Source organism: Lygodium microphyllum, chromosome 11, assembly GCF_053477565.2.
Source record: "Lygodium microphyllum isolate KBCC chromosome 11, Lygodium_microphyllum_v1.1.10, whole genome shotgun sequence".
In the NCBI taxonomy this organism is placed as follows: Eukaryota; Viridiplantae; Streptophyta; class Polypodiopsida; order Schizaeales; family Lygodiaceae; genus Lygodium; species Lygodium microphyllum.
Genome location: NC_141145.1, coordinates 141080059 through 141152147, shown reverse-complemented (window position 1 = coordinate 141152147; position 72089 = coordinate 141080059). Strand labels below are relative to the sequence as shown.

The 72089-nt window shown below is 38.8% G+C and overlaps 1 protein-coding gene across 2 annotated transcripts; it reads right to left on the bottom strand.

The window, feature by feature from the left end:
* Positions 1 to 29186: 29186 nt before the first annotated feature.
* Positions 29187 to 56210, bottom strand: LOC148029448 (cytochrome c oxidase subunit 6b-2-like). Of its 2 annotated transcripts, none has more exons than XM_087688263.1 (5): positions 56081 to 56210; positions 55909 to 55955; positions 29881 to 29972; positions 29717 to 29798; positions 29187 to 29629 (listed from the first exon to the last, which is right to left on the bottom strand). In XM_087688263.1, the coding sequence occupies exons 2-5, from the start codon at positions 55936 to 55938 to the stop codon at positions 29576 to 29578; spliced, it is 258 nt and encodes an 85-aa protein (XP_087544389.1). In that variant the 5' UTR covers positions 55939 to 55955; positions 56081 to 56210; the 3' UTR covers positions 29187 to 29575. The 2 variants fall into 2 exon arrangements, with proteins under 2 accessions (XP_087544389.1, XP_087544390.1); XM_087688264.1 differs by having other exon boundaries at positions 56058 to 56141.
* Positions 56211 to 72089: the final 15879 nt, after the last annotated feature.

Here is a 72089-nt window from a genome sequence, read left to right as displayed (position 1 = left end):
GCAAGATCCAATCTGAATGCCTTCCTATGAATATCTACATTCTCAAGCTTGAGGACAAATGTGTAGGCTGCCTTTAGAATATTCAGGGTAGCATACCTCCAGAGTATGGTTGCTACCAATCGCAAGATCCAATCTAAATGCACTTAACATAGAATTTCAGAAGACTGTTATTGATCATAAGATCCAATATGAATGCCTTTCTATGAATATCTGCATTCTCAAGCTCGAGGACAAATGTTTATAATCAACTTCAAAATATTCAGGGTAGCATACACATAAGCAAAGGCTGTAAATTTACCTACTAGTACATGTCTCTGCACCTTCAAAGGAACTTACAATTGGTTCTTGCATAACACAAGGAGCAACAAATTAAAGCAATACCCGATATGATAGGTTGTTGTGTCTTCTCATCTTGATCCTCCCACTTCTTTAGATTTAGGCAAATATGGTCACTACTACAGGGTTGGGTGCTGCTCTAAGTGCTATGGATGGAGGGTGGCTCGGTGCTGGTGTTGACATGGGCAGAGGCATAGCTCAATAGTAGTTGATAGAAGGGGTGGAAGGGACCTATTGGATGTCCAAGTGGACTGTTTACAGGCAAGCACTAGCATTGGTGAAGGCCATTGGGTTGCTACGGCACCTCTGCAATCTTGATGTCCGATAAGCCATACACAACAATGACTACTTCCATTGCATGAATACAGCTCCTACAACATCCTAGCCTACGAGTTTGAGCATGGGGTCTGGAGCAATGTCCAGGCATCCTTGTGCTAGTTCTTGTAATATTTATGCAGCAACTTTTGCATCTGGGTAAATTCATATCTCTGCTTAAAATCTTCATAGACAACAATTGTTGCTTTAATCATTCCTCAAAAGTGTAATGTGCAATGGTCTAGCCCTTGATACTTTGGCTTGTTCTCTTAATGGTTAGCATGGTTTTTGTCTATGTACTTTCATACTTTAGGGAGTTTTGTTTGCTTAAATATATCAGCTGCTAAAATTTATGAAGCTGCTACTTACAAGAACTATTTTTTTAGGTGACACTGTGCAATGCCAGGTCAGGATAGAGCCTTGATCTGTACGTTGGCTCCAGTTGCCGTCATTTGTCAAAATTTTCCAGAAGCTGTAGCCCACTAATGAATTGATTCTTATGTCCTAATGTGTGTAGCCATTTGTCCTCGAGCTTTGAGGACAAATGTGTATAGCCATCTTCGGAATATTCTTGTCTCAAAAGCTAAATCTACACATGAGCAAAGGTTGCAAGACATGCGGTGTTGGTAGTATATGTACCTCTCTCTCTCTCTCTTGTCAAGCACAAGTTGTCAAGCCACAGATCCTCCTTCTCATGATCGTAGAGCAACCCGCTTGTCCACACGTGCGTAGACAACAAGGAAGCTACTATAGTTGTGGGATCCATTTTTGCAAGGTTCATTAGATGGTTCCTCCTGTTGCACATTTGTGATGGTTTCGATTAATGATTCTTCATCTTGCACATTCATCGCTCATGTTCCTCATGTTGCACATTCGTTGCTCATTAATGATTCCTTATGATGTGCTTCTACTAATTCACTCCATTCTTACCTTGCGGACCTTGTGACCTTGCAACTCTACAAACCCAAGAGCCTCGGACCAACAAAAAAAAAGGGGGTGGGAGCGGGAGCCTCCCTATTGTCTGTGTACTTGAGGCTGATTAAGACATGGACCTGTGAGAGGAATCATCTTCCCCTTGCATCATCATCAAACTTCATGTTGATTAAGCCATAGACCTAGGGCTGATCAAGGCATAGACCCTTACATCATCATCAAACCTTGCATATTTATATGCCACTTTTACTTCCTCCCTTATCAACATCTGCAATATTTCAATCTTCTTGTTGAGATCTAACAACACATGTAGAAGGATGTCTTATTATTAATAAATTGGACGTTTTTATATAATTGTGTAGAGACATGGCTACTTCACTTTGCTATCCATCTTTTGATTCTCCTTTTGATGATGTGTTGTCTATCTATAACATGTAAGATAACAAAGAAATCAGTCACTCCATCTTCTATATACTTTAAGAATGTAGTCCGTAGTGCATACAGAAAAGTATACTTTAAGAATGTCGTCCACATAATTTTTGAGCTACGGAGAAGAAAGCAATGTGATTGTCCTTCCTACCAAGTATTGCAACTAGTCACCATTAGGGTTTGCTAGCATGTAGGTAGGTGTGCATGTCACCATCACATTGCTGACATGTTTGCTAGAGGAACATGTGCACTAAATAGTTGAGATCTCCATGCTAGATTGCATATAATGATGATGTGTAGTATATAGATTAGTGGAAAAATGTGTCCACTATCAAATGGGCATACAATTAGGAGCCAATTCTAATGCTACAAGTGCCCCATGGTTTGCACAGGAGCTTGCTATATTTTAGAGGTCATTGCTAAGTAGTTGAGATATCTATGCTTTATAGCACATATTAGTTTAATATAGCACTTGACATGGGTAGACACTTGGGACACATTCTATACCATTATAAGTGCCCCATGTTTGTTAAGGGCTCTGCTAAATGCTAAAGATAATTGCTTTATAGCTAAGATCTCAATGCTACATAGTAGAAGTTAGCACTATATAGCACAAAGTCTATTTATGATATAGTGGAAAAAGAGCTTACGAGTATTGAATAATAGCAAGACTTGACTAATGTCCCATTTTGGCATAGGGTTTTGTGAATTCTTACTCCAGTAGCTTATCCATTTGTGTGTAGAGGAGCTCCCACGATAACACTTCAGTCCACCATGATTTGGACCTATAGATCACAAGCTACATCATAGTTAAAGCTTTGATAAAAGATGTTTGCATGATGAAAAATGATATAGATTGTTAAGAAGTCACATTAATTCCTTATTTGATTGCAAAAGAATGACAAGGAAAGCTCGCAAAAATAAAATCCCCAAATAGATAGTGCTTTATCAATTTCATGGTCTTCTTGCTCAATTATTGACTTGCATTTGGCACGATCTGTGAAATTTCAAAAAAACCATTGTTTGCCCATCCTCTCTTTGGTACATTGCCATAGGTCATGTAAGGTGATCATTTGCTACAATGTGATATAAAATTGCTACCATGGGTCTCTTTGTTGCTTGCCAATGTCTTCTTTTAGTTTTCCTATTGCCACCAATAGTATATAATTAAAAGCCCTCTGGAACTAGTGTCTTGGGATCACCACAAGGGGTTTACACATTCCATAGTGACCTTCAACTTCCACTATTTTGAGCTGCAATGCAATAGGTAGGTGATTGAATAAAAGACATTCAATATCCACCTCTAGGGTGGTGATTACTAGGAGGGGGCCATGAGTCATGGTCACTACAATGCCACCTATATAGTCAAGCCCAATAATTTTTATGAAGGAACGAGTTCTGGGTAAAGGATGCTCAGAGATTTGCAACACCTTGGCTATGTCCTCCATCCCTCAACTTTGTAATACTTCCTTATAGGAATCAAGCTTAGTACTACCTGAGCAAACTAAAGATTAGGACGATGCATCACGCTAGTCGATGATCATGTTGAAGTCACCCCCAACAAGTCCTATTCTTGGTGAGACATCAAGTAGTTGACCCCATTACTTTCCCTTTGTTGTATTGTCATTAGCTTCATAGACATTGATGATGTTCATTTTTCTCTTTTCCCACCTTACAGAGATTGTCAAAATGCTACCATCTTCAAACCTATAAATGCATTTTGGGTCTCTATGTCTTGGTTTTTAATTAATTTTTAACATTATTAAGCAACATGGATTTCAAATTTCCAAATCTTATTATCATGATGAATTCCAATCCTTAAATCTTTAGCTATCAAACTATGAGCTTTAGGGTGGTTGCAAAATGAAGATTTGGCTTCCTAATTTAAGAGGGCATGTCCCAGTTAATGATATCAAGAATGAATAACATATATTTAAATATATAAATCTATATTCATGTAAGGAAAATATCATGAAACATTGATTGTGATGACTGTGTCATTGTAATAAGAAAAATGATAATAAAATAAAACACCATTCTTCTATGTAGTGATCACTTGTCTCTATCATTCTAGCATATCTATGTTGCATTTTTTCTACTCCTTAATCTCCAATATCTCCACCTACCCCCCTCTTTCTCTTACTTCTCCTCATTGGCTCCCCCCTCCATTGCTGATGTTATTGGCCTATCACTCCATCCTCACCACATCGTGTCCAAAGCTTTCTCATCATGTAGCTACCCCTCATTGCCTCCATCACAATCCTATTCAAGGTAGATGTTAATCAAGTCCTTTTGTCCTATTCACACACTGGAATATGAGGACCCCACTTTGACAAAGCATTGATGAAAACCATTTTCACTCACCCTTCTACTCATGTTTATACTCTCTCAAGGAAGACATTTGTTACATGGAGTGAAGTGGAAATTTACTCTCTCAAAGAAGACATATGTTACCTCGAGTGAAGACAACGGGATTGTTGTTGTTACCTCGAGTGAAGTCGTAATGTGTATTGCCTATTTTCCCTCAATGGTTGGTTAAAAATGCTTAACTCTAGACTTTCTTGTGCATCAACTTGGGATGAGCCATTTTTTCCTCTAGCTATGTGATAGAGTTTAGTAGTGGTCTTACAGGCTCTTGGTGTTTCTTTTTTGTCTTTCCCTTTGTGGCTAGTGTATCTAAGGGTGACTATGCTACAGGGATCATTCTAATTGTCTCTCTTGACTTTGGCTCTATTTAGTCTTGTATGCTTAATTGAGTTTGTGTTTAAGATCTTGTCTTACATAGCTACCCTTGGAAGGTTCTAGGCAATGTGCAAATGACAGAGTTTCTCAATGCTATCTTAGGGTCAACTATTAGTACTTTGAACTAAATCACTCTATTGATATATAATTTTTGAATGGAAAATCAAGTGCTTTTGAATAGGCAAGACTAGGTGCGACAGTTTCACAAAAACCTTAATGGAGTAATTTATGATACATTAGCCTATTTATACTTTGACCATGTGCATCTTCTTTACTTGTGTTATTTGGTTTTGTGAGTTTCTTTATGCAGCATATATGCACATGCACTTTTCATAATGCTAAACAGGTACTAGTAGGGCTCACCATTTACTTGTAGCATTAGGTGGGTAAGCGAGTATTGTTTTATAACTGGGATGCTAGTGAGGCCATTGATGTAGTTCACTTTCCAGCTCATCGCAACTATGTGCTAGATGGCTTTGTCTATCCTATGAAGGTGCATGGGATTCCTACTAGGGTTGATGCAGAGAGATTGTTATTTTTTTACAGGGGATTGTTGTTGTTTACGGGGTGTGGTGGTTTGGCCTGGGCCAATGTAGAGGAGATGAGACATAACATGTATCTAGAGCTAGATGATGCCGCCTTCTATAAGGAGTGTTTGTCCACCATAGCATGTAGACCAGTACCGTGATGAGAGGGAGAGTGTTTTTCTTGAGAGAATCTAGACATTTCATTTTGTTGCCACTCTTATATGTTTATTATGTACTTCAACATGTGAATATAGCTTTTTTTATGACTATGCCATGTGACTATGTAGTTATGTTGATGTGTGTTCATGTATTGGACACAGGCAAGAAATACTTTTACCCTAAATTGGTTGGCTATGTTGAGAGTATACCACGTTGGTTTTGTTATTGTGTTTTTTGGATAGCTTTGATCTAAATGCAAAGTGTCATACTCGTTTAGTAATAGTAAAGAATTGTTAATATCTTTTTGTATGCATGAAAATCGTGAACTGGGATCTTTTCTATTTTGGTTGATCATGCTAAGAATCTATGCATGAAATTCATGCATGACCTAGGATATTTTCATATTGGGGTATCCTGCATAGAGATGTTTACATATATATAGAATGGGTACATTGCACGAAAAAGCTCGAAAAAAAATGATTGATTGCAAAAGAACGAAAAGGAAAGCTCATAAAAATAAAATCCCCGCCAATGGGATGAAGGTCTAACCATTTGGAGTGCTGAAAAATTGGCAATTGAAGATCGTAGGAGTCTATTTCTCAATAGACTTCATTGTCATGAAAGGAGTCAACTACAATATCCTCCTAGGCCACTAACCGTGGATGCGGAATGCACGAGTCATAGAAGACTGGGGTAACGATTGATCTTCTTAGGCAATCGAAAGGAAGCAATGAGGGTAGAGATGGACACCTGGAAGAGTATGCCAGTCAACCTTGACATCATCTCAACTATGCTGAAGGGTGATACTCAGGTTAGAAAATCTTACGAGCCGCTAACAAAGTATATCCCTTGTCTTGAGGATGACCACGATTGGATGCACATGCTACCCATGATTGATCTGCTGTTCTTGGACAATGAGGAATATGAACAAGCTGCTAATGTAATTAGTGAGCACAAGGACAATGAGGAATACGAACATGCTAATGCATGATGGCTAGAAGTCCTACTAGTAGATGGCCCACCCCTATAACATTCCATAGCCTGAACAACAAGTGAGAGCTCCATGAGATCTTAGAGCACTTGACAGACAAGCTAGATAGCAACCCAACGGCTAATCTCAAACCCCTCAAGGATCTCTTGGACGAGCCCAAGTGGAGGTGGACCAAGGTGCACGATCTGAACTTGATGTATAATTGGGCCTTAGTTCACCGATGAGAAAGAAATGGAGTATTGAGACCTAGGAGATGATGAACAATCGGATGAGGATAGTTCAAATGATGAGTATGAAGACTACTATTCTACGAACGAAGACAATGAAGAGGAGATCAACACAATAGAATACGATACAGATGGTTGGGTAATTGAGCAAATCAGAGTAAACTCAAAGCCGTAGAGCGCCAATGCATTTAGAATTGAAAGAGGAGTTTTTAAAACCAAATGCGATCACACTTGGCAAGACCATTTAGGGGTTGTGCCTCTATCAAGAATGGAATCACCATAAGAGCTACGACCACCAAGAGAGACTCCCTCTTCTAGCGGAGATGGAGAGTTTAATTCTGAGTTAGAAGTAAGCTCATACAATGATCCCGAGATACCTCGACCTCTTAATACAAACACACCAAAGGAGACCCATCGGTTCACCTAAGGCACCGACAATTAAAGGAGGAAAGGAAGAGATAGTCTCTTGGGAATCGAAAGCTAGAGAACATTAAAAACCGCAAGACCTATCGAAATGATTCACGAAGTTCAAGAAAAGTGATAGGGTAGTGATCTTGCTAGGAGCCAAATGACAAGGGCAAGCAAGAGAGCTAATAGAAGGATCTGGCAAAGTGAAAGAGGTTAATTTGGCTAAGGAGGAAGGGGAGATGCCTTGACTTGTCTTTATAGCCAACGACTTGAGTGAGCAGGAAGAGGCAAGTCTCATTGCTCTCCTATGAGAGTACACAGACATCTTCACTTGGTCAATCAACAAGCTGAAAGGAGTGGATCCGAGTGTAGTGACTCATAACATCCCCATGACACCTGATGCAATGCCGGTCAAGCAACGACTGTATCCGATGAATCCCAAACATGCTCATGTTGTCAAAGAGGAAATCAATAAGTTGTTAAGAGAAAGATTAATTTATGAAATTCAATACATGGATTGGGTTTTGCCCATTGTGCTTATATTGAAGAAGAATGGAAAGATTAGAGTGTGTGCCAATGATAAGAAAGTCAATGCTGTACAAAGAGAGACAACTATCCACTGCCCTACATTGAGCATATGCTCGAAAGAGTAGCTGGCAAAGAAGGAAGCTATTGGATAGGGTATCACCAATGATTTTCCAGATGCACATATCTTTAACTTCTCTAGTGAGAAGGATTTGTTTAGAGCCAACTTGATGCCATACTAGGCAAATGACATAGTCCAAGTGCTTGAACACAGACTACTTAAAAGACCCATCATCAAGAGTGCCCGACTTAGTGACTCATCCTCAAGATACAACCATATTTATTGATAGAAGGTCAGCTCTATAGGCTAGGGCATGACGGCTTGCTACGTAGGTGTGTGTGCGAGCATATTCATGACGTACTTGCAAAAGCACACAATGGAATTGTTGGAGGACACTTTAGTAGAGACACGATAGCCCGCAAGGTGCTGCAGTCTCAACTATGGTGACTTACACTTTTTCGAGATGCGACACGATTTGTAAAGCACTATGATGAGTGCCAACAAACCAAGACACTTGTTTGTAAGGACAAGATGGAGCTAACTGCAATCATTGCAAGAAAGCCTTTCAAAAAATGGGAAATAACTTCATCGAGCCGATTACTCTCACAGCACAACACTCGCGGGCGAAGTACATCATAGTTGCCACATGCTATCTCATAAAGTGGACAGAAGCACGAGCCACTAGAAAGAACGATGCTAGAACCACAACTAAGTTCCTTTGGGAGTAGGTGATCTCGCAATTTGGTTGCCCCATTGAACTATTTAGTGGTCAAGGCATGCATTTCATCAATGAAGTGATTGCTCACCTCGTGTCTACCTTTTTCATTGTCCATTAGAAATCCTCGCCTCACTACCCTCAAGCGAATGGCCATGTAGAATCTGCAAATAAGATGTTAGTGAATGCCCTGACCAAAGTAGTCTCTGCTTCATGCAGTGATTGGGATAACAACAAGCTGATGGCAACCTTATGGGCCTATTGAATAGCCTATAAAATGGCTATAGGACAGACTCCCTTTAGGTTGACCTGTAGAATTGAAGCCATTTTACTAGTGGAATTCTTTGTCCCTAGCTTGAGAGTAGCCATTCAAGAGAGATGGGATGGGAAAGAGGCATGGATAGAATGCCTAGTTGAGCTAGAACAACTATCAGAGACTCGACTTCTAGCTATCCATGCACTGATTTGCAAAAAGGCATGATGTAAGAGTTGGTTTAACAAGCATGTCAAGTAGCAAGACTTTGATTAGGGTGACCTTGTGCTGTTATACTTAGTAAAAGGCCATAAGAAAAAGATGAAGTTTAGGGGATTAGATCTTTTCCGAGTTTGCACCATCAGCTGAATCAACAATGTGGAGCTCAAGACCCTAAATGGAGAGGGCATAGGCTTCTTCAATGGTAGCCGCATAAAGAAGTACTACCCTCCCATACATCTATTACATTAGAGTCCCTTGTGAAAGTCCGAGTTGCCACAATTATGGTTATTGAAGACGAGGATGAAGAAGTAGTGGAACATGCTTAACTTCGCATAACACTCACACTGGCCAGTGAACACATACTTTCAATGCATTGATCGATGAAGGAGCTGATTTTAATATCTTAACTCATGATCATCGGACTCAAATTGAACAACCATAACTACAGCCCATGAGCACTAAACTCAACTCTTTTGGGGGACCAATCATATGCACTTCTAGAAAAGTGCAAAGTCACAATCTCTATTGAGTTCGAGAGCATACCCATGATCTTTTATGTGTTGCTGAATACAAAAGATGCCAGTAAGGAATCACTGTTAGGATGCTCCTTTAAAAAACAAGCCTATTGCAATGTCGACTATGAGTCACAATGCATTCACCTTGCCATTGACAATGTTTGTATAGTGACAACTTTTAGCAAGGGCAGCGCAGCTCCATCAAAGCCCGCAAAGCCACCGATAGAGAAATCCACAACCAAGTCTAAGGAGGGGGATGACTTGTCATAACCTGCTAAGCCTCAATGCTTGCAAACCATTGAGATGAAAGCCAGGCACATGAACCCAAGTTTAAATGGGTACCTAAACATCAAGGACCACCACCTTAAAGCAACCAAACATGACCTCGTAAGGCTAGGAATTCATACTCAAAACCTAGGAGGCAAAGAAGAAACTATAGCCATTGACGAACGGTCAAGCTCTGCGATGTGCCCCCAAGACCTTGTTACAAGCGCAAGGCTATTATGAGGGTAATGCTTGGATATGGGTGCCTAAAGCCAAGATTTCTAAGTGCACTACTCAAGCGTAACCCTCGAGCTTGTCCACACAAGCCCGCATGATAGATCAGGAATGGAAATCTTGAATGACTCAAGCTGGGGAGCCCATAGAGCCCAAACCCACTAAGCTTGTAGAGACTCAACAGGTTTTTTGATTCAAAACCACAGCTTGATGCCTCCAAACCGCCTCAACCTAGCACTACTAGTGCCCCTAAGGCCTCACAAGCATCTAGCAGCACAACTAGTGTGCAAGTGACTGAATTGCTCCCTCAAGAGCAGCCAAAACCGCAAACCTCAACTGTAGACCTGTCTAGCCCAATCAAACCTCAACCTCTTGTAGGCCTAAAACCCTTTTAGGAGCGACAATTAACTATTAGTTTGGCCTCAGACTTAGCTGAAAATACAGGGGATGACTTAGTTACTTGCCTTCAATGTTTCGACGCTACATTTACTATACTTGCTAAAAGCTATGATCGATTAGACCTACGCCTTTTAGAAGAGCCTTTAGCAAATGGAGGTACGTACGTTACCTTGCTCTTGGAAAGAATTAAAATTCATATTCATTAAGGCTCCCCAGGTAGCTAAAGAGTTGATTGCCACCAAGATTTTTCGCAAGCAAGCACACAAATGATGACTCATCACATCATATGACAAGAGCACAATCCTTGCCACATAGACTAGGAAATTGAAGAGTTGAAATAACTTGTTGACAACGACTTCTATTTCTTGCCACATAGACTAGGAAATTGAAGAGTTGAAATAGCTTGCTGACAACGACTCCTCTTTCTTGTGAAAATGGTATGTTCTTCGATTTCAATGAGAGCTATAGAGTTTCCAAATCATGACCAATGCTGAGTAGAGATGTGTAATCAAAACCTCAGAGTATGACCCAACTTATGTAGCTCCCACATCCTATAGGGTATTGATCACCATTCGCAACAACTGACCCCTAGAAGAGTACATCATGGCCCACCCCTATTTAGATCGCATTTTGACTGAGGAGGAGTTACACATTGCCAGCTGAATAGACTTTGGTGACTTTCTAATGGATGTCCTGACTTACATCACCCACATAGGCATCCGACCTGTTGACGTGACACACTACGTTAACATGGAGTATGACGTGACACACTACGTTAACATGGAGTACAACCCAAATTTCTATGCTTGGCTCATGCGAAAGTGAAACACCATGAGCATGTGCCAAAATGGCCTTAACCCTTCAACATCCAATACTAGGAAGGATTCTTCTCATTTCCAAGGGGAAAGGGGGTAAGGTGTGGAACATAAAAACAAACCCTAAACCTCAGTCAACGTCCAAAAACAAAAAAGAATGGATAAAACTCAGCTTATGATTGAGAAAAAGTGTCATAAGTTTTTTGGGGAATGCATGGACTATTTGAAGGAAAATTCTCTTTCTGTACTTAAATATTTCAATTTTCCATAAGCTCACAAGCATTTTCTACATGTCTTTTCACAAGAAATTATTTGAAGAACACTAATGGTGAGATGTGGCTTCATTGACAGGCGCCTACAATGGCAGAATAGGAGAAAACTTGCAAGTTGCCATTATTAGAGGAAGAGCAAGCAAAATATGGCCTCTCAATGGGAGACGAGGACCTCAGGCACATCCTAAATTTGGAAGATATAGCCATGGAAGAGCAAGCCATAAAGCAGATTGTGGGTCAATGCAATCTGCAGAAGTATGTGGAGAAAGTTGGTGGTCTATAGTAAGTGCACAAAGTTCCTTCGTACCTTCAATAGGAACCGTGGCACCGTGACTGTATGGCAAGGAGAGGCCACCCACTGAGTGAAATTTGTTGAGATGACCCTGGAGCTGGTGGAGAGAGCATTGGGCTTGGCCAACAAAGTTGAAAGATAGCCAAAAAGGGATGTGTATAACATCCTAGGAATGGACAAAGTTCTAGTCCACACTAATGATGGCATTAGCTTAGTTGATATCCCTAACCTAGAAGTCTAGCTATAAGCCAAGATGGTGCATGCCTTGTTTTCCAGCCAAAGGTACAATGCGCTAATGAGCAGGATCAATGTGCCGATGCTGGAAAGAATTGTAGCCAAATCGTTAGATGAAGTGAACTTAAACAGCTTTGTGTGGAAGACAATTGAGACCTCAACAAAGGCACTAGCTACAAGTGGAATACTTGTAGGTGGAGAGTCCATGGCCTCCAAGGCAAGAAAGAAGTCATCATTTAAGGCCTCGACCATAGGATTTGGTGGGGTCTTGATTGCCATCATCAGGGAGGCCTTGGGGGAAACACAAGGCAAAGAAGAAGTTGACAAGACACCAAACAGTTCACCTCCCCCCTATGAGAAGAATATTCTAGTGAGAGAACTATGAGTGACGAAGAAGAAGAACATGAAACACAGTCTAGCCACGAAGGGACCAAAAAGTCCAAGAAGAAAACCCCCCAAGAGAAGGCAAAAGAAGAGAGAAGGAAGAATAGAGAAAGCCAACTTGTAGAAGGCACAAAGAGAATCTAAGAAAGTTGAGAAAAGAAGGAAAAGAAAAGAAAAAGCCGAGTTGGACAAGATAGAAGAGGAGTCCTAGGAACTTTATGGGGAATAGAGACTCTTGATTACTAGGAGAACAAGGTCATGGAAGTTCCCAGAATAGTGGAAGGCTATAAGTGCCAGCCAAGGTGGAGAAGGAGAATCTGGGATGCCAACATGGACGCATGGATGTTGTTTTGCAACACCCTACCCTTTGAGAGAAATAATCCCACTTACATGCCATATCCTAGAAGGGTAGGAGTGAACTTCAATCCAGACATCCATGGCCAGTATGACTTTCCAAAAATCTATAATGTGAATGCCATTAAGCTCGAGAGGAAGCGCCCACCTTTTTTGAGCATGACTTATATGCCTCGATTGACAATTTCCTAAATGAGTTCAGTTCTTGTCTAGACTGTTTTTCTCACAACTTGTAATTACCTTAGGCTCCTTAGAGTATTATTCAAGCAAGATCCTACTCTGTAAGAATACCGCTTCCCGTGGTGGCTTATCTCAATGTCGGCATAGATAGCTGTGCAATGGCTAGGCTAATGATGCACGCTGCCCTCTTACCATCTTTTTGTGTGGCCCTCTTAGAGGACATAAATGACAGCTGCTTCACTAGCTGCAACCACCCATTTTTGTCCACAACTCCTCTCAACGTTCGAATGGGCCTAAAAGGATATATACATGGGAAAAGCTTCCTTAGTAAGCACCTTAAACCCCCCAACTTTTTCCTCATATGACCAAGATGACAAAGATTAGTTCCTCATTATAATTTTTAAAAAAGATGACAAGCAAAAGAGAAAAGAGAAAAAGGAAAGAAAAGAATATGAGAAAGAAGAAAATCACAAGAAAAAGGCAGAAACTCATGAGTTCCACAGTCTCACTACACCTAGGGGTCCTCAAGTTAGGTGCGTCCGGTGGCTTTGATCAGTCGGCTCCATCCCTAACCCCTTAGTCCATTTTGATTCCCCACTTCATGTTTAGGGTGCATCAAGGGAAGGACATACCTAGGGAGGTCACCCTCGCATATGGTCATACTTGCCTCCCTAAGCTGCACCCACCGCACCTCCCTTTTGCATGAACTAGGTTCTCAACACCTAGGCTTGCATGTGGTTCACGATCTAGCTCCCAATTCCACTAGCACAAGCACAATGCACCACACGATAAAGTAGACACATCCCCTAGGCAGTGCACTTGTCTTCTCTTTGCAGGTAAATACAAATGCTACCAACCGACATCGAAGGCCCCACCATCCACTTGACATACCCTCTGCCTCCACCACCGCAATCATTTGACAAGCTTCTCTTCCATGACTAATTCCCACAAGGCCCCATCATCAACTCTCATGACCACCCTTCAAATCACAGAGCCCTCATCAATAAAGACCTGCAAGTGCCATGGGACAGGCACTCAACTAGGATGGGGTAATGTTAACCTCGATGCGACACGGGAAATTTTTTTTCAAAAATATGGAATAATTCATAAAAAGACAACCCGGAAAATGAATAAGAGAGAAAAGGCCAAGATCACAAAAGTTCAAGTCGAAGGCAAAGGCACATTTTAAATAGGAAAGGCACCACTAACATTTTGTAAAAGAGCACTAGGTTCCCTCTTGTGTTAATTGTAAAATCTAGACGAGCATAGGGGAAGGGATAAGGCAACTAAAAGAGAATAGGAAAAGAGGACCTTGGCAAGATGCTCGATCATGTAAAAAGGGGATGGGTGCCCAAGGGATTTAGGGCTTGTATATAAACTCACAAAGTGAATGAGAAGCTCATTCTTTGATATGTGCTAAAGTGGTTTCTTCTTCTTCTCTTCTTCTCTCCTTCTTGCTTGTGTGTTCTTGTGTGTGAGGGTGAGGGACCAGGGTGAAGAAGCTCTCCATCTTCTCCTCTCTTCTTCTCTTCTCTTATCTCTCATGTGACTATGTAGGATGGAACTCAAAGGAGGAGACTTGATGTTGCTTGAGCTTGCATCTAGGATCGTGGAGGTACCAGAGTGCTTGAGGGAGGAGGCTACTCATTCGGGCATTAAGGTAAGCTCACTACACCCATATGATCAGAAGCGCATTGGCTAGGTGAGAGATGGTCACTAGAGCTCACTTGAAATGCTTGAAATAATAAGCTTGTCACTAAATGAATAAAGAATAAAGTGAATAAAGAATAAAGCGACCTCCTTCTCTTAGGCCCTTAGAAGTGAAACATGAGCAGAAGGTGTAAGCACAAGCAGAAGCTAGAAGAGAGCAAGAGCTATGGAGGTTCAAGCAAGAAGAAGAGAGATTGATGTGGGTATTTGTCATTAAATGAATAAAGTGACAGTGATGGGTGCCTCCCACATGTAGTGTACACGTATGCATATCTTTATATACAATAAATATAGGCGGCTAGACATAGGTAGCCTTTAACCCCCCTAACAACCTTGTGCTTAAAGGTGAAGGTGCCTCAACAAGGAGTAAAAGAAAAAGAAAAAAATACAGCATAATGTACAGAGTATACAACAGAATGAGAAAAGATGTCATCTCATTCTATGCCCATCAACCTCTTAAGGAAGGCATATTGTTTCATTGGGAGACTTTTACTGAGTAGATCTATGGGATACATATCCATAGGTATCTTGACAAGCTCAATGGACTTGTCCTTTGTTACCTCCTTGATGAAGTGACAATGTACCTCAATGTGTTTTATCTTTGCATGGAAGACTAGATTACAAGACAATTGAATGGCACTTATGAATGGATCCATCAGGATTGTACTTATATCTCATAACCCACTTGTAAGAGATGGCATTCTCTTTGAATGGTAAAGGAGTGAGATCCCAAGTGTTGTTTGGCTGTAAAGACTTCATTACATTATGCATCATATGATGCCAGGTATCTCAATGTGCATAGAGGGCTTCAAGGGATATAATCTCTTGATAGTTTAGAGGATTCAACTATGTGGGAAGATAATGATTTAGATTCACACATTCCTACATGTGGCGATAGATTTTCTCTACTTGAAAATTGTACTTTACTTTTGATCAAACATGAGAATTTTATGTCGATGTTGGGACATCTACTCGCAAATGGGATCATTTTCAAATTCTCTTTTGCCTCTATTTTTAACCTACACTACTAGATAAAGGCTTATCATGCTTCCATTCCACCAACCCATTTTCTCTATGTCTCCTTTGTCTTTCTATTTCTTTTCTCTCTACTTTTCCACTAGCTTCCATGGTTCCTGACATAGATGCTCTTTATCTCTTTTTTGTCAATTGTTGTCCTTCATCTTGCCAAACTCTTTCCATGGAAATCCCAATTTGCAATGTGGAATAATGGGATGCCACAAGAGTTGTCAAAATCAATAGAGGTTGCAAACAATTCATTCTCAAGTAGAGGAAATGGGGTAGTTCAATTTTCTATCCAAAACATCCATTGCAAATATCCTACAATTTTCATTCAAAATATGTACCATTCACCCTAGATAGTAAGTATTCCAAGTAAGTAGATTATTCTCTAGGGATTAAGATTATATAATCCTTTTTATATTCTAGTATCCTTGAAGCATCAAGGTTGTAGGTGTATTTAATGTGTTTGTAACTTTTGGTGGCTACTTGTTTCTTGTCTTCTCCTTGCATATTTTGGGAAAAAGAAAAGCATTATAATCGAAGAGCCACACACACGTTTGTGTGTGTTTAGTAATTTGTCCCTTCAAAAAATTGAATAAGATAGAATTATTGAAAAATTAAAAACTAAAAAATCAAAAGAAATCCATAGAAACTCTGAAAAAATATACATTTAGAATACCATTAAAAATAGAAGTACAAATTATTAAGGATTATAACGTATCATTCAATTGAAAATAATATTTTGGATATAAGAAAATAAAGTTTAGATTTAAGATTGCATACAAATTAAATAATTCTAATAAATAAAAAAGTAGACTTTAAACCAATACAAATATATAGAGTTACACACACACACACACACACTATATATATATATATATATATATATATATATATATATATATATATATATATATATATCCTTGAAATGTACAAAATAGGTAGAAAAGAAAAGGGGAAACTTCGATTTTATCAAAAGTATTCCATGGTAGAAATCTTTTTAGGCCTAAGTAAGTAAAGGATCTAGTTGTTACCCACATCCATACAAAAGAAAAAGGTGAGAACCTAGCCGCTAACGTGTACTACAAGTGTCATTATGATAATTGGTTGTTATCTTGGTCGCACTTACAAAGACACCAAAAAAATAAAACCATAAGTTTTATGTCAATTTCGTCATGAAAAAACAATGCATTGCATAATCAAAATTATGAGTATATTATCAAAGGAAAGTACAATCATTGCTAAGAGAAAGTGAGAGACTAAGAAGATAATTACCACTATTTAAACACCTTACAATTCACTTTTAGAGAAGATCATTAGCACGAAAAATGCACTAGCTATGGTAAAGCACCTACTACTAGGTTGATACAACTAGTTGTGGACGTATGAACATTTTATTCTAAGTAATCATAAATTATTATAAACAAGTTATCCTTCAAGTGCACATCCACGCAAGTAGAGTTGGAAGGAAAATTACAAATATAGATCACATTTTATATATATCCAAGGAAAAAAACATAAAGATAGAAGGAACCATAAACTTGTATATAATCAATTGATTGTACTTTATGCCCAATATAATGGCATTGAGATAAATACAATGACTTCTATCATTATAACACATTGGATCTATAGTGATGTTTTTAGCGACATTTTTAGTTTATGAAAAAATTCTCCTCGTCGTTGCTAAAAGCATTGCCATAAAACTATCATTATTATATAGCAATGCAAATAGTGATGTTATAATTGTCGTCATTTGCATCACTATATAGCATTCTAAATAGCGACAATGGTAAGCAAGGATTACGTGCACAAAAAAAAGAATGGCAATGATTTGCAACCTTGCCACCCTTCTAGGCACATTGGGTTGAGAACCACATCCTATAACATTTGACTGAGAACCAATCTTAGCATTGAATATAAAAGAGTATGCACTATTTAGTGAATTGTAAAGTGTAATAGAAAGACATAGTTATCAATTGAATGTTGCACAATGAATATAACAATAATAATCATCATAAGTAATGATGAAACAAAAAAAAAGGCACATGCCAGAAGGCTTTACACGATGAAAAGGATAAGATAGAGCATAAGGTAGAAAAGATAGGGCTTCTCCAAGTAGCCAAAGTCAAATGGTCTATAAGATCTGTTGCAACTCGTGAGAGCTCATATTGACATAGCAAATCATCAAAGGGATTTTGTAACATCACCAACATTTATCCAAATTTAGACCACATGCATAGAGCTTGTCGATGAGGGATTTTAAATTATTCTCTTTTACGTATGTTATTTCAAGCACAATGGGATCCCAATTTGTGATAGAGTGTTGTACCAAAGAACATAAACTAGCATTGTTAGAATAACATTAGTACTATGAGCAATAGAGAAAACAATAAAACCTTAATAACAAATAGAAAACTTACAAAATCTTCAAGGTAGGTTCCGTGGACATTGCTGCCACCAAGGTGATGCATGATTCTTGCCTCCAACCACATCCTCGCCACCTCTTGCTACTACCACCAACATTGCGGAGAGGAAGTAACCTCCTCCTTGAGTCTCCTCCAATCCTCCATGTCCACCCACTCAGGCTGCAAGGTGCTTTTTGACAATTAGGGCAAGTAGTTGAGGCAAGATGACTCTAGATCTTTGTGTTTCATAAGCATTCCTTAAAAAAAGTCACGTGGATATTCTCATAATCTAGAACTACACCAATTTCACCAATAACTAACATAGTTTGGCTATCGAAGGGGTGAAAGAATATTAAACTTCTAAATATGAGTGTAGTAACCCAATCAAGCACACAAGTCTCTTTTTGGGGATTAGACTATTTGGAAGATGTTTAAGAACATAGAAAGAAATTTTTGTATTTGCAACAAAGATCTTACTTTGTTTTTGAGGTTTGTTGTAGATTATTTGAGTGAAGAACCTAGCAAGCATAATGCGGTGATTATACAACAAGTATTAAACAAGATAATGCTATTAAAACCGGTTGCTTTGCTTTAATTCTGATAAATAATGCATGTAATGCTAAATTGGATCACCCATTTATCTACCAGATTTGCAATTTGTACGCAAGTCATTTTTAACTATTGCAATTCAATTTTTTAACTCACTAGATCACTATTACATGAATAAATACTTGAAGGAGTCCAAAACAACACATTTTCTCAAGCACTCCATAAATTTAATGTGTTGTTTTGGACTAAATAGGTCTTGGTCATGAACTATTCAATGGAATATTTTGAGTATGGTACTACCCTAATAACTAGTGTTTTTGGCTACATCCATAATCCAAGAGTAGTGCCTTAAATTTGGGCAACAAATGCTAGCTTAGCCCCCTTCTTGTGTATAAGTAAACCCTATCTTCTCCCTAATCAAGCACATAACATTCTATGGTCCAACTAGAAGTCTACGATCTAAGAACTGTATTGCTATATGGTGAATATTTTCATCAAAAACATCTCCATGGCATATATCAGGCGCTTGATATTAATGTTATTTGCCATACAAAGCTTTTTTTAGATTAGCAATACACCATGCTAGATAGGCGCTAGCGCGTTTCTAATTCAACAAAAACTAGCAACAGTATACCTGCGCATAGTGTGGGCTACCTATTATTATGGTTGTTTGGAAGCTACATAGATTCCCTGCTGAAACTTAGAATATGTATCGCTCTGATTACTTGATACCAGGCTCAATGTCTTTGAGCATGCCAGTTGCTTCACACATTCCAATCTAGCCTAGTGTAAAGGAATCCTCTTCGATGCCATAGAATCAAATGCCAAGTGCTTCACACTCTAAATTAATCGGTGTTTTCTATATCATAAGAAGGACGGTGAGGGCATCAACCGGCTTGCTTGGTAGCATATTATGCAGTGTATAGCTCTGAAAGTTTGAAAGCCTTGCAAGGCCTTATAACAGTGGTTGGATCCTATCGTGTGCTAGTCTCCACCGCCACTTTGATCATCATCATCATCATCATCATAAATAATAGTCCTCAGTTGGATAATTCATAGTAGTACGTTTTTAACAGTGGAAATGAATGACAACAATGCAGCTTGGAATAAACGGCTTGATGGACCAGCCATAGAGCACACGCACACTCTCATACTCTCATATAGTTCAACTATTGAGCTTTTATGGCTCATTGCAAGGGTGCATGTTAAATTATGGGTTGCCTAAATCTTCAGCTTCTGTATTGATCTTATGGTTGGCACTCTGTACTAATCTATGAATGATCAATTACAACTCTATTTTGACCAGCATGATTATCTCACACTCTCTTGATGGAGTGTCATAGGCATGGACGTTGTAATCACAATTTTTTTTTTTCTCTTTCTCTAATCTTTTAGCTTTTTCTTTGTTCTCTCTCTCTCTCTCTCCCCCAACTCTCTAAATTTTTTAATTCTCTGTCTCTCTAAATGTTTAATTCTTTACATCTCTTTCTCTCTCTTCATTCTCCGCCCCCTCTCTCTCCAGGCTTGTCTATCGCCACACACACGTAAGCAAGCGCACACACACACACACATGTGTGTGTGTGTGTGTACATGCGTGCGTGCGTGTGCTTTGTCCACAAAGAGAGAGAGAGAGAGAGATGTGTCCTATGAGACAAAACCCAAGTGCATATCTGTCCAATGTCTTCTCATCACAAAAGTGGAAGAAAAATGCATCCTAGTATTACGCTATCGTCTAAAGGCCTCTATTTCTAAAAAACTGAGTGTATAAAGTGTCTAGCTATAGTAGTAATGTAATATAGGACCACCTTGCTAATGTATCAAGGGGTGAGTCTCCTGTGTCTCATAATGATGGCTCTAATCTTACAATAGTATGCACCCCTCAATCATCAGCCATGTGGTCAAGGTTACCGTGCTCGACAAAGTGCAATGGCCCTATCTAGTGTGACTCAGCGGTGTGACGTAGAGGTAGTTTGGCAAGATGGATCTATGTCTACTATTGAGCTAGTAGTGTTGTGGGTCTGATCTATGAAAGAAATTTGTCACTGCTCTTTACCTAGATTCCTCCATGCAGCTTCTTTGGAGCTCAAAGAGGGAAAGCCCTAGTCATCTCTGGTCCTCATACTCCATGACACATTGAAGAAGTCCAAAGCCCTCATGGAAAAGCTAGTGATACCTTCCTCGTATGTCAAAGTACAATGTACATTTGCATATGTAGTGCTCCTCTATATTAGGCTCTCTATCATCATAGAGTTGGCATATCATATCCTCCACTAGAATATCTATCCATCTACATGCCTCTATCCTCAATTGATGGGAGGAGACACACATCTATCCAATAACATCCTACATATCGTGGAAGAGATGTGTGACCATATACGATGTGTGTCCATATCGTGGAAGAGATGTGTGTCCATATACGATGATCACACAATAAATCCATCCTCAAAGAGGTGTAGGAAGTGGCTCCGATGAAACTCTATCTTCGGTCCTAGAGGGAGCAGTGACTGGATCCAAATCTTTGTTTCAACTCTCAAGACATTGTCCCTAATGACTAAGTTTAGCTTAGATTGACTAAGATGGAGTGTAGGATAGTCGAAACTATAGTCAAAGGGCGGAAATTGGTTGATGTCTAGCCTATGTAAGTGGCCATTTGTGAGTATGACCAGTCCCTCTCGCTTGCCTCTGCTAGTTATCTAGAGAAAGTCAATGCCAATCTAGGATATTTGTAGCACGGGAGCTCCCATATCCTATGTAAGAAAGTCACTGCTCTAAAAAGTCCCTCCACAACCATAGGTGTTGCCCCTAACTCTACTCTGATGATAGGGAATGGGGTGGAGGGCTTACTCTTGATCATGCGGGATATCATCATCACCAATGGTCTCTCTACGTGATCCTAACCATCATAATGGTCCCTCTTTGGCCAATATGATCAACGACTGGGCTCAATCATCTATGATATAGGCTGCAACCCCAAACCTCAGCTCCATACAAAAGAGTAGGTGTGACTAGTATGTGAAATAACCATAGTTTGTTTTGAGGTTCTTGAAACTGTATATGTGCACACTGGCTCTCAAGGGCCCCTAATGTTGTATAGCCTTGTGCCAACCGAGCCTTAGCTACCCCCCTCAATGAAAATCCCTATCAAGAGAAAGTGACTGCAAGGTATACATATTCTCTCAAAGGCCCCACTACATTTCCTCCAAGTGAGAATTGATACATAGATCGAGTTACCCATGTTGCTTAGGTGTTGACAAAATGACTTTAGTTTTTCCAAGATTCATTGTGAGATCTCTATCTTTGCAAAAGGTATACAGTGCATCTAAGGGATGTTGTAGGCCCTCTGGTGAGTTTGAAATGAGTACAATATCATCGGCATATGATAGTATTTGTATTAACACTCTAGCTAGGCTAGCTCCACCTTCACCACCACCTCCTCTATCAATATAGTCAAACACCTCATCTATGTATAGTCCAAATAGCATGGGTGAAAGTGGGCATTCCTGTTTTACTCCTATGGTGCTATCAATCCTCCCAAACGTCCCCCTAGCTATGTGCATATGGCATGTTACTTTCTCATACAATTATAAATGACCCATTGCATACGCTCTAGCACTCCAATCTCCTGCAATCTTTGCATAACATGTATTTGAGGTACTGTGTCAAATGCCTTGCAAAAATCCATAGTGTGCTAGCTCATGGCTGTCCGCTTCAGGTGGCTAATATCCTTGCTTGCCAACACTAGAGATGACTACACCAACAATTGAGCTGCCAGATCCACCAGGTGCAGTAGTGTCGCAACTCTATTGCTCCATTGGATCTCCCTTGTTTGTGGTGTTGGCCCATGACATTAGTGTTGGCATTGCCCTCTTGAGCCTGCGCTCCCTAGACACCCTCTATCACACCTGAGTTGGTACAACCTAGAGAGAGAGAGAGAGAGAGCACTCTATCATTGCCAGAAGAATGATCATAATGTCTTAACTTTTTAAGATTTTTAGATTCATATCTCATTGTATATGTTTGACTTAGTCATTGGATTTGTGATAATTTACTAAGTTTTCAATGACCTTGTAGGATTCTCTTGTGCTATAGGACATCTCAAAAAATCGGCCGATATGGCAAATAAGCACAATCACATGCCATGTTGTTCTAAATGGGTATATCCAAAGGCTTTGATATTATAAAATGGGGTTATATCTATAGTTGTAGAAAATCAATATTTGGACAAAAAATGTAAATTTATAAACAATAAACCAATTTAAAACTATTGTTTGAGTTGTGGATCAAGACCCAAAAAATATAATCATAACATTGGATTAGACATAGTAATCAAATTAAATAAGTTGTAAATCTTATGGTACTAGGATCATGGACCATGACCTGAAACACATAATCATAAAACCCATTCTATATATCACTATATAAGCATGTACCAAAGAAGCCCCACAAATTTGTTTTCTCCCAAGAGATCGCTAGTGTAATGGAGTGAGGGTGAGACTCAATTCCATGTGTTGAAACTCTTCATACATCACTTTACAAGTGAATGTACCAAAGGTGCAATTGCACACAAAATTGAAGATATTGTGCTCTCGAAGAGATTGCTAGTGTAATCAAGTGGGGGTGAGACTCGGTTGCATATATTGAGAATCTTGGTGCATAAAGGAGGAAGGCATTGTTGAAATATAGTGCATGATTATTAGTATGTTGCTACCATCCCCAATTCGATATGATGAGACTCTTGGTGAAAAAGCAGGAAGGCCTTTTTGAACATAATGCATGATCATTAGTACATTTCTACTTTCATGGAGATCTTTGGGTAGTATACCTAGGGCTATTGGGCATATGTGGAAGATAGCTTAAACCCCAACAAGCTACAAGTATGTTAAAGCTTTGTCTTTAATCAACATTAAGAACAAAGCTCCCCAGTAAATCTAGTTCACTTTCTTGTTGTGAGAAATAAGCTCTCGCTCTTGTCCTTCCTCTTCTACGGAAGCTTTGAGTGATCGTCTAGCTTTAACGTGAATCCTCATGTTCAACTAAACATTCACACAAAGTCCTGTTTGGTCTCAAGTGAGGCCTCTTCTCCCTCTCCCTTTTCAAGTCTAAGGCCATACACCCAAGGTTGGTAGCCCTCTTATGTTTCTTCCTAGATCCTTCCACTATTTTATCATTTAACTTTTAAAGAAGCTTGGATGTTGGAAGGGCAATATTGGAGGCACCCGGGATAACAACAAAATATCCCACACTTGCTAAATCTACTATTAGGTTGCACATCCAAATCCAACCACCACAAGTTAGGTCAAAAGGAGCATCATAATAGTTTGGGGGGCCTTTCCTTGAAGCTTTAGGCTACTACAGAAGCATCGAGAGGTCCCATTTCACATTTGAAGCTTGGAGGGGGTAGTGAAAGGGGTTAAATAAGCTTAAGCTTTATCAACGTTTGCATTTAATCTTGATATGCTTATCAAAGAGCAGTTCCTATCTTGGAAGGTATACTTGCATTTTACGTTTTCTTTTTGCCTCAATCTTATAATCATATTGTCTCTGGATTACAATTTTGATGCTTACTTGCAAGCTCTCTTTAAAGAGTAGAAAACTCCAATTAGCTTGTTGCCTTGTATCTGGTCTTTTATTTCAGGGAGCATCTGAAAAAAGAAAGGACTAAGATGTGCCTCCTCTTGACATCCAAGATCTCAAAACAAGTGTCATCATCCATCCAAGCTCCTAATCATCATTTACAATGTGAGCTTAAGCATGGAGCAACATATTAGCATTGATGCACATTAATCAATGCAACCCAAGAAGCCTATTTGAACTATTTATGAGTCAATGGGAAACTTGAACACTTTAGATTAATTCTAAGCTTTAGTAGATGTGAGAATTGTCAACCTACTACCTACTTATAACAACTTTAGTGTCCTACAAACCATAGATGAGAATGGGAAAATCCAAAAACTATTTTTCTTAATGTGAGGCTTTTTGGACGTTTATCAAGGCCCTTTCATAGCATCCCACATGGAAGAGCAAGATATCTGCTATGTGAATCAAATTTAGCTTCTTACAAAACTCACATTTGAAACCTTAACAATTACTCTAAATGTTGTTGGTTGATGCATATGAATGTGTGAGATTCAATGTGAATGACTCATGTTTAATTTTAAAATAATAATTTTAGATGAATTAATTAATATATGGTGCATAACTATTTACATGCGATAGTGCACGGTACATTTTCAGATAATAGCATAATGCAACTCCATTATATAAGTGCATGGTACATTTAGTTATCATGACTGAGAACCAATTAGGTAGATGCATGTTACTTGTCTACACAATTATACAACCTTAATTAGATTGTACATAATTCATGTTAGTATGACAATGTGTGGTTATACTTGATATGTGATTGTCTGTAATTTGGGTCATACAACAATCTAGGTGCATGCATGTTTTAAAGTACACTTTGTTAATGGCCATATGTGGCAATTAAATAAATACAATAATTGAATTGACTCAAAATAAAGGCAACAAATACACAATTATGCAATACATAAATATGAATATATAATTCATCACAAATAATATTGTACTAGATTGGATTTCAAGATGGCGATACACAACAAAACCTCATGTCTGAGTACCATGAGATTATTAGCACTAGAAGAGAAGGCAGAGAATGGTAGCTCATTCAAACACGTATGGTATACCATGAGAACCTCAATGGCTGAACTCAAAAGTCAGCTCATGACCATTTTAGAGTAAAGACAAGGCATCTAGAAATCCCGAATTGACCCAACATATGTAGCTTCTACTTCCCTTCAAGTACTTGCCATTGTGCAAAAAGGCACAGTAACTAAATTTCTCACTCTTAGACCTCCCCTTACTCGACCAAATTCTCACAGAGAAAGAATTCGATGTTGCAAGTTGATTAAATCAAGGAGGTGTGGTACTTGATGTTAATGCAACTCCATTATATAAGTGCTTGGTACATTTAGTTATCACGACTGAGAACCAATTAGGTAGATGCATGTTACTTGTCTACACAATTATATAACCTTAATTAGATTGTACATAATTCATGTTAGTATGACAATGTGTGGTTACACTTGATATGTGATTGTCTATAATTTGGGTCATACAACAATCTAGGTGGATGCATGTTTTAAAGTACACTTTGTTAATGGCTATATGTGGCAATTAAATAAATACAATAATTGAATTGACTCAAAATAAAGGCAACAAATACACAATTATGCAATACATAGATATGAATATATAATTCATCACAAAGAATATTGTACTAGATTGGATTTCAAGATGGCGATACACAACAAAACCTCATGTTTGAGTACCATGAGATTATTAGCACTAGAAGAGAAGGCAAAGAATGGTAGCTCATTCAAACATGTATGGTATACCATGAGAACCTCAATGGCCGAACTCGAAAGTCAACTCATGACCATTTTAGAGTAAAGACAATCCATCTAGAAATCCCGAATTGACCCAACATATGTAGCTTCTACTTCCCTTCAAGTACTTGCCATTGTGCAAACAGGCATAGTAACTAAATTTCTCACTCTTAGACCTCCCCTTACTCGACCAAATTCTCACGGAGAAAGAATTTGATGTTGTAAGTTGATTAAATCAAGGAGGTGTGGTACTTGATGTTTTAGCACATCTAAGCAAAATTACCGCAACTACTTAACAAATATGTTGCACTCTAATATAATCCTAATTTTTACCAATGGCTCGCATCTTGGTAGAGTAACCATGTACCATACAAACTTGTACATTATAATTTTATAAATTTTTTAAATAAAAACAAAAATATAGAAAATCCACACACACTACACTATTAGTATCCTTACAACTCTTGGAAGCATTATAACATTTTTTGTGTAGGGAGGGACCAAGTGGAAGCAACCGACTATTGACAACATCAATCCATAAGTGATGTTAAACAATAATTTTAAAAATATTTTAAGTCCTCACTAAACTTGATTACATATGCTCTTAATTTTTATCAAGCGAATGCTAACAAACAAGTGGCGAATGATATGCTTAAAGCATCAATAATAAATTAGCAAGTCAACAAGCTATGGAAGCCTTAAAAGACACAAGTAAGATTGACGACATGGACATGTAGGCGTCAAAACTTGCGCTAGAAAAGTCTAAGATAAATTATAACCATAAGTTGCTAGAAAAAAGTGGGGTGGTGGTGTTCAAAGGAAATTGGATTTTTGAAATTGAACACATATTATTGCTTTTCAAGGCATGTCAAAAGGCAATATATTCATATCATATTTTTTCAACTAGCATGTAGGCCCATTTTTATTCCAAAATTTGACATGTCTCAAAGAATGTTAACATTATTTCACATTTGCTGTTACTCAAAATTGTCTTTTGGGCCAAATAACGCAATCATGACCAATTAGTTCTCTCAATGGAGATTTCTTTTGCACTCTCGATGCTATACCATACCTTCCATGGTAGCTTGACATCAAGTTGGGGGACTTATTTAATATGGTTGTTCATATTTACATTTTAATATAAGTTTCCTCATGTCCCAATTTCCATTTGTAGAATTCTTTTTGCTATAGCCTCTTGCATTCATACCCCTCTTTCATAGTAAGTATTGTTTTGTTTGTACATTACCTTTAAACTTGTATTAACTCATTATACTAGGATTGTGCAAGTATTACACTATCAAAACGCATAATCTTACAATCTAATTCTAGATACACACACATGTAAGCACACTACTCTTATAACAGTTATATTAGAGAAAGTTAGATATGCAACATGGCTATGTCAATCTAGTTCTCGAGTTTACTCCAAACTAAATGGGTGGCCTTTCCTTAACATGCAAAAATTTCAAATCCAATGAAATGCAAAAAATGCCAAAAAAAAAAGGATAGTTTCAAGTGTATGTGAGTGTCCTCCATGTCTCTCTCCCCTCCACCCCCTCCTTCCCCCACCTCTCTCTCTCTCTCTCTCTCTCTCTCTCTCTCTCTCTCTCTCTATGCATCACTAACCAAGCCAAATGGACAGTCAGGCCCATGAGAGGACTAACTACAAAGAATGTGGTATTAAATGACGCACTTACCAAAGTGCTTATACACTTGATGACTAAAGGGAAAGCTTGCTTTGAATAGAGGTGATTATAACCAATAACAAGATTGAATATCAACTCAAGGAAATAATGACCAAAGTACAAGAGGAAGCTACATTGCAAAAGAAAATTGCATTCCATGCATGTTTAACAAGCCTCCGAAAGGGATAACATAAAGAAAAACAAGAGACTAGCCAAGAAGAGCACCAAGGACATTTAGAGACATTCAAGCTACAAACCAAACTAAGGCCAATGCTACACGAAAAAGGGTCCAAGTGAATGATAACCTGAAAAATCATCAAACAAATAAAGAATTAACTTTAGAGTTTGGCCACATTACAAATAAAGTGGAAATATTAAAGCAATCAAATGCATGGATCACAAAAATAAATTTACACAACTCAAAATCACAACCAAGAGAAATTGCAAAGATGAAGACAACTAGAGATGATGCCAAATGAGTGGTCTATTGGGTGGCAAAAGTTGTCATAAATGAAAGCCTAACCGCTAAGCCATTCAAGGGTCATTATGTATTTAGTAACTTTGATAGCTTTAGTAGTTGGTTTTCTTTTTGTACTAACAATGTGGGTTTTCCTTTCGTGCAAATTGCACCCCCAAGTGGATAGTAATTGAAAACTTTCAAGTGTGCCTCTCAAGCATCTAAAAGGATGTTAGTGCAATTCCCTCTCTCTCTCTCTCTCTCTCTCTCTCTCTCTCTCTCTCTCAACATAGGTACAACTTCCATGAAAGTCTATTGCACCTTTTCTGTGTTTGAGTACTATGGTCTTCAAATAATTGAAATAACCCAATTCGATTCTATCCCCATCTTTCACACACGCGCGCACATGCACAAAATTGGCCATGAAAAATGAGCACATAAGACAACAATGATGGATCACTAATGTGGCAATGATGACACATCACTAATATTATTGATTATGATTGAGGCAAGCCCTTATTCTTGTTTGCAACACAATCATCATACACAAGGTGAAGGCCCATCCCTATTGACATTGGATGATTGTAAATGCCATTTGACATCCTCCTACAACCTCCTTTAGCTTTGTAGGCTTTAGCATGAGGGTGGAAGTTCTAGCACGACCCTCAATTCTCCATAGACCACTATGGAGGTTGAAGATTTAAGCTTAAGTAGAGAATTTTTAAACATAGACCATCAAGGCAAGTTCCATGTAAAAATTTGAGCACCCTCACTGATCTTCACATACTCTTTACAAGTGTTCCACATGAAAAAGAGTAACCATAGAGAGAAACAAGGAAATTAACAAAACCTCCATCAGGCTTGTCCTCCTCTATTCTCCCTTCGCTCACTTGTGAAAGTGGAGGATGAAATGGAAGATAACACAATGTGCCACCTGTCCCTCTGCTCTATCTTGGCGTTTGGGGCATCATGTAAGTCAATAATGAGAAGATTATAATGAAACCAGACTGGCTAGATCCTTCGCAGTCATCTAAGAACCTTGGAACTATTCAACCACTTGCTATCTTGCTTGTGCCACCTCGCAAAGGCGAGTATAACATTAGAAGTTTGCACGTTTGTATCAAATTCTTGGCTATTACTAGAGTTAGATGGGCACAACAATGGGTTATAGATGTGGACACTTGCCCAACATAGTAGTTACCAAATGGTTTTTATCATTCCAGAGACCATTCCCATTGAAAGGGATAACAAAAAGTTATACAAATCATCACCCTTTTATTTTGATTGTTGGCTGTTCTGACCAATTAACGTCTCTTCAGAGAGAGTCGCTAGTGCAGATGTTTTCAATTCCCTAGTGATGAGAGAGAGAACCGAGCAAAAATGCATGAATTGCATTTTTGCAAGAAATACAAGGTGATTATCTGCACAACTTAAATCATCTATAAGGTGGTGTTTGCTGCCACAACAGTAATGGCAGTAAAATGTTTATTTTTCTTGTTAATATCAACAGCATTATTTGCTGGTTTAATCATAGCAACCAATCAGGAATGACATCTACAAGGGTCCTGGAAAAGTTCCATTCTCCCTTTGTTCATTCCATCGCTCAACCTGATATTCCATAGTAACATACATAAAGTCATTAAGGAAATAAGATATTACTCAGAAGGTAAAAGCAATAAAGGGCTGTATACGGACCCATTCACCAGGGCAAAGTGACCGATAGTATCTAGCATATTTCTCACAATCAGATGTTCCATCTGCTTTAGCTTGAATACACCTGAAGTTCCTTAATACTTCAGTTTATGTATGAGAAAGAATTAGGTAGACAGAATCTTCAACTTTGCTGCTTACGTACTTACTTGTGATATTCAATATAGCGTGTGAAACAATGCTTTGCCTGGTTTGTGGTTGGAAAGCGGAAGTCCACAGGTGCTGTTCTTATGTCATCAACCTATGTCAAGCCAAACTTTCAGAATCCCAACACCCCACACATCTAGCAGAAAACCCTTCCATAAAACAGAAAACTTACTTAGCACCTAAGACAAACAGGAAATATAATAATGCAGGGCATCTAAGATTTTGGACATGGAGTGCAAAGGCAGACAAAGATTCCTTAAGCATGATTTGACTCCCATATATTTATTCCCACAGAGCTTTTTATTTTCAGGTCAGGCCTTGTACCTTGTCCTCATGTAAAACTTCCTCATTGCTACCAACCACATCGCATATAGATCAGTCCAACTTTGACCTCATGCATCTGCCAAAAATTGCTCTCTCTAATCTTCACATTCCATGAAACAGAACTATCCCCAATGGCTCTTAACAAGCGACAAATGCATGCATTCACAAGTCTACTCACTGCTCCATTTGTGAGTGCATGGCATGATTTCTTGTTAAACAAGCTCCAAATGCATCTAATTTTGATTGATGACCGCAATACACTAACAAAACAGCATGATCTCAACAATTCCTCTGCATGAAAGGGTGAGGAAAAAGGAGAATCAGCAGCAACAGTGGGAGAAAACAAGTTGCCATGGCTGAGACGAGCTCCAATGGCTGTTTCACCCTTCACCAAGGCTGATTCCAAAAAAAGCCAGTCAACAAAACAGCCTGATCTCAACAATTCCTTTGCATGAAAGGGTAAGAAAAGAGGAGAATCAGCAGCAACGGTGGGAGAGAACAAGTTGCCATGGCTGAGACACGAGCTCCAGTGGCTTATTTCACCCTTCAAAAAGGCTGATTCCAAGAAAAGCCAGTCAAAAAACAGCAAGAATGGCAGCCACACAGCTTATGGCTAATCCCAAGAGAACCGAAGGGGGGGGGGTGGGGTGGGTGGAGAATGGCAAGATGAACCTTTCCAAACTTGACCTCGTGTTTGTTTCTTACTACTCAAGCTTTGAGGTTGCCCCAAACTTTCAAATGGGTTTGTCCACACTTTTAAGCCACTGCCCACTAAGTTTTGAGGTCTTGCTGCCAAAGCTTGGCACAAGGTTCAAATTAATGTTTTAAAACCACTCTATTTGAAAACAAAGTCTAGGGGATAGTTTGCTGCATGAAATTGAAAAATCTAAGGGGTAACTTATTTAAAAACTAATTGTCATCATCTGAATTTGGAGGGTCACTTGTGGCAAATTCGGTGAGCAATTGCTGATAATCACTCAACTTGATTTTTAATGAAATTCAGGCATAAGACCCTGCATTTACTCAACTATAGTTGTGGCATTACAGTTCCTCCAAGGGTGAACCACCTCATATGAAGATCATTGTGAATCAACTTGAGGTTCATGTCCTAACACAAGGTCCCATAGGTCCTTCAAATCCAGCACGTGCAACATCAACTTAAGACCACATTGACATATCGTGTACTTTGACCCATTGTAACAAACTTTAGTACTAACATTTCTTAGCCAGAGCGGTACAATGGGATAAGGAGTGACGTGACCAATGGAAACTACATGCAACATTGAGATATATGGATGCTCCAAGATTGTGACCAGTGAAAGAGATTGCCAAAAAAGTGTCCTATGGCCCACTAGGCTTGGTCATATGTGCAAACTCTAGGGCCGTCTAAGACATATTAGGGGCTTGATACAAGCAGAATGGATACTCTTGTGTTTGCGCTCCCTACGGTGCCTGGTTGAGTGGAACTCTCAGCACCGTCACACCTCTAGCACTCAGCTCATACATAGAAGTGTGCACTATGGGATTAGTGCATAAGTGAATAGGAGCCCCCTGAGTGCATGAGTGTACAATGTGAATGAAAACAAAAGCACGATTGTAGAGAGGATCAAACGAAGATGGAATGAGAGTAGAAGAGGGTGTGGGGTGGATTCTGAATGTGAAAAGAGGATGCACCAAAAGCAAACTCATCAAAAAAGCATGTGCATGAGAAGTGTTACATATCTTTCTACCTCTAGAAGCACCTCTACTCATTTCACATATTAGTGTGGGTTTTGGTCTCCATGGTGACTTGTGCCCGTAGCCAACATCAGTGGGTATAATGAAATGACTAACAAAATGTGGATCAACATACCCTGCACCAATTGATGGCAAAACAAACATTGGACAGCTAATGTATCCTCTTTCAATTGAGCACTCCAAATTCTCTCCAATGATTAGGACCACCTGTTGTGCATCTCCCTCCAGAGTGTGACAAAAGCATTGGATTGGAATACAGAAAGTAATGGAGTATTACAAGGTGAATTTTGTGCAAAAAGATGGCTTGCTTCTTTTAATTAGGAGAAAATCCCTTCCAATCATGGATGGTGATTCAAGAATCAACCTTAGAGCAAGGGGAGTTGGTTGAGACGTCTCTCAAAGTGTTTTTGTGTGCTCACTAATGCCAAGCTGTCTGAATCAAGCCTCAAGTGTCAACCAAAAGCACCTGGCTCTATTACCATTCAACAAAATGTTCAGGCGAACAGAGAGAAAAATAAAGTGTATGAAACATATAATAAACACAATCTAGTGAATGCTTAATGAAAGGAAAAGTATAAAGAAATGAGAATGATATAGAGGGATCTCAAGCCTCTACATCTCAAGGACAAGGGTAGAGGTCAGCTAAGAACACCTGTTCAAGACACCAAGAACAGCTCCAAGAGTATGTCATACCCAAGACAGCATGGCAGCCCCCCAAGGTTATGAGAAAGGCTGGCAGCAACCAGCAGTAGTGAAAATGCAAGGATGGTTGACCACTGATGGCAGCAAACTGTAGCACATCTGTGGACAGCACGTTGTAGGCTGAGAATACAGGTGAAAACAGCCTTGAACATACAGCAAGAACCCTGAGCCGCAGAGTGCAGGCCAACGATAGCTTTGAACAGGGGCAGGTCCTCCTAGTGAAGGCAAGAATGATGGCAATGATTGCAAGACAAGGAAGAGATGATGGCAATGAAGCAATAGTGCTAGTAATGAGGAGAATGATCAAGATTTGGCAGGGAATAGCCGCAGTTGGTGCTAGATGCCTCTCCCTACAAAATATCTCAAACTTCCATGAAGTAAAACCACCATTATACTTACAAATCCTCCTAATTTGTATGTCCTTGCCAATCTCAACCAAGGATATCCACTCTAAAAACTTCTCATCGATTTTTTACTTTCAGGCCAAGAAATAGGGGCAAATCTTCAAAGAACAGTCATCAATAAACAAGAAGAGATGCATGTGGGTTCATAATTCAAGACTAAGATTAGATTTTCAGGACTCATATGGTGGTTACATAAACTATACCACACAAGCCACCTATGTTCATTGGGTCCTAGGTGAGATGCTCCTTTCATTCTTCATTAAGTATCTAACACCTTGTCACCAAAACCAAATTTCCAAATGAACACTCGAGCAACTCCTCAAAAGCATTGATGATACATTCTTGGGCATCTGGATGGGCGCTAGTAGCATTAATCACAATGGTCATGAAGTTTGTAGTGCCAAGGGCACTTCGGGGTTAGGGCAACCGAATCCTATTTATAGGACACAAGGCCCTATTGTGTCCTAACACGTACGCCTTTATCAAGGCCCAACATATTTAGGTATGGCTAGAAATGTGCATAACCCTATGTATGGCAGCATTGGTTGCCTGGGGTACAAAATGACATGTTTGGTAATGCATTTGTAACCCCAAATGCTTATGTTATAGGGCTGAAGAAATAAGTGTTGGTCATGGAAATGCTTCTTTTGGACTCAGTCATGATGTAAATACAACAAATCCATCCCTTTTGCAACAACCAATGTATACCAACTTGACTCCCAAAGGGGCAACAAAAGACTATGATAAGGATGGAAAAGGAGTAAAGTTCGAACCCTTTCGTGGTGCACAAGATAGGCCGAAGCTTTGACTTTCATTTAGCAATTTGATGCAGCCTATTCAAGGGAAACTTCACTGAATCCTCTAAGATTCGCAAGGTAGCCACTTTCTTGAAGGGGAATGCCTTGCGATGGTGGTCCACACTCTCGATACAAGTAACAACACCGTCAACATGGGTACAATTCAAGCAAATGTTTGCATCAAATTGATCGACAAGTACTTTTGAGGTGGACATTATGACAACTTGAAATAATCTTGATGCAAAGAAACGCAATAATTTAGAGTAACACAATAAAAAGTTTTGGGATGCATTGCTGCCCGTCACTTCTTATTGTCCGATACCCCTTCGTGAGCAAGTAGAAAAGTATGTATGTGTTGCCCAAAGGAGTCAAGGATTTTTGCATTAAATCCACCGTGTGTCTAACATGTCTTAGCTTATAGAGACTGCTGTTGCTGCCAATGCTTTGTTGCATGGGAAGGATTCAAGCTTCCAAGAGAGTGGGAAGAAGCTGAATAAGAAGTTGCCAAAGGCTGAGAAAAGGGGCAGATATGAAAATCAGCCTGAAAAGAGGTCAAAACACCAAAGAAAGAGCTAAAAATCACTTGTACAACATAGGGAGTCAATGGCTGCAAATAAGTGCTTCATTTGTGAACAAGAGGGTCACATTGCAAAGGACTATCCCAATAGGCAGCAAGCTGGAAATTCAAAAAATCAAGGGGATACCAAAGGAAAAAAGCCCAAAACATTAGTTGGATTGGTGCCCAATATTGTTAGTGATTAGCCCATTGATGATATTATTGAGTTATGCAAAGCATGGAACAAAATCAAGGATCAGCATGCTTTGATATTCTTTGATAATGGTGCACAAGCCAACTTCATTTCTATAGACATAGCAACCCATCTAGGTATCAAAGAGGATGAGATGGGACCCATGGGAAAAGTTGGAATGGCATGCAAAGGCCATGCAAAGCCTATCACACCGCTCATTGGAAAGCTTTGGTTGCACATTCAGGGATATGTGGACAGCAAAGAGTTTTTTATTGCTCACATGCGAAAGTGATCACCATTCAACCTAAGGGTAAGACCCATACCCTTGATGTAAAGTTGAAAGGGAAACCTATCCCTATTGTATCGACTACTAACATTTCAAAAGTAGTGAAAATTCACCTTTCAACGTACTTGGTTTTCACTAAGGATAAGATTGCTAATGAAAATGTTAGAAACATATCAAAATTATAGCAAGATTGCATTTCATTTCTGAAAATGTATGTTGATTGCTTCTCTCAATCACTTCTAAGGCAACTATCACCTAAAAGGCCTAAAGATCATGATATAGATCTTATCCCTAGAAATATCCCACCTAATAAGCCACCCTACAAATTAGTACAACCCAATAGGAGGAGATCATGAGCCAAGTGAATGAGTTGTCACAAAAAGGATTGATTTAGCCTAGCCGTTTTGTTCTCCAATGCTTTTGGTGCAAAAAAATGATAATTCATGGCATATGCGCATTGACTATCATGGTTTGAATAAAATCATAATCAAGAATCAATGTGTAATCCCTCGGATTGATGATGCTATGGATAGACTACAAGGGACTGCCATATTCAACCATATAGATTTAAAATGTAGGTATCATCAGATATACATTAGACCAAAGAATATGTCTAAGACAACTCTTAAGATATCTTTTGGGTTGTATGAGTTTCTTGTATGACCAAATTAGGATCACATTTGCAGCTGAAACTAGCCTTCCTTCTTGGAAAGGCTGGAAAATCCCTGACTGAGCACTTAACTACAATAATCAACAAATGAACATAACTACATTTGCAGCTGAAACTAGCCTTCCTTCTTGGAAAGGCTGGTAATTCCCTGATTGAGCACTTAACTACAATAATCAACAAATGAACATAACTTAAAATGCATAAATTACCTTAATAATCTTAGACATTGGATACCTTTTTTGACCCAAAACTGACGCTCCTTTTGGTATTTCTTTAACTTGATTGCTAATGGAATGACTTCAAGCTAAGATTTACAATCTCCTTTGTTGTTCCAAAGGCCTCTTTGTTGTAGCAACAATCAGCAATCAACTCGGGCCAATTGCCCCTTGATTTTTCACCCAAGACTTGTATAAATGGAACCTCTAACTAACCAAATGCTGCCCAAATCACAAAGAATGGGTTGGCATCTGAATTCCCTCACAATTACATAAATTTTAGGTGCTGAATTCAATATACAATGCCTTCACCAATTGGCACTGGTCTCAAGGTGAATGCCAAACCCTAGTTAAGGGTTCACAGCAAAGATCTCTCTATTGTCCATCAAATTTGGCTGAGATTTGCTCAAAATAGCTCAAAAATGTTGAGATCTCCCGAGAATGGGTTGGAGAAGGTAAGAGAAAGCCAAGATAAGAGAGAAATCTAATTTTCTTCGCGACAAGATGAAACCAATCTTCCTTCTCGGATAGGGTGGTAAATAACCTGATCAAGCACTATTTACAGCAATTAACAAATTCACAAAATTGAAATCTACACTTTACCATATAATCTTGGACATTGAACACCCTATTGGGCCCAAAACTAGCGTCCCTTTCGGTATTAATTTAACTTAATTAAAGAAGAAGTTGATGTACAATGAATCCCTTTTGGTATTCCAACTCCCCTTATTGTCCAAAATGACCACCAAGTCTTCAATCTGATTTGCCCCGTGATTCGGATAATCAATTCGCCTTCACCCGCTTTGATGGAGATGGAAAATGCCCCAAACTTGAATAGGCTAAAAAGAGCTTCAACCCTGTTGAATCAAGTCTTAGAACTTCCAATTTTCGACACCCTTTCCAAGGCTATCGCTAAATCCTAATTTCCTGTTGCAGATTAGGGTTTACAGTAAGAAATTTAAAATTTCTCAGTCTCTGGTGATCTCAATGCTGTAATCTTCAAAGCAAGGCTGTAGAAAGGTTGGAAGATGAGAGAGAATGCTGAGAAGAGAGAAAATTCAGACTTTCTTTGCAAAGAACTAAAGAAAATCTATCATTTCCTGCTGCTGCACTGTCTCAACAGCTTGTAGAAGCAAAGAACTTAAGAAAATCAGTCATTTATTGTTGTTGCCTTGTCTCAACAGCCTGTAGATGCTATCACCTGCTGTTGATTGGTCTTCTCTTGCCCTTGGCTACCTCGAAAGGTCCTCCAATGACTGCAAATCAGACCAACAATATCTCCTCCCTCTCTCTTGCAAGCTGAATACATTAAAAATGTCTCTCTACAACCTCTAAAGACGTTTTTCAGTTTGCATGGGTATTTTTGACAAGGGGTAGCATTTCCAAATGTTTTTCTAGCATTATCCATAATTAAATATTAATCTCAAGTCTTTAAATACTAAAAACTAATCTGATAATTATTTCGTTGCCCTGAAAAATAATCTAATTGGCCAATAATTAAATTGGCTAGGCAACTTCCATTCCCGAGTGTCTCTGCGCCATCTTTGACTATCAGATTGATATTAGGTATCATTAAGCACCACTTCCCTAGTGTCACCAATTGACAATTATGGCCAAATGAATGACCTAGGCTAACTGGCACCAGATACCACCAGGTACATGTCCGGCATAACTTATAGCAACTTTTGTCTTTGACATCTTGTGATTTCCTCGGGTCTCGAGCTCATAAATTTACTCTAATCCCAGTTAAAATCCTTACAATCGTCCTCAATTGCACTACAAAATGCATCAAAAGCAAAATAGTGGATTTGAATTTCCACAATGCATCATAATTAACACAACATTGCGCACTGTTGCTCAACCATTCCATATACCCAACACATGCTGAAAATTACCAACCAATCATAACATAACATAAGACTCACAAAGAATCTCAAAAACATTGCTAGATTATCATATGACATATCTATTTCCCATGAGCTCAACTCATCTGGAAAAACCAAAACATAGGATAGCATAACCAAGCAATAAACCATGGCTAAAACATCAATGGCATCATAACATATGCTATTGTCCATGGAACCAGATGTAAACCATTGAAAACTGAGCATAATCTGATCACAAACTGATCGCTTGCTGATCTGAGAGCTAATCACAAACTGCTGCAATCAAAATTTATCTTAAAATTTAGGTAAATTTCATACTAAATTGATCATAAATTAATGCAAAAGAATAGTTTCGGTGCTCGAGTTAAACTCATACTCATCTACATGCATCTCACTGTGACTAGTATACTAAGTAGTGGCCTCATGGCAAACATACTATCAACACAGTAGCTTGGATGCATACTGAATATATCCAAGATCCACTACATACAAGAGCTCTCCATAACTGAAGGAGTGGAAGTGCTACCTCCCTCTTGAGCATCAATACTCCGGAGCCTTGCTCTACTGACCCTGACGGAGTCCAAACTAAAGGTGGCTCTAGCTGAAAGGCATCTAGGTAAAGCTACAACAATTGAGGATGGTCTGCCAAGTCATCCTCTTCCATCCATTGGTAAATAATTCTCAAATTTCACGAAGTATCTCCTGGAAACTTTACCTTTGACTTTTTTTTTCCTTATATGCCAAAATCTGCTCGGGTACAAAAAGCTCATTCAACTCCTCAACCTCAAGCTGAATTTCAGCACACATATCCTCTGGCATATCACCATGAAAAGGCCTAAACAAACTAACATGAAACACATTATGTATCCACCGATGTGGAGATAATTTCAATCGATATGCCACATTGTTGATCTTCTCCAACACCTAGAAGGGCCCGTAGTATCTCATTCTCAACTTCAAATACAATCTTTCTCTTCCTTTCATATTTTTCAGCCTTGCCTTTTCAAAACGCAATATATAATCACCCTCTACAAACTACAAAGTACGTCTCTAGCGATCAACAGCCCTTTTTTTTTTCCTTGCGATCTTTGAAGTGCATATTTTATATTTACATGGATACATCCAAGTTTTTCATATAATGATCAGCTTCAAAGATCTTATCCTTAGTTTACAAAATAGGTGGTACCTTCTTGCCACCCTCAACCATCTCAAATAGAGCTTTGCCCATAGAACTATATACTGTGTTGTTGTAAGCAAACTCAACCAAGGGCAAATACTGCTCCCACTGTGTCTTGTGGTCTAAAACATAGCACCTCAAAAGATCTAATGCTATGGAATTTGCTTCCTCAAACTAACCATCTATCTATGAATGAAAGGATTATGCGAATTTCAGCGTGATACCCAAATTCTAAACAACCCCTTTCAAAAGAAATTGGTCATCCGAGAGTCTCGATCACTAACGATCAACTCTGACATACCATGATACTTAAAGATGTGCTGCAAAAACAATCATGCCATATGATCAACCTTTATTTTCTTCCTCACTGGAATGAAATGGGCTTGTTTGTTAAACCTGCAAATAATAGTCAATATCCCATCATTCCCTATAGGTGTCCTAAGAAAGCTAAAACATAAAGCCCATTGCAACGCTCTGCCAAGGCCTATTTGAAACAAGCAAGGGTTGCAATAAACCCAGCATCTTTTGCCTATCATGCTTTACCTTCTGACATACGATGCATATCCTGACAAATTGTTCTACATCATGCCTCAAAGCTACCAATAAAAGAAATGCTTCGCTGCCTTGACTGTGGCATCAATACCTCTGTGTCTTGCAACTTGACCATCCTGCATAAAAACAACCCCAATGTGTTACCACATACATCACACTGAATTGCAAATGACTTCCTTAGATCGAGCAACACAAGCACAGAATTGAAAGTCATCTTTTCCTTCAACTTTTCAAATGTTAAAATTTCCATTGCTATCCATCCAAATGACATCCTTATTCTGCAAAGTATGCAATGAAGATGCAATTTCAGAAAACCCGCGTACATACTTCCTCTAATAAAAACATAAATCCAAGAAGCTGGAGATCTCGTGCACATTTCTCAAAGGTGGCCATGATCGTATTGCCTCAACCTTTGTTGCGTCCATGCGAATACCATAAACAAATACAATATGTCTCGAAAAATAGCTTTTATGCAAAAATAATTTACTTTTCTTGTCATTGATAACCAACCTATACTCACACAATTCATTAAACACAATCTCCAAGTGTCTTCTATGCTCTGCCTCATTCTTTGAATAGACGATCATGTCATCAAAGAAAGTGCTTACAAATCCTCTATATAGCCAGAAGATGAAATACATTATCCAATTAAAAATGACAGGAGCATTCGTAAGTCCAAAGGGCATAACAAGAAACTCATACAATCAGATAGATATCCTGAAAGTTGTCTTAGGTACATCTTCCGGTCTAATGCGTATTTGATGATATCCACTTTTCAAATCTATATAGCTGAATATGGTTGACCTCTACAATCTATCTATAACATCATCGATCCGAGGAACCAAAAAGCGATTCTTTGTTGTGATCTTATTCAAAGCACAATAATCAATACACATACACCATGAATCATCATTTTTCCGCATCAAAAGTACTGAAAAACAAAAAGAAAATGAGCTAGACTAAATCAGTCATTTTTTTAACAACTCATTCACCTAACTCAAAATCTCCTCTTATTGGGCTGCACTGACTCTGTAGGGTGGCTTATTAGGTAGGCTACTTCCAAGAATAAGATCTATGTCATGATCTTCTGGTCTTTCAAGTGGTAGTTGCCCAAGAAGAAACTGAGAGAAGCAATCAACATACATTTTCAGAAATGGCATGCGATTCTTCTCTAACTGAGATATGTTCCGAATATTCTCACTATCATCTCTATCCTTAGTAAAAACCAAATACGTTAAAAGATGATTTTTCATTACTTTACATCTAGTGTGAGTGCATTTTCCTTATGCTGAATAGTGATCTTTTTTGCATAAAAGTCAATCACTGCATGCATACAGTGACACCATGGCATATCAAGCAATATATCACAACCCTCAAGTGAAGCAATGGAGAACTCTTCGTTGTCCACATATCCCTATATATGCAACCGAAGTTTTCCAATGAGCAATGTCATGGGCTCTGCATGGCCTTTACATGCCATTCCAACTTTTCTCACGAGATTTATCTTATCCTCTCTAACGCCTAAATGGGCTGCCATGTCTACAAAGATGAAGTTGGCTCATGCACCTTTTTTTAAAAATGCATACTAATCTCTAATTTTGTCCCGTGCTCTGCACAACTCAATAGCATCATCATTGGGCTAATCACTAACAACATCAAGCACTAATCCCACTGATGTTTTGGGCTTCTTTCCTTTAGAATCTTCCTGATTTTCTCATTTTCCAGCTTACTCCCTATTGAGACAGTCCCTTGCAATGTGACCCTCCTATTCACAAATAAAACATTTATTTGCGGCCATCAATTCTCTACATTGTGCCAATGTTTTCAAGCCCTTTCTTGGCCTCTTTACAAGCTAATTTTCAGATTTGCCCCTTTCTCTCAACCTTGTTTAACTTTTTATTCGACTTCTCCCCACTCTCTAGGAAGCCCGAATCCTTTCTACGTAACAAAGCATCGGCTATCATAGGAATCTCTATGAGCTCATACATACTAGACACAATGGATTTAATGCAAAAATCCCTGATTCCTTTGGGCAGCTCACAAACATATTTTTTCACTTGCTCATGAAGGGGTACTAGGCAATAAGAAGTAATTGGCAACAATGCATCCCAAAGCTTCTTATTATATTGCTCCAAATTTTTGCATTTCTTAGCATCCAACTTATTTCAAGCTATCATAATGTCCACCTCAAAGATACTTATCAACCAATTCAATGCAAACATTTACTTGAATTGTACCCATGTTGACGATGCTCTACCTTACCTTAAAAGAGTAAACCACCACTGCAATGCATTCCCTTTCAAGAAAGTGGCTACCTTTCAAATCTTTGAGGACTCGATGAAGTTCTCCCCTGAATAGGTTGCATCAAACTATTGAATGAAAGTCAAAGCTTTCAGATTATCTTTTGCACCGTTGAAGGACTCAAAACTTCACTGCTTTTCCACCCTCATCATAGTCTTTTGCTGTCCCTTTGGGTATCAAGTTGTCATACACTAGCTACTACAAAAAGGGTGCATTCACTAAATTTACATGAAAACCAACACCAAACAGAGCATTTGCATGACCAGCACCCATTCCTTGAGTCCCATAAGCATTCAAGGATGCAAATGCATTACCAAACATGCTACTTTGTGCCCTAGTTATCAAACCAATGCTGCAATATATAGGATTTTTCACATTTCTAACCATACCCGAATACATTGGGCCTTGCATACCATGCATCGGTTGCTGCATACCATAGGGATTTGTGCCATACATTCCTGTATGTGGTCCTTGTCCAACCATAGCATGAAAAATTATGCTTCCACCAAAGTATCCTAGCTACCTATCATAGCATGCATGCCCGACTGTCCAAAATTCATTGGATTGACACTTCCATGATGACCTTGCATTTGCATTCCTTGCCCCATAGGTACCAACTATTTCGCTTCATTAACATATTTCAGAGATTCAAATGAAGGCTTTGGTATTATCTTTGGTGCACCTTGCTGTCCCAAAGGTGTAAAAGATGTCTTCTTCTTCTTCCCTTTGCTGACCTTCTTCAGAGCATTCAAAAATCGGGTAAATTCATGATCCTTTGCTAATTCAGCAAAGAGATTTGCTACTATCCTCATATGATTCTTGAACTGGTCATCAAATTCCTCTTCACTTTGCTCGTCATTACCCTCATTGTGCCTTGAAGGCCCTGCATCTTACCCAATAGCAACATTTTCAGCTTGCTGTCCATGGATTGAGCGGTCCAAGGTCAGATATTGCATTTCCTTCATTCCCTTGTGAATATTCATACTGGGAGGCATCATCACTACTTGAATCCATCTCGTTGTATGAAGACATATTGCTGTAATTTCTCAGCTGAGAGAAATAATCAGCACTAGCACAAAGCTTTGGCTTGCAATCAGGTGCCTCGGGCCCACCAAATCAAGAGATTGAGTGGTTTCCCGACAATGGAACCATGAAACCAACCTTCCTTCTTGGAAAGGGTGATAATTCCCTGATTAAGCACTTAATTACAGCAATCAACAAATGAATATAACTTAAAATGCACAAATTGCCTTAATAATCTCGAACATTGGATACCCTGTTGGCCCTAAAACTAGCATCCCTTTCGATATCTCTTTAACTTGATTGCTAATGGAATGAGTACAAGCTGAGATTTACAATCTTCTTTGATGTTCCTATCGCAACAATCAGCAATCAGTTCGGGCCAATTGCCCCTTGATTTTTCACCCAAGACTTGCATGAATGGAACCTCCAACTCATCAATGCCGCCCCAAATCACAAGGAATTTGGCTGGCATCTAAATTCCTTGGCAATTACACAAATTTCAAGTGCTGAATTCAGTATACAATGCCTTCGCCAATTGGCACGGGTCCTGAGGTGGCTGTCAAACCCTAATTTCTGTAGAAATTTAAGGTTTACGACAGAGCTCTCTACTGTCCACCAAATTTGGCTGAGATCTATCTCTTGACAATGGGTCAGAGGTGTGAGAAAGCCAAGCTGAGAGAGAAATCTGATTTTCTTCACGAGAAAACCTAAATTCTGCCTGTGCTTGCTCCGGCCTACTGCCAGGTACCTCCAAATTGCTGTCACTTGATCAATAATGTTGTTGCTAGCCCCTGGAAGGTGACTCCTTGCTGTCCCCTGCTTGTTGAGGCCCCTAGATGGCCGTCTCTTGCAACAAATTGTTGTTCTCTAATCAGAAAATGGACCAGCACACCAAATTAGGGATTTAATTAATTAAGTATTTTTGGGACTGTTTAAGAGGCTAATTCATCGTGTGATGCTTATTTTAGCTCAACAGGGGCTGCCAAGCCCTTCCCTCGATTCGAAGACGAGGATCCTATCAAAAGATGACGTACCAGCGAGACAGTAGGGTTTGTCGGGAGGAACACGGAGTGAACTCGGCAAACATGGAGAAAAGAAGAGAAGAGAGGATGAACTCTGATGAATGTAATGATGAATTTTTGAATCATGGAGTGAATGTGATACAAGGGAACAAGAGTATTGTAGCACAAGGAAGATGATGAAGACAGCCATGAACCACGAACCACAATGTCCTCCTGAAGGGGTGTGCGGGTAGTGGAGAGGTTGAAGAGAAGAGGTGATGTACTGAATGAATCAACCGTGAGGAATGAATGAGAGAGTGGCCTATAAACAGGCAAAATCAATCTAGGATGGCACCCCTTTTTGGGACTGCAAACCCTAAACGTTAAAAATGCAAACTGCGAGTGAAGGGTGAAGGATTTCTCAACAGATCCCTTCCGCACCTTAGCCTTCACTTTGGCCGAAGAATCTAAATCGAAGTCTAAGGAGAAGGATGACTTAATGGAGGAGTCCACATTCTACTTCTTTTTCTTTTTGGAAGCTACTAGCTCTATATAGTTCTTCTACAAAGTGTCCCTTCTTACCACAATGATAACATTGGGCCTTTAATTTCTTCTTCCTATCACCCCTCTCTGCAGCTGCAAGAGCCTCACTAGAACCTATATAATGAGACAAAAGCCTGCCCTTGAGACGTAAAAGATGCCTCATGCTCAAGCAGCATGGAGACCATATGGATAAAGCTCACAAGTGTCAAGGATATCTATGCCCTCCAAGCATTGGCCACTCCATCAAACGTCGAGGAAAGCTTGTAGAGTACCACAACGATAACATTGGGCCTTCAACTTTTTCCGATCACCCCTCTCTACAGCTATAAGAGCCTCACTAGACTTTGTATAATGAGACAAAAGCCTACCCTAGAGACGTAAAAGATCCGACATGCTCAAGCAACATTGAGAACATATAGGTAAAGCTCATAGGTATCAAGGATGTCTATGCCCTCAAAGAATTGGCTACTCCATCATACTCCAAGGGGAGCCTATAGAATACCATCCCCATAAGATGGGCCTCTAGAAGAGAAATTACATGTGTCAAAGCTAGTCTTGTATCTATGTAACATGGAACAAAAATGATTGAATAGTGTCCTTCAGCTCAGACTTCATCTCCTGGAGCTGTCCATAAAGTATTATTGAGGATGTGGTGGAAGGTGCCTCATACAACATCTGAAGCTTCACCCATACTTCTGAAGATGCCTTGCAAGAGGTAACCGCCGGTATAACTTTTTTAGAAGTATATCAAAGAAGAGCAGAATAAGCACATGCATCATCCATATCCCATATAAGCGCATCTTCCTTATGGTTGTCCTCATTAAAATCGTCGGAAACTAAAAAAGGACAATGAGGACATGAAATAGCTCCGCAAACAATGTACCATAACCCCTTCTGCACAAACCAAGCTAAAATGAGAGTTCACATACAGTGCAAACCAAAAGATGATCAAAAGATGAGGGTGACTGCTACAAGAAGTTAAACATGTAGCCTAAAAATGCCAAAAATGGCAAAAATAACCTATACGCAGTTACCTAGCTAATAGTCAAGGTGAGAAATCCAAAACGCAAGTTGAATGTGTTAAGAAGACTACTAGGGTTTGCACTGAGGACACAGAGTGTACGACCACGACAGAAACACAAAGAGACAGACACAAACACAGAGCGCAAAACTCAAACCCTAGACGCAAAACTCAAACCTCAAACACAAAAACTCAAATACAAACAGAAGAAGAGAGAGAGAGAACACAACTCTGAAGTGAATGAATGCTGTAAATGAATGTAAGAGTGTACAGTGTACTCAAGGGCAAAGCAATGTCAGAGTGTGACGTCCACCGAAGACGGATCCCAAGTCTGTGACCACCAGTCCGAGTGTAGGAGTGCTGAATAGTGAATGGCAACAGGCTGGTCACCAAAATGCGGCGGTCTAGAGGCTGGAAACTAGTAAACGTAGCAATGTACCACCGATCGGGGGCTGGAAACTGTGCAGAGTCTGCTGTAAACAGCGGGCTAAAACAGTGTCTGAGAGTGTCAGGGCCTGCAACGCTGAAAACGCAAGCTGGCTGACCTTGGAGATGATGGACAGCAGGCTGAACAGCAGTTTGGAGCAGTCACCAGCAACTGAGAGTTGTCGCCTACAGCAATGGACAGGTTGAATATAATGTGGCTGCAGTCGATGATGGCTGGACAGCAAATGGAGGCGGGCTGCAGGCTAGAAACTGGGTGCCAACAGCAACAGAGGGTGTGTGGGCTGGTGTAATCTGCAAAACAAGGATGATAGCTGAATGGGGATAGCTTGTCTATTTATAAATGTGGAAGGGCAGCCCAAAAATTAGGGTTTCCACTAAACTTTCTCGAACCGCTGCCCGTTTTAGGGTTTCCACTGAACTCTCTCGAACCACTCCCCGTTTTAGGGTTTTACTCTAAAAGAGCATTTTTAGTGTGTTTTGGGGCTGTTTAAGAGGCTAATCAACAAGTAATGCATATTTTAGCTCAACACCCCCTCTCAGGCCCAAAACTGAGCCGAAAGATTAGGCCAGCCGTTGTGATGTTGATATACCCCAAGGCGTCCCACCCCAAAGCAGCCAAGGCATCGGACAAAGGGTGCATGTCGGCTGCCCAATGGCCTACCAAGACTACAGAGGCAATGGTTATCTTACCAAGGGAATCCAAGTAGTCACCTCAAAGAGGACTGGGCATCGGACAAAGGGTGCACGTCGGCTGCCCAGTTGCCTACCAAGCCCTACAAAGGCGGATGGAACTACATGGAACTTTCGTGTGTGGTTTTTTTTTTTTTGAATAAGTGTGGTAAATTTTATGGAATGAGACCAATTGAGGAATAGTGACCCAGAAGATAGGAGTAGGGAGGGTACACCCAACACGTCACAAAATAGTACAAGCTAACCCATCCACTTAGGGTGTCGATGACAAGGAAAAGTAGGTGATGAGGTATCCACGTGATGAAAAAGGATGGTGATGTGGTAACAACAGCTGCCGGTGGAAACAGCTTAGGATCCGCTCAAGTGGTGCTCTACACAATGAGATGCAAAGTATGCTACATGCTAAAGAATGCTCATGCAGCAGGTGTCACTTGGACAGTGTCCCTTATGGGGAAATTGTTCACTTGCCCAAGCGCCCTAGTACAAAGATAATAAAATCATGCAATGCAAAGGGTTAAGACACAACAAGGGGGAGAAGCCGATGTCGAAGATAAAGTGTTGAAGCCTGTAGAATACCAAGAAGGGTAGGAAACCCCTCTCTCAACCTGGATATAGATGCTGAGGAAGGAAGAGGAGCCTGATGTCAGTCTTCGTGTGGTGCCGAGAACCATAAGAAATGAAGAGGATGAGGAAGCATCCCGGCTGAAAGAGCTAGGTAGAAGTCACCGCCATGATAGCATCAAGAGAGATGCTGCACGATCCGCCTCGGGAGGGGAAGCCTCCATGCTGGTGGAGGAGCAAAACTCCAAGGATGATGAAACCATGAAGGAACGATGCGCATCCCAAGTCTCCGCTGGGCAAACCTGCATGTTAGCCCTACACTGAAAACAAAACCTGCAAAGGAGATCAAAGTCTGCAATCACAGAGGTCAGTAGTGAGATGCTCCAAAAACAAAACTAAACTAAAATGAAAAACTAACTGAAGGAACAAGTGCAAAGATGCAAATGGGTATGTATGTGTGAGTAAATGCAACAGAAGACTTAAAATGTAGAGACAAAAATCCTATGGGCCCGACTCTAAGAGTGCGAAAAAATGAATGCTAGACTGGCCTAGGGTATCCGAAAGGACCTAGAGACATGCTAGTCTAAAAAGGTGGCCACCATCACGTACGTCTAGTAGCAGGGCTCTGCCAAGGGAACGCCTAACGAGGTAGGGAAGAAGGTGAGATAGATGCATGAAGTGCAACGGGATCGGCACCTGCTACAGACCAATTAGCCAATTCTTCAGGAGTAGAGAAGGATGGCCGCTGAGGCTGTCTGTGTGCCACATGTCCAACAGTTGTTGTGGAGGCTAGAAGAGCAAATGAGGCAGCAACGGAAGGCATAGCCCCATTGGACTCTGAAGTCGCAACGGTCTGCTGAGGCTTTTTAGGTGGAAGACCTTGGGCCTTGGAGCAACACTCCTCATCCACATGGCCTGCTCTCTGGCAGTGTGTGCAAAACCAGTTTTTCTTAGGGAGTTGCTGTTAAATAGGTCTTGATTCTTTGGTTCCATCGAAGGAAGAGGAGTCACCCTTTGATTGGCTTGCCTTCGTATCTAGCAAGTTCTTGCCACTGGTGGTTTTCCCTCCCGAAGAAAAAGCAACCAACCCCCTCTGCTCTGAATAAGGTTGTGATGAGGATTTCTTGTGGACTTGATCATGCAGCCTTGCGTAACGCAAGAACTGGCACTCATAACTCGTAGAAGGTTGGCAATCAAGATTGGAAGATGATGTGTTGAATGAAATTGAAGTATTTTGCAGGCAACTTATTCAAGAAGAATGTAACCTGATCGTTATCTGACTTTGGAGAGCCAGTAGTGGCAAACTCGGCAAGTAACCCCTATAGTCAGCCAGCTTGACTTTCAGATCATCCCCTTCCTTAAGAGAGAATTCTTGAAGCTCAAAGTCGAGATTGATGCACCGAGTACGATCACAAGCCGCATAGCGATCGAGAAGATGACTCCAACACTCTGACGCGAGCAGGAAGTGCTGCAACTAAGAGTGAAACATAGGAAGCAATCCTTGCATCGGCTTAAAATTGGTTGTGGCATTGCGAGCTCTCCATTGACAGATGTAATCAGAGTGAGCTAGTCGAGGGTCCGACATAGGCTCTAGACCAATGACGAGGTCCCAAAGACCCTAAGACTCAAGCACTTATTGCATGAAATTAGACCAAGTGGTGAAATTTGACCCGTTAAAACATGTCTTATTCGTGAAGACATTCTTGGCCATTGCAACAAGAGTGGTAGTGCTCAAAGATGGATAGTGTGAAAAAGTGTAGTATGGGTAGGATGGGGAGTGGAGTACACTTGAAAATGGGCTCCAGAGTGCCCACCAGGCATGCGTGTAGTGTGCAAGGTGGATCCATAGGTAGAGATGGGTTGACTAGGCATGGGCATAGTAGCCACATGAGAAACCCAAGGAGGTGGGACGGGAACACGGTGAGCAAAAGATGGGAATCCCTGCGTAGGAATAACCCAAGGAGAGTGTGAAGACGCACCATAAGCTGAGAATGAAAACCCTTGCATATGAGTGGTCATGGGAGATGTGAAGCTGGGGATAGTAAGAGGGATGCCCATCACAGTCGTCCCAGGAGTTATGGGTGTGCTCATGTGCTGAAAGGTGAGAGGCACTGTGTTAAAGGGTGGCATTCTCCCTAACAAAGTACCATGGTGCCAAGAGGTAGAGAATGGGATGGAGAAGGAAAAGGTGCTAGAAGCGGAGATGGAAGATCCAACCCCTAGGATGTGTGAGGCAGATGTAGAGTGTAATCCAAGGTTTTGGAAAGATGATGTGTGATATAGAAGAGGGTGGGATGGGAGGGAAGTGAGAAGTGTGAGTGATATGCTCAAATGAAACATAAGCTGTAGATGTACCTGAATTTTGTCTGCTTTGTGAGCCTCCTCTATTGAAGTTCACATATGCAAAGCCATCCGGATCCTATACCTTAAAAGAAGAAACGGGCGAGGGTTTTGATTCATGCAAAACAAAAGAATTATACAAACCTGATTGGACCTGGCTGAGATGATGAAGATGGATCGCCAGACGTTTTGAATGCCGTATATCCTCCATGATTAAAGAGGTGGCCAACCTCACCAACCGGTCCGGATGTGGTAGAAAAACTGGTAGAAGAGGTGTAAACATCACCATACTTGTTGCAATAGTACTTCTCAAAGTCCTCCTCTGTCATGTTAGTGAAATCTGAAGAAGGTGGACTGTCGTTCTCCTCACCGAGCCCATAATGCCGTCTCAGGGCTTCCAATGATGAAAAAGCCTGATAAGACATCATAGAAACTGAAGAAGGTGTCTGGGACATTGTGATTCGATTACGAGTCGTATTGTATGCCTCGCACAAAGACTAGCTCTCCATAATATCCACAAGATACTCTTTACAAGAGTACCGGCTCTGATACCATGTTAAGAAGACTGCTAGGGTTTGCACTGAGGACACACAGAGTGTACAACCACGACAGAAACACAAAGAGACAGAAACAGACACAGAGGGCAAAACTCAAAACTCAAACACAAACAGAAGAAGGGAGAGAGAGAACACAACTCTAAAGTGAATGAATGTTGTAAATGAATGTAAGAGTGTACAGTGTGCTCAACGGCAGAGCAATGTCGGAGTGTGATGTCCACCGAAGACGGATCCCAAGTCTATGACTACCAGTCGGAGTGTAGGAGTGCTGAACAGTGAATGGCAGTAGGCTGGTCACCAAAACGCAGCAGTCTGGAGGCTGGAAAGTGGTAAACGCAGCAGTGTACCACCGATCGGGGGCTGGAAACTGTGCGCAATCTGCTATAAACAGCAGGCTGAAACAGTGTCTAAGAGTGTCACGGCCTACAATGCTGAAAACGCAGGCTGGCTGACCCTGGAGATGATGGATAGCAGGCTGAACAGCAATTTGGGACAGTTTGGAGCAGTCACCAGCAGCTGAGAGCTGTCGCCTACAGCAATGGACAGGCTGAAGATGATGTGGCTGTAGTCGATGATGGCTGGACAGCAGATGGAGGGGGGCTGCAGGCTGGAAATTGGGCGCCAAGAGCAGCAGAGGATGTGTGGGCTGGTGTAACTTGCAAAACAAGGGATGATAGCTGAATGGGGGTAGCCTGTCTATTTATAGATGTGGAAGGGTGGCCCAAAAATTAGGGCTTCCACTAAACTTTCTCGAACCGCTCCTTGTTTTAGGGTTTTACTCTAAAAGAGCACTTTTAGTGTGTTTTGGGGCTGTTTAAGAGGCTAATCAACAAGTAATGCATATTCTAGCTCAAAAGAATGGAGCAATAAATGCAACAAATTGACAAAAACAAGACAAGATATTGACACAAGCTGAAAATATGGATTGCTATGCAAAAAACGAAGGCTGCAATGGATAACAAGACATGCTGGAATGAATCAGCCAAGTAGATTGCCTAATCGAAAGAGATAAAACAAACCTATAATTAGCATAAAAACATCAACAAGAACATAGATCCCACAATCTCATACCATGTCAGAAGTGGCAGCAGTAATGAAAGAGTATACATATGTTGAAATAGATAGTTAAACACAAGACAGAGAGAAAAGAAGAGCACCGCAAAAGAATAGAACCTCCAACAGGACCTCCAAGTAATGAATGCAATGACTAAGAAGAAGCACAAAATATACTGGCAATAAATATGTCATAAACAGTAACTAGTCAAGCGGCATCAAAATGCCCTACAATGCCACAAATAATGCACAATAAAAATGCCCGAAATAGATGAGATGTGCTAGCCCAATTTGGCATGCACAAACTCACACATGAGCTAACACATATCGTAACACATAGTACAAAGTTTGGATCTTTCGATCCAACACTTCTACCAACTTATGGACTTTCGACTTACGAATCTTAACCACATCAATGTCATTCTTACCATGCCATGGTTTTTTATAAATATTCCTCTTTGTACATTGACTACAAAACTCATGTATTTTCCTTTGAACTTTATGGTCGTTTCTATATGATTGAGGATTTTTTGCTCTCCAAAATCACAAAAAATAATATACATATAATTTTAATAATGGAATCAATGAATATTGTTTTTATCCAAATGTTATTACTTATATTTGTTTTATTAAGAAAGTTTAATCATTCGATTCACAATGTAATTTAATTTTTTAAATAATAATGTTAATATGATTTCAAATATAAGTAAATATTTGGATCCTATTTTACATGAATATGCTAATATCTTTCCGTCTAAACTATTTGATTAACTCCCATCATCTCGCAAAACATTAAACAATAGGATTGAGACATTACCTAGTAGCTAGCCCCAATCTTATAAGTTTAGCCCGAAAGAGAATGATGAGATAACTAGACAACTTCAAGATTACCTAATTAAGGGTTTAATTGATTCAAGTAAATCCCCATGGGACACACCTATCCTTCTTGCTGAAAAGAAAAATGACACAATGCACTTTTATATCAATTACAAAGTTCTCAATAAGGTGACCATTAAAAATAAGTATTCGTTACCTAAGATGAATAACCTTATATATCAACTTTGTTGTGTGTGATATTTCACCATAATCAACCTTAAGTCTCGTTACCATCAAATATGGATAGCTTCATAGAATATCTTGAAAATTGCATTTCAAGCACACTATAGACATTATCAATTTTTATCCTATATATTGAATTAATCAATGCTCCCACAACTTTTCAACAAATGATGAATGAATTGTTTTGTTTATATCTCGAAAAGTAGTGTCATTTTTCTCAATAGTATGCTTATTTATAGCAACTCGTTGAAGAAACATACGAAAAAATTGTGTATTATCTTACATCTACTAATATACAAACAATTGTTTCATAACTGTCCAAGTATGAATTTTTTCAAATAAAACTGTTATATCTTGGGCATGTTATCTTGATCAATGGCATCCAAAATCAATCTCAAAAAGGTTTGAGTAATGTTTGATTGGCCTATTTCAAAGACCGTAAGGTAAATAAAGATTAATCAACAATTACAATAACTAATTAAATCATACAAATTAAAATGCATACTTTACCACTTCACTCTTAGGCATTGAACAATTAGTTGGTTCAAAAACTGACACCCCTTATAGTATTTCTTTATCTTGAATTGCAATCTAAATGACGTACAACAAGATTCTCCAAGTATCATTCACTCTTCAATTGTCTCTTGCTATCATAAATGACCAACAAGCCTTCAAATCAATTTGCTCCTTCCTTTGCTTGGGGGTTGGCCTTCACCCTGCTTCTTGAAAGACAAATTCAATCTTAAATCTAATATTAGCTAGTTAGCATCTTGAATCTCCTTAAAATTCCTCAATTTCAACACTGGAATTCAAGTCCTAAGCCCTCAATTATAAGTACGCATCCTAAAGTGGCTATCTATAAATTAGGACTTACAGCAAAGTTTGATCAAAATATCCACCTCTAATGACTCAAATGGTCAAATTTTCCTTAGAACTTAAGAAATGGCTAGAGGATGAGAGAAAATGCCGTAGAGAGAAATTTGAAAGTTTCATCGCAAAAGATGCCAAAAAGTTGCAGCTGCTCTACTCAAACAACCATAAAAGCTATCATCTATAGCTTAGGACCACCAAAAAGGCTACAACCCCTTCCTGTATACTATCACCTACATCAAAAAAACCTTGGGCTACTGTGACTTGCACCTGAAGGGCTCCAAATTGTCGTCACCTAATATAGGATTATCCGTAGTGGCTACAAATTACATCAATAGCCTTTTCTCTCACAATGGCTAGAATAAATTTCCACTAGTCCCCCAAAAACGTTTTTCCCACTTGCATGGGCAAATTCTGCTAAGTGGCAACCTTTTAATCTCATTCTTTAACATTCTTCAACTTCTTAAATCAATTTTTTAAATATTAATTCTAAAAATTAGTTTTATCATTATTCTAGTGCTAAAATTTTAATTTTTCCAACTGATAATAAATTGGCTAGGTGAATTTGTCTACCAAGTATCCTTGAGCAGTTATTATCCCTTAGATTGGCAGTAATTAATTAATTAATATCTAGTCTCTAATGTCACTACCAATATTAGTGGCCAATAAACAGATCTAGATCAAAATCTAATACATGGTAATACCTAGTACACTTTTAGACATAACTTACTGCAACTTTTACCTTTAGCACCAACTAATATCTCAAGATCTTAAGTCCCACAATGTGAAATAATTTACTTGCACCTCACATGTACAAGTCACAATTACACATTTAATTAGCTTTTAATTAAATGCTAAGCAAAGCAATAAAATTTCCCATCCTCGTGTCAACAATTTTATTTTTTTCACCTTCAGGTTCCTTAGCTTTCTTAAAACTTTCTCTTTTATTTAGAAAGGAATAAGTGCAAAGAGCCTTGTTGTCGTTTCCTCTTCGACTCCCTTGTTGAACCAACAAAAGGGTATTAAAGCAATGAAAATTTAGGTATTAGTTAGTCGACTCTCATACAATCCCAAAAAAGAAAAGAAATTTATTTCATTTGTTTGCTGCACTTCAATGACAGATTTCAATCACATTACAGCCTTCCAGCACCTGCCCTTGCTGCCACGGCAGCCTTCTACTGTAGCAGTCTATATTGTTTGAAAGACGGTGCCTGCTGCTGCAGAAGCCTCAAACACATTGTTGCCCTGTTGCTGGGCACCTGTTGATGTTGCCTTAAATGCAAATTGTTGAATCAGTGATGCTACTGCTGCATAAAACGCACCCCCTGCTGCATCAAGGACTCATGACTACTCCAGCCAAATTATCCAACTGTTTGTTGCAGCTATGCTGCTTTTTTTGCAAAATGCAGCAGTTATCAACTTTTTGACTGGTCACTGCCTGGTGACCATTCTAGACTCTACCAGTCTGCTATTACTGCCATGCAGCCTTCTCAATCAAAAACATACACCCTGCTGTCCCAAAATGAAAGTTTGCTGCCTGTCAACTGCTCACTACAGCCAAACACAGATATTCGCCGTCATCGGCATCTAGAAGTAGCAGTTCTAGGTCCTTCTTCTTTGAATATTAGCTGGATCCTCCCAGTAAAGATCCATAAAGGTGGTGGCACATTCTATCTTGCTAATCATCAACTCTACCTTGGGCACCCTACCATCCGGATCTGAGCCTCAAAGCCTTGTGTGGACTTTCTCCACCTTCTACATCAAGCCTTTGCTCCCACTTCAACTAATTTGTAGTTGGCCCCCCTTCATATTGCTCCTTCAACTTCCATTGTACCTCACTTAAGCCTATATTCATTTTTTCATTCCATTGATTTAGGCATACATTTGTAAGTTGTTTTTAGCCCTCTTGGTGACATACAGTATCAAATCTTCACAGTGTCTAATCATGAAAATTTTACTAGCAGTGAAGCAAAAAATCCAAAACAAAGTAGAATGATACTCACACTTTACAAGGGGGGGAAAAGCAGCAAAGGACCTTGTACTGGTTGAGTTGAAGATATTGTATAGAGAAGCACCATTATATGGGCATTCACCAAATCTCAACAAAACCCAAAAAAGGTGAAATCACTAACCAAGAGCTCAAAGATGAGGGTCCATTAAAGAAACGAACACCTTTCCAACAAAAGGCTAATGTATTCCCAAACTCAGGGTTGGCTTAAGGTTACATGTGGAGATGGCTCACAAACCCTGGTTCTTGACAAGCTTGCCTTTGATCTAGATGATTTAACTATGATCTAACAGAGGAAATTTCAACCTGCCAAAAGTGTCCTTGTCAAGCATGAAGATGTAATGGCATCCAGGATTCAAATAAATAATATCATCGTATGGTCATGGCTGCAACTGAGCTAGAAGCAACAATATCTATTGCCATTCAAATACAAGTGTGCTTCAATCAAGTTCAACATTTTTAATCAAACATGTGTAGCGTTATGCAGTCCCCATGATTGCACATAAATAATATGAGTTGCATAGATCATCAACCTTCCAATGCAAAGGTTTTGTTGCTTACAAAAGTTAAAGTATACTCCAGCAGATGGATCTCAAAGCATTCCCAACCCACGAGTTATCGACCCAGAACTAACTGCTAGGCAGTCCTTGCCCTCTGGAGATGGTTGCATTATAGGGAGACACACTTTATCGCTTTGGCTGTGCATCCAGTGTTTGGGCATACCGTGTTCATTCTTTACTAAATATAGATTCTTCTGATGGTAAATTGTCCCCTACCTTGGAAGATATATAACCCTTGCCTCCCCACATCCCTTCCCCTCTTCCTTGACCTTCCCGCAAGCGCTTGGCAGCCAACAGGAGAGCCCAGTCACATCTACAGCTTAGAATACATATAATTATGTCTACCAACAAAGTAACTATAAATTAATCAAGTAGGATCAGACATCTAATTATGTCTACCAACAAAGAAACGGTAAATTAATCAAGTAGGATCAGACAAACTCAATAATTACGTGCAGACACTACTAACACCATTGACAAAATATGCTAGAACCTACAGTCAACCTCCGGGGCTCCTCGACCTCCATTCCAAAGAGCAAACTATCTGCAAAATAACAGCACCGAGATAGAAACACGATGTCAAGACACAGAAGAAGAGGCAACGGCCCTGGATCTGCAGGAGTAAAACCTATTGTACTAATCGTACAAAACCATGAGAGACATCCTCACCCTTCTCGCCGGAACCTGTCCAACTCGCCAAAAAAATTTGCAGAGATGGATACCACCGGTTTGGAACACAATGGCATTACTATATATATTTTTTTTATTTTATTTTGAAAAATTTGCCAAAATACCTCTACTTTTTGCGAAATCACCCTACCCCTAAAATTTCATCCACAAATTTTCGCAATATAGCCCTTCATTTTGGCTGAAGTACGTACAATGGCCTCGAATTTTGCCAAATTCCGTTAAGGTTTTCACAAGAATTGCTTTGTTTTGCAAGTTTTAACTTAGGATGAATGTTCCTTCAGCAGGTCTAGATCGCTATTTTGATTATGCATGTGCATTTTGTTCCACTCTTGAAATAATACTTCAAGCAAGCCCCATTGCCAAATCTAAAATTTTCAAGATTCTCGATGCAACTTGCTAGTTGATCTCCATGTGGCTTTTCTTTTACCTTAATAATCTTGCTATATCACTCAACTAGTTAGGCCTTTTGCATTATGTGCATCACTTCTTCTAAACATTATAGACTTCAACTAGGTAAATAGACTTCAATGATAGTGTAGGTCAAATTATCCAGACCATTGACCAAACTATCAAAGAAATGTGCCACCAACAGAAACTCCTTACTTTTCAACAAAAATTCCCCTAAGAGGTATGCAAACATAATAAGAAATTCTATAAAGATTTTGGTTGTGATGATAAATGCAGATGTTCCCCATGGAACGACTCTTCTTGGAAATCCTCTTCATGAGCTCCCTACAGATCTCATCACATATCTTCCAGATCACATCGACATCACGGTTGAAATAGATATTTTAATCAGTCTAGATTTGAGTCAGATGATCAAGCCAAATACAACAAGTATAAAAGCTCTCGGTCTCACAAAAACAAAAAGGTTTTGAAATGTTATATATGTGGAAGCAAAAATCACTTGGCCAACAAATGTCCACAAAAGGACAAAGACAATACCAAAGCAACCAAGAAGGATGACAAACCCAAAGTGGCCAATTTGCACCTTCTACTTCCTCCAGTTCTTCCTCGAGCTACTCCAAGGATTCCTATGATTCTGTTACTGATATTGAATCCTCTTATGATGACACTAAATCTACCCTACCGGATGATTCTAGTAGTGCTTCATGCTATGAATGGCATAACTCTGTTTCCTCTGATGATGATTTGAATTTAGATGATGAACATGAAACTACTCCAACAAGCCCTAGTCATTCAGATGAATCTATCTCACAAATGCAGACAATTAATGCTCATCAATGTCATCCTTTTCCTCCAAATGAAAAGAAAAAATTATTTTCTACTCCTTCCACATCTAAAGCCCATAAATCTAAAAGACATGAGCACCGCAAAGATTCTTTGTCTGATGATGAAAACAAACACTCAATGCCTCTTCCTCTTTAGAAATGAAAACTTTTTCTTTGAAAAAAAAGAAGAAACAAAATGAAAAATTAAAAACTAAACTATTCTCCAATCCACATGACTTCCCAAGACATGGGACTCTCAATAGAGATACTCTCAAGAAGGCTAATCTATTCATTCCTCACAAATTGGAAAAGATACATAACCCCACGACTGTGCGACAATTTGTTGATGAACTTACAAAGACCACTACTTCTACTTCTAGTGAAATCACTAAAATGGTGAATGTGTTTCAAACAATGTAGATACAACTCCAATCTTTGTGTAAAAGTTTGAAAAAGTCAGCAGAAACATATTGCTCAAGCCACAACTGAGGTATTGAAAGAACACACAACTTCTTCTCCTTCAGAAGTAAATCCCATCAACCCTATGCAAATGACTTCTTCTAAACATTATGTGCATGCTCATATTCTGAACCAACTTGAAGGTGGTGGACCTATCCCTACTGTAAGTGTTAGACTCTGCTCATCTAGTAAATTCCAAATTTACCTTGATGCCCTCATTGATACTGATTGGAGCTTCACTCTCACTCCCTATGAATTGTTTGATCCATCTCTCATACAAGAGAGTAGCCCTATCACTGTGGAACTATCAAACAACAGTCGGCTGACTCTGACTAAAATAGTCAAAGCATTTCTCTATTTGGGTGAAATTAAGCTCCCTATTGAGACTCAGCTCATGTGCCATATACACTATGATATTTTAATTAGGATTGGCATTCTTCAACATCTTACTCCCTATACCTTCTGGAAAGATCATATTGTGTTTTCCTACAAGGATCAAACCTCTCAAGTTCCTCTTTTGGCAAAATTTGGCCGCAATATTAATTCTCTTACTCCCTCTACTCCAGAACAAAAAATATAACAGACTGAAGCTTGGCTTCAATAGGAGATGGTGAAATATCAAAAAGAGATTCAAGAGATAACAAAGATATGCCAATTTACGCATGATGACTCTTTAGCGTTTCAAGAGAAACGACAAGGCTATGCTATTGGATTCCCACTCAAAGAAAATGTTGTTCCCTCTAAAGTTGCCAACCACTTCAAAATGGGCATGCCAATAATTTTATGTAAACAAACATTTTGAATAAAAAAGAGGTAAAAAAAAGGCTAGTAATTAACTACAAGCCTTTGAACAAATATCTCATCGAACATGGACATGCGATTCCTCTCAAAGACCTCTTAATCAAGAGGATGAAAAAAGGCAAAGTGTTTAGTAAGTTTGATCTAAAATCTAGCTTCTAGCAACTACCTGTCAATAAAGGAACACTTAGATCGTCTCACTCAGTTCATACTTGTTGTTGAACAAGTTGGCATGGTGCTCTCCCCTACAAAATCTTTTTTTTTTGTAACAAAGGTTGAGTTTTTAGGTTTGAATATCCATCATGGAATGGTAGAACTCCAAGAACATGTATTTAAAAATATATTAAGTTTTCCCGACCAACTCCCGAATGTAAAAATACTTCAACAACTCTTAGGATGCTTGAATTGGATAAATTCCTCTACACCCAACCTAGCTTTATATACTCAAGATCTCTACCTGCTTCTGTGAAAAAACCACTTTATTTGGAAAGATCTACATACTACTACTGTGCAGCAAATCAAGGCTATTATCTAGAAATTGCCACCTCTCCATTTACCCTCTAGACATCCCTTGGTAATTTATACTGATGCCTCTGATCTTGGTTAGGGTGCTATCCTCTCTGAACATACTTCTCCATCAACTTCGCCAACTCAAATTCAACACCTACAAATTTACAACTATGCATCAGGAGTCTTCTTGGCTACCCAAAAGAATTATTCATCATATCAATGAGAAATCTTAGCCATCATGAAAGCTATCAAAGCCTTTCGTCTCTTCATGGAGTTTGAATATTTCACTGTCTGCACAGATCTATAGCATGTGTGGGGATACTTAAGAAAAAAGACACCTACAGAAATTGGGAATAAAAGACTTCTTCAATGGTCACTCTTTTTTGATGAGTTGGACATCCACTTTGAACATGTACCTAGAAAAGATAATTTCCTTGCAGACTTATTGTCCCGCTCTCATCCACCTTAACACTTGGCACTTTACTTTGTATTCTATTGTAATGTATACTATAGACTATACACTATAGCCACTATCTTGTGTTGGCCACTGGCTTTTTTGGTGCGCATGCATTGGTCCTATACAAAAATAAATAAAAAATGATATCCACTCAACGCAAGTGCAAGCCAGCTAATACCACACTTTGCAATCCCTATAAATATGGGCTTGGGGAAAGTCCTCAACACATTGTTCTACACGTTACGAGTCTGTGAGCATTCAACAATCTACAATATAGAAAACATCCTTTCTCCACTCTTAAGCACTTTCTCTTTGTTCCGCTGTCTTCTTCATGTTTGTCTATGTTTCTTCTGTTGTTTCTATATAGCTACATTGTGTGACTCTAAACTTGTATGTATACATACATACATACACACACACACACACACACACACACACATACACACATACATACATACATACATACATACATACATACATACATACATACATACATACATACATACATACACATATATATGTGTGTATGTGTGTGTGTGTATGTATGTGTGTGTGTGTGTGTGTGTGTGTATGTATGTATGTATGTATGTATGTATGTATGTATGTATGTATGTGTGTGTGTGTGTATGTATGTGTGTGTGTGTGTGTGTGTGTGTATGTATGTATGTATGTATGTATGTATGTATGTATGTATGTATGTATGTATGTATGTATGTATGTATGTGTGTGTGTGTGTGTGTGTATGTATGTATGTATGTATGTATGTATGTGTGTGTGTGTGTGTGTGTGTGTATGTATGTATGTATGTATGTGTGTGTGTGGTGTGTGTGTGTGTGTGTGTGTGTGTGTGTGTACCAAAGTCCAAGCATTACAAAAAGAATTTCTCTAGGAGACCTAGTCAGAACGAAGTTGTCATCTTTTTGGAATAATCATTTTTATCTCTAAGTAGGATACTCACATGACTATAAGAAAAGACATCATTCCTTCACGTGATATTTTGAAAGAACAGTGTTATACCGAAATGAATCATAATTGAAACGATATATATATAAGTCCAAGTATTACAAAAAGACTTTCTTCAAGAGACATAATCAAAACAAAGATGCCTCCTTTAATTTTTTATTTTTTTAAAATCTCCAAGTAAGACGTTCATAGGTGAAGTAGAACGCCAATAACTTTGGCCTCTTTGTAGCATTAATGCTACAAAGAGAAGGTATAAGACATCCTACTTTCCATTAGCAAGCCATGAAGGCCAGCAGCTTTAAGACATCCTACTTTTGATCTATACACTCTAGATTGTTTCCAAGTGTTACAATATATGGCCTAATGCCAACAAAAAAATATAATGTTTCCAAGGAACCTAACAAAAACAGAGCTTTCTTTTCTTCGAGGAATCATTAGCAAAATCTTCATCTTCGAGCAAAATATGCGAAGGTGAAGCAGAGACTGATGCCACAGTTTTTGTTGGTAATGACATGGGAGATGTGATAGTCTTACCTCTCTTTTTAGCACCTATAATTGAAGAAAATCACAATATAAGTACACACAATAACTAACAAAGACCATATCATTCCAAAAATAGCAATACTTGGCTGAATATTTGTGAACCATTTAGCAGGTATTGATACATTGAGGTAGTGTCACAAAACAACCCAAACCCTTGAATCCATACTTAAACCAATGCCTTGGTATCTTAGTATGAGAGCTTCGAACCTTCTTCTTGTGGTCAACCTCATATATATGCATGCGAAAGCATTGAATATACCCACAATGTACAACAATAAAAATTGGGAGCTTAATGTCTATATTGATATCATCATGTAAACACTCAATAAATCTTACATGCATTTTTCTTATGATATCATCAATTGTTACGGCATGCAATGTGAACTATAGCTCCTTTTGATAGTTGAAACCTAAGTAATAGTCCCACTCTAGGTCAGGCATCTACAAAAGTCAAGTAAATATTGAAATATGAGAAGTGATAGCATTTACTATATGCACAACAACCTTTTCAATAATTTTTTTACAATGAGCACATACACCATTTGTGATTTGAGAATGTGAACATTTATGTGTCAAGAACTTTAAGGAGTTAGCCCATTGTGAAGGGGAAACTCTTAGAGTAGGTTGGACCGAAGAAGCAACAACAATGTTTGTTCTTTGACAGGTTCAAAATCTCCAACAAGGAGCATCAAAGTTTTACCCTTGATGTTTCTTACAGAAATATGCTTTGGAGGCATAAGCTCTTTCTTCTGAAGGGAGGAAATATCTAACTGCCATTCAGTAGGAAGTTGAATCTCAGACCAATTAATACATTCCGGCAAAAACATTTGTGTTGTTTCATCAAATTTCATTATAATATTTTGGTCCTTATCCTTATCACTATTCACACCTTCTAAAACTCTAGGTATGGCTAAAGACATAGCTCTGAAAACCATTCTATACTCTATAGCAAGAGGGGCTGAAGAAGTCTTCGTGTTCAAACCAGAAGTACAGATATGGAGAAGTAATAGATTAGGAAGATAAGGATCATCAACTGAGATGACATAATTAGGACATAGTTCGAAGAAGATTGGTCCATTGGATAGTGGAGATACTGTAGCTCCAACTATCATGTCCATTAGTTCCTGATGTCTAGTATCTAGTACTGCAGCCATGCAACTTATAGGCAAACCTTTGCGGAATAGGGGATTGATACCTATAGCTATGTATCCAAGCTGAAGATAGGGGTATTTCTGATTTTTTTTTTTGTTTTTGTAGTTTTTGCATGATTAAGGAAAGCAAATTAACATGCTGATCATGGGCAAGAGTATCACCCACGGTCAAAATACCTTGATCTTCAACATAGAGCGTTGAAGCCTTGAACTTGAAAATGCTATTTTCACAATATATGTTTGCAAAACCAATCTACGGCAAGATCCACTTAGCACTTGGATTGCCTTCGTCTATGAAGATTGTTGAGTTTCCGAGGGACTTATTGTGATATGCCAGAGACTTGAAAGTAGCAGAGAAACCTCCTTGTGAAGCCATAGGGTTTACTAGACTGTTTGAGGATTTTAATGCACTTACAGAACAACCTCACACCTCAAAGCCTCACTCATAGCAACATGGCAAAATGGTTAATGCTATGCAACCTCTTGTCACTTACAACCTATCATTGGCTTAAACACAAAAACAAGGCTCTGATACCACAGGTTTAGAGTTGCGCAACCGTAGCTATACAGAAACAATAAAAGAAACACAGACAAACATGAAGAAGATAGTGAAACACAGAGAAAGTGCTTGAGAGTGGAGAAAGGATGTTTTATATATTGCAGATTGCTGAATGCTCACACACACACACACACATATGCATGCATGCATGCATGCATGTATGGATGTTTTAATTATGATCCCTTTCGTTATATCACTATTGTTTCAAAATATCACATGAAGCAAGTATGTGTTTTCTTACAGTTGTGTATGAATGAAAGTTTATAAGTTTGATGCATAAAAGGATTGTATGCATTATTAACATTATGTATTATTAATTTCATAAATTACTTTTAGTTTTACCACTCAAAATTAGTATTATTTTATCAAGTTAAAAGGAACTTAAAATCAACTTTTTATTGAAATTATCATTAAATGTGAATATGCATAATAATACATCATAAAGTATTTACATAGTCCAAATAAGGATAACAACAACTTTGGCATCTTGTATCCGAGTGCTAAAACAACTTCCTAAGAAGCTTGCTAATTGTTTGCCTATATTTTTTGTTGGGTGTTTTAAACAAAGCTTGACAAGAACTTTAGGGCCAATGGAGGTAAGGCCATTAGCATTCTTACTACTACCAAGTGCCAATTTATTCATAGCTATGTAGGCAGCTTTGATGGTGAGAGCTTTGATAATTGCTTTGTTAGATTCCTCTCACTGAAGTTACCTCTATCTCGAAGCAACATTTGTTTCCAATTAACATTATGGTGGAATCCAATGCTTTTTATATTCTTCAACGTTGTACACCACAAGGCTTTCACATCTTATAGGTGCATGATATTCTCATATGCCTTGCATAGGGCACTCTAAGAGACATCCTTTCAAACTTCCACTGCTTATCCTTGGTAGATAGTTTATTTGCCATGAACCTCCAAACTAGGACATTTAGCTTGTGTGAAGGCATCACATGCTTGGCCTCTTTTTAACATTTTTCTCCAAGTCTTAAGAGTGGCTCTAGGCTCAAACATGCCCGATGACTCCATTATTTGAGTGTCCATTGAGAGGTTGGCTCAATAAAGTGAGCCTTCTTATTCCTCAATATCATAGCTAACTTGCCATTCTAGTTGCCCTTGTCTTTTAACAAATCCATCATAGCAATAGACCAGGAACTAGGCCACTCTAGATTCGTTTTTTAAAGGACATTTATTCCTCCTCTTTAACATCTGATTTGAAGTTGCCAACAATCTAAGTGGAGTTAATGAAGGGTCTGATTGCATAATCCCATATATTAGACCATCTTTGAATCCCTTTAAAATGCATGGCCTTGTAAACTTTGGGCCAACAATCCTTGAAGTAAAGCCATCAAAGTAGCTAGCATTTTAGATCCAAGTATTTAGATACAGAGAAGGTTCACCCCTTCATCAAGGGGCCCCTAGCCAATTGAGTTGATTCAACACTTCTTTCCAAGCATGAAAGAGTTGTAGTGCACCTTGAGAGCCCTTAATTTTTATCATTGCTAAAAAGAATATCATCCCACCTACAATCAAACCAAATTCATAATAAGAAGGTTTTGATAGTGCACAACCATCCACATAGCATCATTAGCCATGATCAATCTTGAGTTAAGACACTTTAGGATGTTGAAAGAAAAACTGGAAATTTTCTATCTCAAATGTTCTAAGCATGCAATTCCTTTCACTTTCACAGTTTTCACTTGATCCCAAGCAATAGTACTCCACTCTCTTTTGTCATCAAAGAACCACAAATCTCACACAAAGTCTCATGCTTAGGACACGAAACAAAAAAATATGTTGGCAAAAATTTCTTTATGATATATTTGAGAGAAATGCTGGAACTTTGTGGTTTAATAACAACAAACTTTCTCCCAAAGAGTGATTGATTTCGTTAAAGTTATTTCTTATTCCTATGATGGTATTACCAAAGAGCAAACCATGATGAAATCAATCTTTCCCATGATGGAATTACCAAAGAGTAAACTTTTACCAAAGGTAACATGGTGAAATCAATCATAGGCAAAAACTTTGTGGTGTAAAGACAAAGCACAATGTTACCTTTGGGAATTTCTTCAAAGCCTAGTGAATTAAGCTATTCAAGGTTGTCTTTCCAAGATATTAATTTGGATTTGGTTTTATTGACATTCGAGCTAGAAACTAGTGTGAATTGATCCTAAATTTGAAGCAATTCACTCATTGAGCCCTCATCTACTTTGACAATATTGGAATTGTTATCTACAAATAGTTTATTACAAATGTGCTATCCTTCAGACAACTATTTATTGTCATATGGATGGAAGTCTAGTGCAAAACAGCCATAACAAGCTGCCAAGATACCTAGCCATATGCTTTCTCAAGATTTGATGTCATATGGATGAAACTCCAGTGATTGAAAACTCTAAAGAAGAGCATCATTGAAAATATTTGAATTGTATCCCTATGGGACTAAATTGCCTACGTATATGCCAAATACATACATTCAGTGAATGCCTATTGTGAAGAGCAAGTCTATTTCACACTTAAGTTTGCAAAATAGTAACAAGTGCTTATATAGCGGGCATTACTATGGTCAGCTTAATGGACATTAAATGTTATTATTAATTGGAATAAAGTAGGGATGAAGAGCGGGGTAACACTAGAAATTTGCAATGCAAAAAGTGGGTTGAGTCTAGTGCTTCCGAGCCGAAGCAAAATATTGGGTAACAATAAGGCAAAAATCATTCTTGCTTGAGTTTATTGTGTGTGACATGTTGAAAACATAGGACAAGAACTAAGAGAAGAATCTTTTGTGTGGTTGTGGATTGATGCATGAGGGTACTTACTATATGGACTAATCTAAACATGTGTTTTATGCCTTCTACTACTAGACATAGAGATATCTCACTATTTTATGCTTGAAGAAGGCTTTTAATTGTCTCAAATAGAGACTATTTTGACATATATTGCTCTACTACCATAATAGGATTTAAAATTGATGTTTTGGGCTAAAAGAAGAGTATTTTGGAAACTCTGAATAGGGATTTACATGTTTGCATGGCTTGCATAGGTTCTAGATGGTCCATATGAATGCATGGGCTTGTCTTTGAGCCATAGATACATTGTTTGGTGTCTAAACTCATGTATGGTGAATCATAATGTATATGGGCTGAATGTAATCAAGTTCATGCTAAGCTATAGTCTTAAATCTCAGCTTATATGCTGATGTATATGATGTATATAATTTGGGCCCGAGCTTTTATGCCATAAACATAATCTACAATTGGATTTCTTACATATATTGGATTCTTGTTGCTTCTTTCCTTCTTCTTCTATTCTATACTTTGAGTTTTTGGTTGCCTAAGTCTGTATGACTTTTGACCACACACCCAAAAATCCCAACACTTTGGTGAATCAGACATGAAAAACCAAAGGAAGAGTTCTACAATATGGGGGATGATATAGGTCCATCCAGATTTATGCAAAGAAATTTGATTCCTTTGAGATGCTTGCAAACTGTACAAGTCAATATTTTGTAAGGCTTGCAATTCATGAATTGAAACCATGGATAAATGAAATCTATGCAAAAGGGCCTACATGGGATGATTTCAAGAAAGTAGTTAAAGAATAATATTTTACTAAAGATGTAGGATTGGTCACTAGAAGAACTTTCATGGAGTTGTTTGCAAAACCAAACATGTTGAGTTATTGTGTGAGTTTGAATAAAGATACGATCAATTGGATAATAGAGAGCATGAAGTCCTAGAATAAAAAAAGATTGAGCTATTTCTTTAGTCGATAGATTGTGTACTATAGTTGAGCCTTGAAGAGCTCGTGGAGGATGAAAGTAGAGAGCAAGGACCAAAGATAGATTGGCAAAATGTAAAAGGTATTATGTCTATGCTTGTGAAGTGACATAGCAAAAGAGCAAGGATGCATGTCAATGTTATGTCTTCATCTTCAAGCAAGGTAACTAATCATGTAGCTAAGTTGTTGGTTTCTATAGCAACACCCGTGAAATATGATGTGATGGATGAGTTGATAGAAGGTATGCGTGAGAAACTTACAACTGAAACTCATAAAATTGGAAGAAAAAGGACTATCTATAGGACCAAGGGCTTGTACTTGTGAAGGTTTTGTGAATATACTTATTTGATGTGATAGGACAGAGCTTGAACACACAGATTGCAAGACGTATAAGGATACTTTGGACAAAAATCCAATCTTATTTAAAGATAGGAAAATTCATTTACGTGAGATTGGATCGCCACTCAATCCAAACCTTAGAAAGGATGGTACGTAGAAACTAGTAGATGACATGGCTATGAAAAATGCATATGTTATAGTTGAAGTTGTAACCTTTGCTTTATAGATTGAAAAAGATATTGGTTGTGTGATTGTTCTTGGCAAGAAAATGAAACTCTAGACACATGCTATGCATATTGCAAAGGAAGGAAAGATTCTTAAAGAGGAATTGAATGAGGTAGGTAGCTATATTTAGGAGCAAATAGGATGGGATGCTCCAATGGATCCTTTCTCTCTTTATGCATATATTGCCAAAGCTCAAAATACTGAAGCTATTGTAAATGAAAAGAGGAAGTGGAATGATGGAAATCCATGCATGTCAAAGAGGGTAGCAAAAGGGATTGATAGCTTTGAGTCTGATTAGCCTTCACCTCCTATCAGGGCTTTACCTAGACACTCTATGGATGATGCATCAAAAGAGAAGAAATAGGATCATGCTGAACCCAAAGGAAAATACGTAGGCTACAAACTTCAGTCAGATATTAAGACTTCCATTGATTTAAAGAAGGTTCTAGAAGAAAGGAAATTAAATAGTAAAGTGGAATTACTTTGGGTGAGATTCTTGGTATTTCCAAGAGAGAATTACATAAGGAGAACATTGATATCATAAGGAGAAAGTGATAGTTTGTTGGGGATCCAACACATACTATGGTTCAAGGGGAAGAAGAGCTAGGTTTGTTGGGTCTACATGCAATGTAGGATGATGATGGGAATGCCATAAATCAATTGATGATGCTAAAAACCCAATTGTTGAGGCTGAAAATGCAATGATTTGTAGCCATATATCAAGGGGAGTATATCAAGTGCATTATAGAGAAGAAGAGGTTGCAAGTGTTATACCTACAAGCCACTATACACAGAATCATTGGATTAGAGCAACCATTAAGACATTCATTGTGAAATTTTGGAATCTTGAGACATCATGAATTGCTCTAATTGATTATTAATTTGAAATCAATGTTATGGTTAGGAGTATATATTAAAATGATAGATGGCCAATGGATGGAGGATGCAGGCTGTATTATTGTTGGGGACTTGTATGCAGCTTGTCCTAATGTAAAGGTTACTATTGGGGATGTCCATGATGAACAATGCTTCCTTGTGCATAATTCTTTTTCACATTCTATAGCCCTTTGGCAGTTGCACATTATAATAGTACCCATGGAGACGAAAGTTTTGGATGGCAATTCAAGATATGCAGGAATTAGAAGCTAGATGGAAAGCAAGTTGTTCAGTTTCTTACTCTTTGTGTCAATCATGGAAGAAATTGTGACTATCCTTTGCTGTCTAACGTGAATGAATTCATGGATTCTTGTGAAACAATGGGTTTCTAACAAGTATCATTGTTTAGCCCATATGCACTATGATTCACTATACATGAGTTTAGACACCAAACATTGTATATGTGGCTTAAAAACAAGCTCGTATATTCATATGAATAGTCTTGAACATATGCAAGACATATAGACATGTAAATACATGTTTTGAGCTCCCAAAATACTATTCTTTACGCCCAAAACATGAGTCTTGCATCCTATTACAATTGTATAATGAGATACATCAAAACAATCCACAAAACCCCTCTATTCGCGGGACAAACTAAAGTCTTCTTCAAGCATAGAATAGTGAGAGCTCTCAATGTCTATGATTGGACATCATAAAATGCATGTTTAGATTAGTCCATACTAGTAAGATATTCATGCATCAATCCACGACCAGCAAAGGAGTCCTCTCTTACTTCTTGTCGTGCCTTTTCAGCATATCACACATAGTAAACTCCAATAAGAATGCTTTTTGCCATGTCATTGCCCATGATTTTGCTCAATCTTGAAAGCGCTAGATGTAGCTTGCTTTTTACATTGCAAATCTTAAGTGTTGCCCTGCTCTTCATCCCTACTTTACTCCAACTCATAATAACATTGAGGGTTCATTAAACTAACCATGCTAACATCATTTGCAGACACGATACTTCTCTCTAGACTTAGGTGTGAAATAGATTTACTCTTCATGATATGCATTCACACTGAATGTATACATTCACCATATACATGAGTAGTTCAATCCCATATGCATGCATTTCAAATACTTTTACTTATGTTCTTCTTTAGAGTTTTTAGTTAGTGGACTTTCATCCACATGATATCCATACCCTCTAAACATGCACATCCTCGAACATGTGCCACATTTCTTAATCTTTAGCAAGTTTAGAATCTTCTTCTCAATTAGAAATGATCTTTCCCACACAACCATATCAGCATATTACATCTTTTAACAAGAATGTGCATACATCATTAACAGCTTTGGTCCTCAAAGCTAAGCCTTCAACTTGATTTGTGTGGTCCTCCCATGCAAGCACAATATACCTCATTTGCCATTATCCCATAGGCATGGTGACTAAGTCCACAACCCACTTAGAGAGTGGGTAAGTAGTAGAATGTAAACCATCACAATGTCTTACATAAAAATATATCTAGTAAGTAGTGCGAGTCTCCATAAATTGTAAGACATCCTTGTACATGGCTTTCCACCAATATCTCTCCTTTATATTTTCAATTGTGGCCCAAAATCCTCGATCCATAAGCTCTCATGAAACTCCCTCATAATCTTTAGATGAGTATCTTTGTCACATACTACTCATCATGGGGTATCTCTCTTATGCTTTGGTTGTTTTTTTCATAGAAAGTCATTCTTTAGAAAACATTCTATGTTTTTCTTTTGTTACTCTTAAACTTTGAATTTGCCCACCCTTCTCTTCTTGTCAAAGTACTCAAGTATCCCTACAATTTCAATCTCTTCATCATTTGTAATCATATCTTCATTATCTTCATACCTTGCTCTTGAAATCATATCATCCATTGGATTATCCTTTCCTACTATATGTCAAAATTTAGGATTCATGGACTTAATGTAGGCAATCCACCATAGCATAGCAATGTCGGGAGTGAAACAATTAATGATAAAGAGGTAAACAATTTGTTTCCACAATAATTATCGCTCTAATAAAATAATATTGATTGCATTTCAAGGCTATAACCACTCCCCACAATTCTCTTTGATGTGTGGATACCTTCTTCATCTTTTATTTTGGCATTTTGGCCCCAAACCTTACTACATACATATTTCTTGCATCATCATCTTGCCCAATAGCCCAATCATGCCCTATAGGACGCATACCAATAGTAACGATGATGGGCCTTCCACATGCATAATCAACTTTCCTCAATGTAGATGCAGTTCATATCAATCTCTTTAGCTTTCTCATTATCTTCTTGTGCATTCTATCCCACTAAAGTTTTTGACATTTTCTCAATAATTGATAAAGAGCATTTGAATATGTGCAAAGCGAGGAATCCAAATGAGATAAAACTCATAGGCTCCCAAAATCTCCGCACCTTTGCAATTGACATGCAAATCTCTTCCTTCCTATAGATAACATTTGCTTTTGCTAGAGATGGCCATCAGCCATATGGACCACACATGTTACCCACAATAAAAACCTCATTTACTCCAAAAAATGACTTTAGCCTTGAAAGTGTGAGATTCACATCTTCCAATCTAGTCAATATCTTTTCACAATCAGCTATGTGCTCTACAACAAATCACTTAAATCCCTTTTCATCCAATTCTTCACCTTAGTCCTCTTTTGCACACCCTTTTACTGGTACATCATCCAGAAAATACATAATAAGCTATGGTATGTAATCTTGCAACACTCTATTTATTGCATTCATCATGTGAGAAATAGATTTTGTTACTCTTTGTGGTAAAGTGTACACCCACAGTAAGCCCAATGGTGTTTTCATAATAGTGAGATCCCTACTCTCTATAGAATTAATCATAATTAGAATATAAGTCACCCAATGAGCAAATTGCTCCCCCAACAAAAGGCTCTACAAATTTATCCACAACTAGATCCACCCCTACATTTCTAATGGTCACTTTGTTAATTGGTTGTATATCTTGAATAAATGTCAATGTTCCATTTTTCTTGTTCATTGTAAATTGTTTGTTTGAATGTAGAGTAGTTGAAGAAGGCTCTGAAATTCCCATCACAATCTTCTCATTTAGTATGTCAATCAACTTGGGTAGATGAGCCATTGGCATGCTATGAGAAAAAGCAAGGTTGGGCTGCAACATGAAGGCATCAAAAAGTAGATTGACGGCACTCCAAAGACAGAAGTGAAAAGGTGTATCAAACTACAAAAATCTAGAAACATCTTGAAGGCATTAAGTGCTCTAGGATAATTCAAGAACTAAATTTAGTATCTAGCATACTTGAATGCTCATTCTAGTGACGTTTTTTGAGTGTGTGCTCACTCCCATGCAAGTTGTAAAATTAGTATTGCACATGCAAAAATAGCACCATGTATATACAAGTCAAATTGAAACTAGGCATGTTGGTCAAGTTAATGATCCTCTAGTTGTGTGCAATTAAGTGTTTGGCCATAGTTATGCAAAAGTAAATGGCCCTACCCATATATGAAGAGTCTATCCCATATTTGACAGAAAAAATTAATCAAAGAGACTTTATGGTTGCAAAATGAACATTGCTTATCCCTTCTCTACCTTCTACCATCTTTGTGAGTTTCTGTGTGCACACAATTAGTGAAGAGAGCATGCTATCATCACCTAGATCCATTGAGAGAAAAGGGACCCTTCCAGCTATTGATTGCATGCTTATTCACCTTGTTTTTTTCCATCTACCACTATTTGTGGGGAGAGAGAGAGAGAGAGAGAGAGAGAGAGAGAGAGAGAGAGAGAGAGAGAGAGAGAGAGAGAGAGAGAGAGAGAGAGAGAGAGAGAGAGAGAGAGAGAGAGAGAGAGAGAGAGAGAGAGAGAGAGAGAGAGAGAGAGAGATCTCATCAAGGAGATTTGAGAGAGGGGGAGGGGAGAGAGATAGAGATAGTGAGCTTGCATTGGCTTGAAGGAACAAGCAAAGGAGTCTATTTTATTGCATGCAAACTCATGGGATTGAGGAGCACGAAGTTGCAAAGAGGTGCACCATCTAAAAGTTAAGAGCTTGAGTGGAAGCACA

Coding starts and splice junctions, on each gene's coding strand:
- LOC148029448 (XM_087688263.1), bottom strand. CDS start 55,938: ATGGAGGTCGAGGAGCCCCGGAGGTTGACT. Junction 29,799..29,880: donor CGCTATATTGAATATCACAA/GTAAGTACGTAA, acceptor AAGGAACTTCAG/GTGTATTCAAGCTAAAGCAG. Junction 29,630..29,716: donor CACTTTGCCCTGGTGAATGG/GTCCGTATACAG, acceptor ATGGAATATCAG/GTTGAGCGATGGAATGAACA.